Source organism: Oxyura jamaicensis, chromosome 10 (genome assembly GCF_011077185.1).
Source record: "Oxyura jamaicensis isolate SHBP4307 breed ruddy duck chromosome 10, BPBGC_Ojam_1.0, whole genome shotgun sequence".
In the NCBI taxonomy this organism is placed as follows: Eukaryota; Metazoa; Chordata; class Aves; order Anseriformes; family Anatidae; genus Oxyura; species Oxyura jamaicensis.
The window spans coordinates 17,948,451-18,020,346 of NC_048902.1; the positions used below are offsets into that span (position 1 = coordinate 17,948,451).

Below are 71,896 nucleotides of genomic sequence, written 5' to 3' on the forward strand. Positions count from 1 at the left end.
GGAACAACAAAGCATATTTCTAACTAGTTTTCTTTCCTGTTGTTCTAAGAGACCCTCAGCATTTCACAGGGGAGACACTGGTTTACTAAGCCACCAATTCAAGGCAGGATAAAATGCAACAGAAACAAAATCCTGGCTATGAAAATTCCTTTTCAGTGCAAGAAAAGGACTGCAGCACCAGTACATCGGCAGGCGTGTACTCTTCGGCAGCCAAATTTTGTAAATGTTTTGTGTGCAGTTGTTGCTGGCTTCCATTTTAACCTGTTACAGGCATGGTTCAGAAGAGTTCCCTGGGAGCGGAGCTGGTCCCGGACACAACACCCTGTTCTCCCAAACACCTCCTACACTGAGGAAAACGGGAGTTGGTAGCTAGTATTCTGTCAGGATTTTACAGTCTGCATAGGTCTTTTACCAATGTTACCTTGCAAAAATGACAAAACCAGGAAGGAGGCTCAAAAAGAATACATGTGCTTAGCAGTCACTACTGCAAAACTGTTACTGACCGTGACCTCAGAGCCTTCTCAAGCCAAATTACACATTCTCTTGACTTCTGCTACCTGTTTTAGCTCTATTTTTGACTGTCGGACTTCTCATTAGCAAAGTGCTCAGGAATTCACATCAAAGATTTCTGAGAGGATACAAAGGGCATTACATGAAAACAAATATACATTCTTTTGACTCTTCTGGTTTGCTCCTGAAAACCAAAAATCCTGCATTTAACAGATCACAGTCTATTGAGTGCCTCCCCAATGTGTGGAAGACCCAGGCAAATATTTAACTGTTCCTAGCGTGTTCAATAAAAAGAAAGGTCAGACACCAGCTGTAACCAGAGGGATGGTGTACACAAAAAGGAGAAACCCCGCAAGCTCTCTGCAAGCAAATCTCCCACTGGGCTCGGGAACAGCAGATTTCTATATCTGACTTCACTATAACAGGTTCCACAATATGCTTGCATAAATCAAAGAGCCGTGTATACACCACGCTTCCCCCCTTCACTATTTATACTCACCAGGAATGAAAAATAGCTCACCACCTGCCTCATTTCTATCATAATGTAATAGGCCACAGAGTTAACACCCTTCTGATACAAATGGCAGAATAAAATTATAAAAACGGTAACTCTTACTCAGCCAAGATGTTTGGCACCTCACTTGCAACTTTTCCATGAGAAACACAAATAGCTCATAAGTATATGAAAATATGTTATTTCAAGTCTGTGTATTACGTGTAATAAAAAGAAATGAAATAAAAAACAGGATAAATGCAGCATACTTCAAAGCTTAGATGTACTGAACTTATGGAGTTGTGTGAATGAGAGCAGAATGATTCAATATTCTGGACAAATTTTTAAGTAAATTTGTAGGAATCGTAGACTGAGGAAAAAGAAAATGACATTAGGCAGCAAACATAATATCAGATTAAAGAATCGGAGTAAGTTTGACAACTAGAAGTAGGAACAGCTTCAGAACAACCTTAAAACCACTGCTTCCAGGTGAATGAATAACAACTTCTGCTCTGATTAGATCCATTGAATCATTAAAAATACTCAGGAAGCCTTTGGCGATTATTGCAAACTCAGCAAATCTGTGGGTTGAACTTGGGGGAAGAGCAGTGAAAGTGAAGAGGAAGCAGAGCTCGTGCTGGACAGAATGGAGAAATAACAACTGCACAGCCTCAAAGGCAGCAGAGGGCAGTAGTAAAAAAATATATATATATAATTGAGGTCATATAAAAATAGACCAAAGAACATTTCATACCATATGCAGCCTTAAACTAAGTAACATCCATGCTGCCTAAGTTTGTTACATAAGTTTTACTATTTTCTTGTTGAAAGTGAAGCAAAACCCTGTAGACAACTTTCTGACTATAAGTGGATTTAATTAAATCCAATCACACAAGTTTAAGAAGCTTCATAAAGTGAAATCCAAAATATAAAGCAAATTGTATTCATTAATGTATTTGTCATATACAGTGATGCTGACAGATTGAAAAATAGTACTTGGTTAATTGAAATTAATTTGAAAGTCTAGACTAACTTATCAAGAAGTCACACAAAAAATCTCCATATATGTTACTTGAATTTTTAGCAGTTATTAAAAAAGGTCTAATAACGGAATATGCCAGGGAGAGCTGGCTGATTTGTTAACTCTGTGGCGATCTCATATTGAGATTTCCTGATGGAGCAGTGGCAGAAACATTGATTCTGCCTATTGTTTTATCTGCTCAGTGCATTAACAGGGGAATTTGGTTTCTGGGGCAGTCAGTGAGGCATTGTTCTTTTTCCAGTTGAGAAAAATTATATCAGTGCAAATTTAGAATGAGCAGAGACTGCACGATCAGGGCCAAAATCCACTGCTCGCTTATGCTGCGTTAGGGTTGTCTCATTCAAACTGCTGTTTGTCCAAACTGCTAGTAGTTTCCATTACTTCTTAGGAAATCCATTCAACAACATAATCAATGTGGTCATCAGGAATTTTTCCTCAAATACTGAACACAGCCCAACATTGAAAAATAGACTGTTTTAAAAGCTTCTACTTTGAGCAAAGCTGATTTGAACCATAGCAGGCAATACCAGTGAATTTCTTTCAAATTATGGCACTTGAGCTTTTTCATTAGTATCGCTGTGTCACTGAGACAACTCAGAGTGAAAAAAGGAGCCAGTTAAACTCTAACAAATACAATAACGAATAAACTGCGAGAAAAAAAGAGACTTAAGCGAAAGGTGGATCATGGCCTATGCATCAAATAGTGGCATGTTGGCACTTGGCATGCAGGAGCTCCATCTGCCTTCCAGTTCTTGGTACTGCTGCAGAAGGCAAAGTTTAAAAGGTTGAGGGAATTAAAATTAGCAGTACTGTGATGAGTCACTGTAATTTTGTTCCACTCAAAGAAGATGATTTTGTCACTACATCAAAATTAACTGGAAATTTGGAAAGATCTAATAGGAGCCAGGACTTTCTGGAAAGCAAATTACTTGTGCATCACTAAACCCAGAAGGTTTTGGTGAGTTTCTTTCTTCGTATGACTGAAAAATCAAAGAATCCATGCATAATGGGAAAAAAAAAAAAAAAAAAAAAAAGATCCCAAACTCTCAAAAATTTTCCCAGTTGAGATCTTGTATCATTGTGTACATCAAAGCTGTATATACAGGAAAAAAAATATGAATTATGTAAGACATTGTAAAGTGAAAACAAGAGTAAGTACAATTAATAGATACAAAATTAGAATTAATCAATAAGAAGTAATGGAAGAAATAAGCAAACTGAAACATTCTCAGTAGTAACAATCTGGCAGATATACCAGTCTGCTGGGTTACTACTCCTTTTCACACTCATGCACGTCCTATACTAACACACTACCACAGACCAACCCTTCAGCAAGCAGAAGCTGAAGAAGGATGAAACTTCATCAGCTGAACACAGGATTCATATACTGGTTCCTTTACCTAGAAGATTCCTCCAACCCACAGGACCTCCCTGTACCACGTGTAACTGCATGAGCCTGGTGTTTAGTGATGGATTTTTGCTTCATCAAAACTCCCAGCATATAGTGATGTCTAAGAAAGCCCCTCTTGTAGTGTCAGTTAACACACTAAAGAGCAAAGGGTCAACTATTTGCTAATTATCCGACATTAAAGGAAGATACACTACCTTCCTGTCATGTATCAGTCACAGTAGAGTTTCCTGCTGAAAAAGTTAACCTTTCATTCCTCAGTGAGTATGTTGATCGTACTTTAAACGTACAATATCTAATTTAATGCACACGATTCAATATAAGTGGTATCCACAGTTCTAGGTGGGAAACACTGATCATTAGGCTGGATTTGTTCCAGTAAACCAACTGATGACACTGGCAACTGCAAGCAGCTTAAATAGATCTACTTCTGTAAAGGGGCTGCACTTCAACACAAGCTTTATTAGTTTCTCTATGTAGGCACAGATGAGACCAGTCATCCTTCTGGCAAGATGTAAGCTTCAGGCCCCTTGGTTTACCTGCTCTCAGAAGCACAAAAAGAAGAATTAAACTATGGAAAAGAAACAGTACCCATCTACTTAGTGAAGGGTTTCCCACTAGTCTCAATCATGGGATGGGAATGACTTGGCAACCATGCGGCAAGCATTCTCCTTAGTGGAAGAACAGATTCCAATGCTCCTGTTCTGATCATCATTTTTAGCCTTGTGACTACACAGGCAAGACTTTACACCTGTGCTGTGCAGGATCAGAGCTTCAAGGATCAGATTTCAGATCTGAGAGGGCAGCACTTTTTAGAAGCACGGCACAGAATTTGATGACACAAACTTGGGAGACTGTGATCACATCAGTCGAGAAAAAAAATCAGACTGAGAATGAGTGAGTGTGACAATTGCAGGCTCTGCAAGACAATGGAGAATCCTGAGTCACTGCTTCAGGAGGAAAGGCAGAAGAGAGAGTGATATCCTCTCAGAGGAAAGTGTTGCCAACTGTTTTCACAGATAGCTTCTCCTCTGGTCTGAGTCATGTTTAACTTTTAACTTCTCAGAAAATTACAGTGTGGGACCAGTGTGCGATGTACTTCACTGCCCTGGTGGTATGAAAGCAGGTCCCTTCCCGGAATTTAACATCCAGCTGAGAAGAACAGGCAAGTACTATCGGCCACAGTAAAAGATAACGTATGCAGAGTAATATGATAAATATGGAAGATGTTGAATTTTGAAGGGTAAATTATTTGGTCTGAAATTATTTCAACAAAATCCAATTTATTTATCTAAAAAAAAAAAAAAAAACTCCAAAGAGATTGTAAGTGGCAAATAAGACTGAGAAATATACTTGTCAAAATCAATTATTGCCTTTCCAAGCGTAGGAAAATGATGAATGAGCAATTAAGGATTGCTGTTCTTTGTTTAGACCCGAAGAAGAGAGAAATGTGTATACAAGAAAAAAGCTTTTTCTGCATTTTGTTTTGTTCCAGGTGAAGTTTCTGTGGAGAGAAGAAATGCTTTTTGCAAGGTATTCAGCTTCTACATTCAGCTTCCTGGTACGGCTGCAGACCTGCTCTGTGAACCTTAAGATTAATTTATGTTAACTAGTCTGTGGGAAATAGAAAGAAACCAGGATTTATTTATTTATTTATTTTGACAGCTTGTGGAGCTAATCTTCAGCAAACAACTTTTAATACCCCGTAATATTAAATATTCTGCATATTAGGGAATTTGCTGGCATTAGAACACTGATATAACAAAAACAAGTCCTTCCTAAGGATAGGACTTTTTTTGGGACACCTCTACATGTGCATTTAAAACCAAAACCAGGTGAACAGCACGTAGACCCGCTTCAGTTTCATGGGGACCAACTATCAAAGGTAAAAACGGGGACGATGCGAGGTTGGGGATGGAGGCAGGACTGCCTAAGGGTCTCGTCTGTTGTCAGCAGAGAAAGAGTAGCATTAGCTGCAACAAAATTTAGGGGGGGGAGATGGACTCTTGCCACAGCTTTTGCTTGCAAGTGATATTTTCCTTTGAAAGCTGTTAGGAAGGGATAACTGGTGAGCACAACAACTCGGCCAGGCAGCCCGCAGCAAAGCCAAGCTCTCCCCCCAGCAGCCTAAACCCTCTGCCCCTCACAGCCCCGCCACAGCAGAGGGCGGGCCAAGCGCTGAGGCGAGCCGCCTCCTCATTGGCCACTGCCGGAGCTCCAAGCCCTGACAGAACCGAACTTCTCATTGGACGCCGCGCAGCGGTGCGCTTTGTGATTGGCTGAGAGGCGAGTGCGGGCGGGAGCGGGTGGCGAAGGGAGAGGCGCCGTGGCCGGGCGGCGTCTCGCGAGAGTTGCGCGGCGCTCTCGCGCGGCCGCGGCCCGCCCTGGTCCGCCCTCAGGTGCTCGGAGCCGGCGGCGGCCCCGAGCGGAGCGGGACTGAGGTGCTGCCCGCCGCCCGCCGGTGAGTGGCCGCCTGCCGCCGGGGAGCGGGGCAGAGCGCTTCGCGGTGGGGACGGAGGGACCCCCCGCTGCACGCCCCGCCCGCTGCCGGCCCCCCGGAGAGCGCGGGCTCGGCGCTTTCTCCGCGGTGTGGGTGCGAAGCCTTCCCCGGGCCGAGGCCGGGGGCCCGGCCCCTCGCTGTGCCCGGCCGCAGCACGCCTCAGGCGGCCTCAGCCCGGCCTCTCCTGCTGTGGAGGTTGGGGGTGCCTGTTCTGCCAGGCACTGCCCCGTTGCCTCTGTGGGAAGGGGTTTTAGAGGGGGAAAAAAAAAAAAAAAAAGGGTTGGCTGCCGGTGGAAGCGGCTAGGAGGATTTTCCTTCGGGGTACCAGCCGAAATAGAGCTGTGTGGTGATTGCATTTCTGGGCTTGCACGGGCTGTAGACGTGTATCCGCAGCTAAACGCGGTCCAGGCGGTTTGTGGAGCCTCGGCTGCAAAGTTCGGCAAGTTCAGAGCATCCAGATGTGATTCCTGGAGAAGGCGGAAAGCTGTGGGGTGTTTGCGTGCGTGTTTTCCTGACCTAATAGACTTTTCTTTTAAATACAAAAATCAAAGCTAAAAGCCATGCTTGCAAATAGAAAAAGTGGGGAGTGAGGCATGATCCACACAGGAACAGTCAGCGTGCCTGGCATTGCTTCGTTCTTATCAGGGGAAGATGAGCTTTCCTTCACCATTCCTTGTGTAGCAGCAGTTAGTGCTTAAATGCTCACAGACTTAAAAATTCTGATGTTCCTCCTCGAGTTATTTTAAAGCTGATAACAGATATGGAGTTTGTTTCCTCTACCCGCTGAACTAACAGCACTTTAGTGCAGCTAACGCTGCAGGCCAGCGGTGCCAGCATGCTGTCTCCTAAAGGTGATAGCCAGTAGACACAACTGTTTCTTACAGTGTTTTTTCTTCTCATGAAAACTGTTTAACCTAAGTTAGGGCAATACTTTGTAATCTTAAAAAGGATTCTGAAAATGGTAGTCCTTTGCTTACAGAACTGATCTCAGCGTTTCCTGAGCTGGGGATAGCTTAGGACTACAAGAGGCGTGCAGGATATTACGTCTAAGTTGTTAGTAGTACGTGTGGCACTCAATGAAAAAAACTGTTGTATTTTTCCAGAAAGGCATAGGTCATTGCTAAAAGCCACTTACCTGCAAATCAAGAGAATTATTGGAACAGATCACGTAGTTTGGTATACATGGATGGTTCAATTCTCAGTTTCCAGCTGAGTTTTATTTACAGTGGCTACCTTATAATCAGACTTTCTTGTTGATAACCTTATACTTAAACTTCCAGTAGATGTTATGAGATAGCTCTCCTTAGTGAAAGAATAAACTAAAATGGAAAACCTGATTGGTGGAAAACAATTGCAATTCCTTTTCTTTAATGGAAATGAATTTATACACACAAATCTGCAGCAAACCTCCAACCTTAGATTTATAAATGGTCTGGATATATCATGTTCTCTTGAGTCCTGAGACAGTTGAAAAGATGTAACGTTACTCTTACCCAGATCTACACAATGTAAGAATGACTAGAATTCTGGCTATATCTGCAAAAGAAGCTAAGCCTGGTGTCAGATACAGGTTAATTTTTAGCTTATATTTGTACTTTGGTTTTTGGCTTTGACATCAGTTAAAGTTTGATGCCTTGTTCTTTCTGTCCTTAGTTTTAGTTAAGACAGCTGAAAGTCTGCAATCGCATCTAGCTCTTATTAAATTTTCTCGCTGTAGAATTTCCATTATGCTGTTTCAAAATGGTCATGTTTTCTGTCTATCTTCAACATCAAATGCAACTCAGAAATGTTCCTGGGAGTTTTATATGTAAAAGCTTAGCAAACTTCTATAGCCTTTTGGCAGTCCTTCGTAAAGTCTACGTGAAGTTGTTTTAAGTGATTCAAACGTGAGTCCTCTGATAAATGGTTCATTTTGCTTAAGATACATGGATTCTTTAAGAACTCCTTACAGAATTGATGTAGAATGTCAGTAGTGCTTAGGAGAGAGTTTTTTTTTTTTCTTTTTTGGTGATGTCAGCTTTGGCAACGCTGTCTAAAAGGTCAGTGGAAAATGACTTGGAAAAAGGAAGCGTTGTGCGATTATGTGTGTCTTAAGATCTTGCTAGTGCTGGTCTGAATACTGAGACTTTATGCAGAAAACGGTCAAAAACTTGTTTCTGGCATAACTGGTGGTGTGGAGGTTCTGGGTACTCAGGAACAAGTGTGTTTTCATAGACTATCAGCTAATATATAGTAACTATTTCCACGGAAGAATGCGTGGCATAAACCTTGATACTGTCTTTTTTTGCTCCTCTTGTCTCCTAGAAATGGGCCTGTTCTCAGAAGATGCAGTGCACTAGATGCAGTGCTTGGAACAAGATTAATCATGGCATCAGAACTATGTAAAACAATCTCTGAGGCAAAGCTGGAAAGGCACAAGAACTTGTTCTTAAATTACAGAAATCTCCATCACTTTCCTTTGGAGTTACTGAAGGACGAGGGGCTGCAGTACTTGGAGAGACTTTATATGAAAAGAAATTCCCTGACCACATTGGTACGACAACCTCTTTATTGTGATATTTACTGTCTGTGTGTTTCAAAATTCTGGTTTTGGAACAGAAAAAAAAAATAGAGAATTTAAAAAGATAACGATATTTTAGCAAATCTGATCCTTGTTGATGTCATCTGATGTACAATACAAATATGCGGTTATCTTATGTTCTAACTTGCATGGGTGATATAGAGTATAATAAATGAAAGTTTATGCCATTTTATGTATACCCTTCTGGAGCTCTGAAGAATTGTGTTTGTTTTTTTGGCATTTTCTAAAAACTTTTAGAAGTCTAGCTCAGTGTCAGCAGTTAGGTCTTTTTACTGTTAGATACTGTGCAGTGTAGTCTGCATTGCTTCATTAGGTTTGACAACGTTTATCTTGGTGTGTGCCTTATTTTTGAAGGCAATGCCAACACCTGGGTCTAATTCAAAGCCTGCTGATAAGGTTGCAGTGAACACTTACGTCTGTGGGCTGTCACTGATGGGAAGAATAAAGAGTTAATTTAAGGACTGGGGGGGTGGCCTTGATTTTGAGTGTTTTTTTTTTTTTTTTCCCTGAACTGAACAAATCTTGCAAATGCTGTGAGCTTGGCCTTCAGTGTCGGGTAGTTACAGTTGTGTGAGCTGCTCTGAGCTGGGAGAACTCTAGAGAGACTCAAAGCTTGGCACTGTCAATACACTGAAGTTTCAAAGTAATTCATTTTTTTTTCCTTGGGCTCCTCTATGGTAGGGTAGTTAACTTAATAACCAGGGCAGGGTTTAGAGGGCCTGACTCCTTAAAATTCACTAAAATGGTATATTTCCCAGTGCTTCCTGAAAGAAGTCCAGTACTTTCCTTAAGGAGTATTTTTTTTAAAGCTTTGACAATGATGCATTAGAATTCCTTAATAAAGGTTTTGCTTCATATGGCAAGAGCTAAAAGGATTCTGAAGATTGTATAACTTATCTTTATCCCGAAAGTCACTTGTGTTTGCATGTGCTGTAGGAAATTTGGCACTTCTTGGGAAAGTCCTCTGCTTGATGATATAACGGGCATACAGCATTCATGATTAAAACTGCTTTCAAAATTAACCTGATGTTGTAAATATTTCTGCTCAAATTCAGTGATTGTTCAGTCGGAGCAGACCAAAATAGATCAAATCAGCAGTGTGTTACAAAATAAGGCAGGTATCTTTTTGTGCATGGAAAGTTTCACAATCTCCATTAAAAGCAGAAGATCATCCTTGGACACTGTTAAAGCATGAGCTTGAGCAAGGATCGTAGTCTGGGGCTTCATACTTACGGAAGACCTAGGTAAAATTGAAAGAATCAAGAAGGCAGCAACTAGGGATTTTTAGAGAACAGAGTCTATGAGGAGAAGATTGAGAGATTTAGGTTAATCCCTCCTGTGAAAAGAGAAGACGGAGTTAAAAATTGAATTGGAGGAAGGGTGAGAACAGAGGTCATCAGTTTTTTATGAAGCAGTGCTTTCATGAAGAAATTGTATTATTTTATGTCCGTTGCTGGTAGGACAAGTAGTACTCGCAAGCTCAGTATAGTAGTAGTTAGTTACACAAGGAGGAAAAAAATCTCATTTGAGAAGAGCTGCAGACTGTAATAGGTTATTGAGGGAAACTGTATTCCTTTCACTGGAGACTTTGGAAAATGTACCAATTTCTTTGAAGGGTGATCCTTTCTCAGAAGTGTAGTTGCAATGTCTCTTTCAGCTTTGTGCTTCTCAGTTCGTGCAAGATAAGCATTAGCTTATCAATAAATACTTCTGTGTAGATTATGAGCAATCATCAAAACAAAACCTGCACTGCATTTCTTGGAGGTGGTGCTTCCTTCTGTCTTAACAGCTGATTCTGAGTTGAAAAACATTGACTAAAGGAAGCTTTGCTTCTCTTTTCTCTTCTAAAATTACTCTAGTCCTTGAAAGATGATTTGAATGAAAATGTCTGGAGTAGTTACGCTGTCAAAATTTGCATACACCTTGCCTAAGAATAATTAGTTTTTTGTTTTAATTGGCAACATGGAAATGAGAGGACTGATGTAGTGGATTGGGAAGCTGTACAGCACCCCTCCATTCCCCATGTCAAGTCTTACTGCTGCTCCTCTTTTAATGCTTGATGCATAACATTAGCCTTCCAGTGATCCTATTTCCCCCATCTATAACAAGGAAATAAGAGTTTGCCTTCATGGCACTGTCAGAAGCATGATCTAGCTGTATCAAACAACTGTTGTTCTTAATTGACTGCCTCAAAGTGCAGCGTTGTCCTCTTGAGACGAATCAGCAGGTTCTTGCTGAAAAATACCCTGCAAGGGTGAGGCAAGCTTCCTTAAAGTGGTGGCAGAAGTGATTATTCATTTATCATTGTTATTTGTTGTTGTGTCACCAGCAGACCGCAGTCTGTACGTTGCTTTTACTCCTCAGTAGACGGATGAATCATGAATAGTTCTTTTTCATCTTAATGTTATCATGGGGTGTTGTACTGAATGAATTTGACTCAGAGCAGTTGGTTTTCTGATACTCGGGAAGAAGAGCAGAATTTCTATGATAGATTTTCCCAAACATCAAATTGTTTTTCTGGAGTTTCTCTGTTTTAGAGTATGAAGCAGTTAAAAATAAAAGTATAAACCTCATGTACCATGTGAAAATAGTTTGTATTTTGGATTAGTGGTCTTATTCTAATAAAGGGCTTAGAATGAAAGAGTATTTTTTCATATTCCTTCATTTTTAAATTCAAATTTTGATTCATTTTTGTGCTAAAGCATGTTGCAGCCTTTTATGTTTTCGTCAGATTAAGCTGTACCAAATTGTGCTGATGATACGTACTGCAGCCAACATGCCAGTAGGTGGCAACAGCCGATTAGTTGTAGCCTGTTTCTTGAGTCTTGCTACCAACTGATATTTATTATGGAGCCAACGTTTGTGTCTCCTTAGTAAAAAATAAATCATTTTTTGTCCTCAGATCTAGGATGTGGCATTTCTGTTATGTAAGAATATCATGACATTAGTTTATCAGGCTGGTGTTTCTTCATAATAAATTTATAAATACAAAGAAGTATTTTAGGTAATGATACAGATTAAATTTACTTGACAGTGCAAGTTGCTGGGTGTCTCTGAAAGGAAACTGGCCATGTGATCAAGCTGCTTTTAAAATGTGTGCTTATATGGATAATGTAAAAAGTGGTCTTGTTCAGATAAAATCTGTTTGACATGCATTTTTTTAAGCAATGAAACAGTCTTAACCTTGGGTAATGTTAAGTGCCATTACCAACTTGACATTTGGAACTTGGCAAGCCCATTTTGTGGTATATGTTCCTGGTTATTAGAGCCATCAGGGAGCAGAACTGCAGCTAGGCATCAGCAGTTGGAAAGCGATATGCATTTTAACATGTCAATATGGAAATCTGCTTCGCTGGATTCAGCACTTCTGGCTTGGTGGTTATTGATTAAGCTACACGAGTTTGTCAGCCTTACAAAACAAAATACATTATGGTTACATATCTTGTATAGTTCCTGTTCTGCGTAATCCATAAAGGTTACAGCTTTTTATCAGTCTCTCAGCCTCAACTAATTCATTTTAATATATTTTCAAAAGTGAGGTTTTGTGTTCCATTTTTTCAGCCCCAGAAGTCTGCCTACCATTTGCTTGAGGGCATGTGAATTTCACCTCTAGGCTGTAGTTCAGTTTCAGGAATGAATTGCTTGCCCTTGATATATCCCAGATTGCACTGATGGAGAGTATGTGGGGGTGTGGAGATAGGGTATTGTATGCCAGCTCCTCATTGCAGCTTTTCTCTGACTAGCTGCTAACATGTTTTAGTGTGGTTATTAAAATGAGTTGGGTACTCAATATGTCTGTTCTTTGTTTTAAAACCTAAAAAATCTCTAACTCTTTTTCAGCCAGAAAACCTTGCACAGAAGCTTCCAAACCTCGTGGAATTGTGAGTTTGTGTAGGAGTTCTCATATATTTTAATTATGCTGATCCATCTTATCTTAAAATAATTTTCTAATGTATTGCTTGTATATAACCTGTCTCTTACGTGTGAAGGATTTTCTTGGAGGGCAAGGGTCATTTTGTGTTGGTTTTCTTTTTTTAATGGGTACATCCAGATGTATTCAGTTATGCATTGTTTTTTATAATTTCTAGTTTGTTGCATAACAAGAATTGTTATGCAAATGTCTATGCTGTTAAGGGAAGAAAAAAGCTTACCTGCAGCTCGCTCCTGTGCAGACTGTTGTCACCCTGATAAAGCACTAAACCTCCAAAAGCAATGGCCATGTGCTTTTGACAGCGCCAGAGCAACAAGTTACTGCCTCCAACCCACCCCTCGTTGCTCATTTCCAGCTACTATTGCTGTTATGACTCTGGGTTTGCTGATTGTAGACTTTTTCTTGTATTGGAACCTAGTCAGAGTTTGTCAAATAGGAGCAGAAATGAGCAAGCGGGGGTAGTAACTACTTAATAATGATGGCTGTAGGCAGAATAGTTTATCCAATCCTGTCCAAAGAATGGGTGTCATATGAACTGTTTTATTTTGGCAATTAGTTTGAAGTTGTAAGTCCTGAGCCAACAATTTGTTCCCTCCCACTTTTTTTTTTCTTGTCAGGCTCTGATCTCTTTGCGTAATAGTGCTGGGAGGTTAAAAGGGACACATCCCTGTATAACTCATTTGGTTTGCTTTCAGTCGGTAACTGATGGACCATTGATTCTGTTTGCTTAAGGGAAAGCTCCAAAGAGGAGGAGGTGTATATCTGAGTAGGCTGATGCGTTCAGGTGTCTGATCTTGTCATCGTAATTTGGCCTTTGAAACCACACCTTTCTGGTACACGCGACCATAATTGAGCAGTTTTGTAGGTCACTGCAGTCTCCAACTTGCTTAAGAAACAGTCTTGTCTCATCATGCCTGAGTCTTGTGAGTCTGTTTATGCTCTAAAGCAGTAAAATAAATATTTTTGTACCTGATACGCTTAGTGTTTAATGATTTGCCAAAGGGCATCAGGAAATCTCCATGTTATCTGATGAAGCCTTCAGCAAAAACCTGTGCAAATTATGGCTTAAAATAATCTCTTACACTCAACTGTAGAAGTCTGACCCAATGATTTGGGATTCAGCAACCTTAGGTTGTACAACCATTTTCCCATGTGTTATAGTGGCCTGCAGAGAGCTGTAGTGAGCCCATGATTTGCGTAGCCCTAACAGTACATGTCAATTTCACATCAGACAGTAAGAGCTGTTCCTTGTTAGAGAAGGGAATAGACCACAAAATCAATGTTTCATTTAAAAAATCATTTGTTAATTTGTTACAGATGAATGTAACTTTCAGGAAAAATAAAATCAGTTGTGTTCAGCAACTTACTGCTTTTAAGAACTTCACTATTGTTTGGTTCTATGTGTGTTGTGTCTGTCACTCTCGGTTACGTGTAAATCCTCATAATATACATCTTTTAACTTGCCTGGGTGGAATAGTCACAACTATTTTCAGGAGCTGCAGCTGAAATGAGTAGAATTCTCATCCTGTGGTTATATGTAAGGATTTCTCCAAACGAACGTATCGGCTATCCCCATGTTTCCTACATTTTTGGGGAAACTTTGAATGTCTGCCATTTTTAAAGAAAAAGAAAGCTCAGGTGCAACATGCAGTGTAGGTGTTCATATGCCTTTTTCCTTGTTATGTCGCTATCTCCCTGAAAAGACAAGCTCCTGCTCTTGGAAATGCTGTTGGAATAGAACGGAAAAAAATGTGTTGTGCAACTGAACCACTTTGTGTGCCTTAAGCAACCCAGCACTGAGTATTCAGTATTTCTTCACAAATATATGTATCAATACTTTGAAAATTGTTGCTCTTATTTTCTACGTGACCCATTCATTTGTTTGCAGCAATGCTGATATTAGACATGAAAACTAAAATAGGTGAAATCACGTAAAAATAGTTTTCAAGTCACTAGTAGTGCTGGAAGAGTTCCAGCAGAGGGTGCTGAGTATTGTTCATGAGAGATCTATCTGGTTACCCTCAGTAGCTACCGAAGTGACAATGGTAAGATGAGGCTTTCATCTGGAAAAACATCATCTAAATGTGAAATACCCAATTGAGGTGAATAGATCACGTGTGTTTCTTCGGGCAATTACGGTGCAAGATTTCTTTCATGTACAGGAAGGAATGTTTGTAATTTTCTTGTTCTACCCTGTTCTTGGTGTGGGATAACCTGGTGATCGAGTATGGTCCATTTAGGTTATTCTTTGTGCTTTATTTTTCTTGTTTTCTTATGACTCTAGAAACTCAAGCCCATTATTCTAACTGTGAATGTTTTGTTTTATATAACTGTTACTGCTTTATTTTTGTTAATCACTCAATAGTCTAAGCCAAACTTAAATACTTGGCAGTTGCCAGTTTATATAGTTTTCACAGCTTTTGTGGTTATAAAGAGGTTTTGAGGGTGCTCTTTCAGTCTGAAATTGGATATTTTGCAATCTGATTATGTAGCAGAAGTCCTTGAGGGTAACAGGTGGTATCCTCTGCTTTTTTTCTCTCCTCCCCCCAGGTACCTTCATTCAAATAACATAGTTGTTGTACCTGAAGGTAAGTAATCTACCAGCTCACACAATAAGTGGCAGGAATCATAAAATATTCATTTTTCTTCTTTGATGAGGTCTATTTTTCCTTTATTTTCCCATAAAACATTTAAGATTTTTCATACAAAACATACCAGTGTAGCCCTTGCTTGATAATATCCTTGTTTATGTTTTATTACATTCTTTTAATGAATTATCAAATGCATTTAAAGGCTGTTTGCTTCGGTTCTAATTGAAGAAACTGAAAAGGCTAATGGCACTTATCTACAGAAATTAAAATCCAGAGCATCTTCTGCTTTGAGCTGGTTACCATCCAGAATAATCTGCTGCTTTAGGTCTTGGTTGTTTTGAAACCTAAAGTATTAAGAATTTGTACTAGTTTTCCTTCCTTGCACTAACATGGAGTTGTGTCTATCCTCAGGAAAGCACTTTCAGCTCTGTCTGAATATGTAGATTGGATAGACTCAAAGCCAAGGAATGGAAAAAAATAATTCAGTGTATGTCTCTTTCTTTCTCCCCATCTCATTGCCATCACTACTGTTAGATAGGTGAGCATTTCCACCAGCTATGTCATTCAGTTGTCAGACTGGCTTTAATGCATCCAAATCTGCTCAGACTTAGGTACTGTAGCTTTTTATCCCCTCATAGTCCTATTAAGATGTTAACATTACTGTTGGGTCACATTCACGTTTTAATCTGTTCTCTCACAAGCCATTGGCTCCCTCGTTAAACTGCAGTTTCTGGACCTAAGCGATAATGCCCTCGAAATTGTGTGTCCAGAGATTGGTCGCCTGAGATCTTTACGTCATCTTCGCTTGGCTAACAACCAGCTGAAATATTTACCTGCAGGTAAGTACAAATGCGTGAGGGATTACAGCAATGACAAAATCCGTTTGAACTTAATTTGCACAGTGATCTGCTCTAGGTTTGTTCAGGTCTTAGAGATGAAGCATGGTACAACTTGGATTTAAAGAGGAGGCAGGGATTGCTGTTGTACTTTATAGTGCCAAGTATGTTTTTTACTTAAATAATAAGATGTGCTGTATGGACTTGAGGTAAAGAGAAGTCCTGGAAAATGTTTCTGAAGGGGGGGAAAAGAAGAAGTATAACAGTCTTTGCCATTGTAACAAGAAAACGCTGAATTTCCTCAAGAAGACACAAAATGCTAATGACAAATGTCATTATGATAAAATGAGGTTTCTTCTTATTTTACAAAATATGAAGTATTCTAGTCCTCCTTCTGTCTTTTTAGCCAAACAGCCTCATACTTTTTCTGCAAAGATGTGTGTCCAGTAGCTTTGCCTATGGCAGTTCCACCTCACTACGACAGTAGATAACGAACATTGGTCTTGCTAGTTTATAATAAAAAAGCAAAATTTATTCAAAGTAAATGTGACACAAAGTCAGAAAGAGTTGGCCATAGGCAAATTTTGAATTATTTTTTTGCCTTCTAAATACTTTGATAAGCAGAAGTAACAGATTGTTCTTCTTCCATTTCCCATCTATCTTTCCAGATAAGCTGACAATGATTTTTTTTAAAAAAAAAGTTTTATTTTTAATCTTGCTCTGGGATATTTGAGTTTTCTGATCTGTAGAGATGGTAAAATATAAGGTCATTATTTCAAAAAATTGTGTAACTTAGTCTAACAGGACTAGCTTTTGGCTCGAATTTTAGCAATTTTTTTCAATGTGACTTTCATGTGTTTGTAAGTTCATGTGGCTTATTCTCAAGAAATATTCTGCAGTGGTTCCTTGAAGTCGTGGTTGCAGAAATCTAGTTGCCCTTTCCTTCTACATCTCTAGGCATAATAAGCTTTGTAGAACAAGTCAAAGAATGACTATGATTAAGGAAAAAAAAGACTATATAAATGCTCTGGAATTAAGTTAGATAAACCTGTTAAACGTTATGACCCAAGGCCAGTAAAATTTCCATCAATTTTAAGATGTCCTACATGCAAAAGAAAGGAGTGACTTGAGTGTGCTTTATGTTCCTCAAAGATAATTTACCTTATGGTGCTGTACCATGAAAGAAAGACTTGTTCAAAGAAAAAGTGACACATTTGCTGCAAAACTTCACACATTAACTTAAAAAGGTTTCAAAAAAGACTACTTTCAAAAGGATAATTTACATTACTAAAGAGTTGATTTCAAGTCTACCACATTTGATTAGGAACTGGTATCAGCTGCATAGAAAAGCTGCATTAAATTTCCCCTGAAGTTTACACGAAATTTGGTACTGAGCATCATCACTAAGCACATTTTGTTTTGAGTGCGTGAAAATTTTTCTTGTTTAGAAATAATATTACTGCAGCTACTTTTAAATCAGGGAATCCAGGGATGTCTGGTCTTTGTTTTGCTGGTAGAGTACTGTTGATGCATACGTTTGCCATCACTTCTATCGTGACTACTCCTGTCTGTTCAGAAGCTTTCAGTGTCAACATGGCTGGATGTCATACAGCTTACGTGTTATCAGTCCAAGCAAGATTAATCTTTCACTTACATGGGAGAGTTTGCCCAGCTAATCTACTGCATTGAGCGTTTCCTAAACGTAATGCTTCCAGAAGAGGGCTTTCATGCATGTTTTCTTAGTTCTGCTTAGTCAAATTGTGAGGGGTTTAAAGATGACTTTATAAAAAATATAGTCAAGTTTGAAAATGCCACTAATATTCAGCAATTGAAAAATAGAGCAGAATACTAAGTTTTGATGAATTGCTCTGCATTATATTGGTAGCATTAATCTTCATAATACAGTGTTAAATAGCATTCTGTCAGGAAAACTAGCAAAGCTAATAAAACAAAGCCAGATGAGGTGTGATTTCACTGTACTTTGTGATTTTACTGAGTTGTTGCTAACTGCTTTCTTTACAGCAGATATGGCATTGCAACAAAGATTAGGGAAAAACAGTCCTTCATTCCTCTTAGTGATTCATAAAACAGTAAGTTACCACTAAAGATATAATTTAGCTTCTACAAATGCAAATGGTGCAGAATTTAAAAAGCTGTACTAAAGAAATGACCATTGTTTTTACCCGAAGGTTACTTGTGGAAGTAACTTTTCAAAACCTGTGACCATTATTTCACCTCAGACTGCACAGATATCACACAAGTGGCAGTGAACCCTTTATCACAGCAGAGGATCCAGTTAAGAAAGGCTGATCACTCTTCACCTTGGGTAACCAGATAGCCCAACCTGCAGCACAGTGATGTCATCCCATAAAAAGCTTATTTGGGAATTGTTGACCTGTCATTCCTCTCGTCTCTCCTTTCCCAGTGCCTGGTGTTCCAAGTACCCTCGGTTTTTGTTGAAACTACCTGGATATTTAAAAAGATGGTGCCCCCTCTTTGTAGCAGCTGATTAAGGATACAACTAAATCTCTTCAATACATCTGTGGAACAGTTGGATAGTAAATGGTGTTCAGACACTTAGGGCACTTTGCTATTGCACTTGATATCTTGAAGAATGGCTTCTTTTGTCTTCATTAGTTGTAAGAATGGAAAAACAAGCTAATAGCACGTGTTGATTTATTACCTGGTTTTAATGTTTTTATTCCACAATTGTGCTATTAACGTTCGTTGTTAGTGTTTGTTTCCTTATAGAAATTCAGCATAGCTTTAATTTTAAAACATTTCAAACAGACATCACGGGCACCCTTCAGACCCTAACAAAGGGTGAAGGTGTACTGCAGGTTACATTCAGTGTGTTGAGCACTAAGGTTTTAGTTTTATGTACCTGTTTTTGTACAGCTTGTTGGAGTTGAGTCATCTGAAGACCTCTGTTCTTTCTCAGGTTTGGTCATGTCTGTCCAACTAGTTTTAAGAACCTATTTTGAGAGAGGATGTGGGGGAGAACAACAAAAATACATGCAGGCAGCATGAATGCCTTGGTTTCCTAAAGAAGTCAGACCACCTGAGACTGATGAGGGAGAAAGGGGTGTGATGAAGCATAGAAACAGCGTTGCTTGGAGATGAGAAAGCACTTTCTATACTGTAGCACTCCTGTAGTGTAAATAATAATCCTACCTTTGTGCTCAGCAGACACTACCAAATCAGTGTCACCCGTTGCTAACATCACGCACTTTGGTCTCAGAGCAAGCACCTTGTTGAATTGCATACAACCACCGAAACCATGTGGCTTTCCTCACACATCTACACAGTGGTGTGAGAATTTTGAAAGATGATGGAGCTGAACTTGTTGAAAAGCAAATAGAAAAAAGGTCCAGAATAAGCATGTTGAAATTGAAATTCTCCTGAGTGCTTTTTTCACTAAAACACTGAGCGTTTTTTGGTCTATAAGCTAAATCTGTAGCGTCTGTCTCAACCAGTTTATTGGTTCTTTTATGTGATGCTTGAATCTGTAACTCTTGAGCATCAAGTAAACTTTTGTGAAGCTTTCTACTGTGTAACTGTAGCACCTAACTCATCTAAATTCTTGAGGACCATTTGGAAATACCTAATGACAGAAATCCTTTGTGAAAAACCTTAGTTACAGTGTAAATCAGGATTGATGTCATTTCTTATTATTATAACAATAACTTAACTTCTGTTATAGCTTAACTTTTAAAGATTTCTCTGTATTCAGAGTTGAGTTTAATTTTAATTTATAAATGTAGTTATTCCTATTTAAATACATTTTCTGAAGTAAATTTCTGAACCTTCTGACTTAGAAATGACTACTTAGCTTCTTTTTTTTCCTGACATGTATAAAGTGTATTTATAGTATATATTACATATTCAACTCCTTTCATACTTGAGAAATTATATTCATTTTGCCTTTTCCTGTAAGAAGTACTGAATCATTTTCCAATAAAAAAAAAAATCCAGTAAGTTGTACTGGAACAAAGATTAGTGAGGAGTCCCGAAGCTACAGTTATCTCAGTTTTGGTGTGTTTTCATTCACACTTGGCTTTACTTTAGCCTCAGAAACTTTTTATGTGAATTGATGGTTCTTTAGGTTTACATTTTGGTTCTGTAGTTGGTGAATGCAGGTTTGAACAACAGATGACTGAAAAGAAGGTGGGTTATACGCGGTTGGACTTAAGTTTTGTGTTTGACAAGGATTAGGCTTTTGATTGCACATTGCTTGACAAACACTTCTCCTTAGAAATGGCAAGTCGTAGCATCTTGTTCTAAGATTTAATTAAAAATGAGGTTATGTTTACTCAGCACATGTTGGAGTTAATTATAGATTTACTAAAATGAAAAGCTTAATGTTTTGCCAAGTGAAGAGCAAAAGCTAAGTAATTAAACAAAGAATAGGGTATGGTTTATGATCCCAGCACATCTTTTGGCAAAATTCCCGTTAAGATGGAAAAAAATACACGTATCAGCAGTTGTCTTTATATGGACTAGACCAAGTTTCCATTTGTGTTTGTTGTCAGGGAACAACTCCTAACTGCTGCGAGCTGAGTGCATTGATCAGGAAAAAAAAATGCAGTGAAATAATAACAAATTTTACATAATCTGTGTGATGATATTTCTTTGATCTGCAAAGTGAAAGTGCAGGTGACAAGGGAGCACTAGCAGTTGTGGCTGCAGGGAGGTACAGGTCTCTGCAGGGCTCAAATGCAGGTTTAGCAGATGCCCTTTCTTCCCCGTATAAGGAAACACGTTGCTTCCATTTCAAGCTGACATTTCTGTGTTCTCCTGAGATTTCTGCATATTGCATCCACTTGTTGCCATTTTGCTTCATTTAGGTTGAATCTGAAGGAAAAATTATTTGTATGTCTTCACTATTTTTAAAGTGCAGACTGCAAAAATATTTAGGGGAGGCTAGAAATACATAGTCTTCATTTCTGTTCAAATCCTTGTTCTTTAAGGCAAATTGTTTTAGAAATAAAGTCAGTTTAAGCCTCATTAAAATACATTTGTAGACTTATAAAACTTCAAAGCATTTGAGAAAGATCCTGTGAAGCTGATAAGGGAGTGTTATCCTCATTTTACAGATGGAAAAAAGTGTTTTTAACAGAAGTGATTTGCTCCAGGCCACAGCAGGAGTCAGTGTTAGCCAGAAATAGAACCTGGGTGTTCCCATTCCATTTGTGAAGACCACACCTTTTTGAGGTTGGTTGTATTTAATACTGGGGAGGACTGAGCCTTCCTACCCGTTATTAGGAAATGAGTAATTATCTCTCCATAACTAATAACCCTCTAAGTTAATAGGAAATACACTGGTAAGATCAGTGAGTTTTTGTAACTGAAACAGCTTGTGTTTCTGGAAGGCTGGAAGAGTTCATGAAGATAGGAAAAATACTACTTAAATACAATACCATTTTCTCTTGGATAGGTAACTTCAAGGGTAAGGATAAGAAGGCTTCAGTCACTATTAAAATTATAAATCAAACTATAATTGTTGATTACTGCTCTGCCTGTTTATAAAGTAACTCTAGGAGTGTTCTGTTAGTTGCTAATTGTGAAGCAAAACAGACTTAGCAATATGCTTTGCTAGTTGGGGGCACCAGAAGCTTTGAGATGTGAGAACTGCATATTCGTTTTTCTTTTTTTTCAAGTCACCATGAAGCACAATATCTGTATTTACTATTCATACCAGTATTTCACTGGTAAAGACTTCTTGAACACTCGGCTTAGTAATTCTGAATAGAGCTCAATATAAGGTATTTCAGTAAATCTTATAAGTTAAGTTTACATGCCTTTCCCTACCTCCCTTTTCACAGTAGATTTCCACTGATCAGGGCTACAGCATGCCAATAATACTATTCTTTTTCTGGACCTGACATGAAAATATGTAGTCTAACTCACTTTTTAAACTTGTTTTCCGTATTTTGTTTTAGAACCTTCAAAATGAGGGGGTGGAAGAAAGAATACATCTGTGGGTTTGTTTTTTTTCCTCCTGTATTTCCATTCTGCTTTTATTACTGTCTCTGATTAGGATACGTTGCTTTGATACATATTAAAGCTCATTTTTTATAATGATTGGGACTTTAAAAGCCAAGGCACAAACTGATGCAGACCCTGTTCTTTTTTCAGAGTTGGCATAACCTTAGTCCACTCTGCTTTCCTAATTTAGTAACATGTATAAAAATATGCACGACGGGACAGGTTTGGTACGCCAGGCACCAATCCAGGAGTGTGGTGTTTTTAAGTAAATGGACTTGTGGGGATTTGAGGAAAACATAGATTAGGTTACATGAGCTTTGCACTTTGTAAGCTTGTGACTATTTAAAGGAGCATGGACTCTTAAATAAAAATCTCTCTCAGTTCTTATCATAATATATTGTTTATTCTGAAGTACGTGATGTCTTATTTTTTTTTATTTAAAACAAGTTCTTCTTCGCACAAATTGTTTTATACGATGAACTAAATCCAGCAATGGTTTATTAAACAGAGCATATATTTTACCAGAGTCGGTTTACCAACTGAAATTAACACTAGCTGTTATGTTCAGCAAGAAGAACACTTTCTTTAACTAAATCAATGTAAAACTTGGCAACACTTGGCTGTTACTATGTTTTTAACATCAGAATTAGTAAGGCTTCAGTAATTAAGTTGTGTTAATGTAGAAGTGCAACAAAAATACCTGAGAGTATATTTAAGACATACTTGGGATTTCTAGGAGGAAAAGATTTTGCCAGCAAAATCACAATGTGTCTACCATACAGCCCTGTCTTGACAACCCATAAGAAAGATATTTTTTTAATAATAAAAAATTCCCCTAGGAAATAATAGAAAAGAATCATCCCTGAAGAGCTGAGAACAAAATGGCCATGTGGATGGTTACTGACTGTTGTTGGGCTTGGTGACCTAAATAGAGGTGACCGAAGCACAGGGTAGGGTATTGTACCAGTGGTGTTCCTTAACAGATTAGCTTTCATGCATGTCCAAACACAGTGGTGCCTATTTAATTAAAGGATGTTGGTGGTGTGAGATTTTGTAACAGAGTCTGCATTGCTCAAGCATTTGGTTTGGTTTAAATTCTCAGGAGAACTACTAGTACTTCTGAGTGCTTTAAATTTATGGGGAGGGAAGTGAAGACAGATTAAAAAAAATCCATTAAATTCTTGGAAATTTTTATGAACTGAAGTTTTTCTGTATACCCTAACCTGTGTTGTGTCAGAATGAGTCATCTGTACATACAGACCTGTTCACTATTCTCTGTTTGTCTGCTTGCCCCTTCTTAGGTATTTTTTTGATACTTCTGTGCCACTTCCCTTCATTGAGGGTCTTTTGAAAGCCTCTTTGTTAGCATTACACAACATTTTTTAGTACACTATGAAAGGTTTATAATGTTGCTGGATGCTGGTAGCAAAAACAGTAGTATAAGCATATGGTCAGAAAAATTCTAGAGCTATATCTTCAGTTTTAAATGTTGTTCTAATATCGATTTTTTTTTTCCAACTCTTCTTCTAGATAGGCTTGTATTGGGTGTACTTGGACTGAAATATTTCCCGTAACTGCATCAGAAATGACGTTAAGAAACAACAAAAAAGTAACCAAAACATCTCCTTCAACAATGGCCTGTGGTATTGCTTATTATGGTGTTGCACAGCAGGTTGTCAGAAATGCGTGTGCTGAGTGTGTATGTGTTGTAATTCATTAATCAGGAAGCTAATAGGAAACAGTTGGAAGAAGCCATCACTGTAACATTTAAATCATGTATTCAAAAATTGCTTTGTGTACGAGTGTTATTGGGCTAGCAAATTTAACTTAGTTTGCTATTGTCATTGAGCTAAAACACTGGAAAAAGCATTTGGAAATGAAGCTATTTTAATGGCCATGTTGTATTTGGTTATAAGAAAAAAAGAAATTTTGGTGTGGCTCATTTCATTTCCAAGTACCTGCAGCTTTATGGAACGTAGACCTTAAAACAGCTGTGGTCATTGCATGTCTGAAAAAATGAAAAATGATCAGGGACAAATTGAAATTGGTGTCATGGTTTCATGTCAATAACTTGAAGGTTTAAATCCTATTGAGGTAAAAGCATAGAGACCAAGGTTCTATCAAGCATCAGGGTTTTCTAATACTAGTTCTACAACATATAAAAGTTGCTCAAAATGTACAACTCTTTACTTTTTTCAACTTTTTGCTTGCATATTTTAAGAAGATGATAACAGTTTGGGTTCAGTCACACCTTTTCTTAGGTTACTACATTTGTTTTGATGATCCTTTTATCTGGAATATCTCTGCCTGGTTCAGTTTGGACTATTTAAGAGATGAGCAGTGTGCTTATGCAATTGCTGAGCTCGTAAATAGATTTGTGAGTGTCTGAGAGAAGGGTGCAGTACCTCACAATTTCAGACCATGTTAATTACATTTAAATTCTTGATCTGATCCGGGCAGAGGATGATTGACCTGTAAGGGTTCCCTCTTCATCTGATAATTTTAATGGTAACGAATCTTAATGAAAGTTTTGGTCTCATCACATCTTTGGAAAGAGGCATCTCTCAAAATGACACCATTCGATTTCTAATCATGAATATTTTTTATCATATTCCTGGTAGAGCAAACATGTCTTTAAAAGATAAGAATATATTAGTGCAAAGCTTCCTGTGACTTGATGGTGTCTGGTTTATCTTCAATTTTGATTTCCAGTGGAGCATCAAAATCTCGTTTGTGTGAGTGTGTTTTCAGTGCTTTGCAACTAACGAGTATAGACCTAGAAAAGTCCGTTGGTTGCCATTTGATCTTCATTATTTCTCTTGAGGTCCTTTTGCAAGATAACAAACATCAGACTTGCAGAATCTGGCCCCACTGGTCCCATACTTCCCCTCTGCCAAACCGTTCCTTTCAGTTAGCAGTTAGCAAGGAACATGGTGAGGTGTAGGTGAAATCAGGACGGAGGAGAGGAGAGCCAACCTAATTATTACCAGTGGTGCTCTCAAGCCTGTTGTGCTTCTGGCTTTGCAGCACTCCACTTGTGAAAATCAAGATCTTTGCAGGAACACGTATGTTTTCTAAGCTTTGGGCCATGGGCTTTCCCCTGTAGCCGCCCCTCTCAAGGGCTTTTAGCTAGTAGCTGAAGGAATTGTGCCAAGATAAAGGAGTCTGAATGCTGCTTGTAATGTTGAGGTGCTTGGACTGTACGTGCATTCCTGAGAGTATGGGAGCAGATTTAGCTGGATCCTCTGTTGTCAGGAGATTGGGTTTTGCCTCTTGAGTCCTGGCTCACCTTCTGTTCAGTGGTCGTTCGTTTCTCAAGTCACTGTAAGCCTTGTTTCTCCAGGGGTTTTCCTCCTGTCTGTTGGGGGTGGGCTGGGGTTTTGAAGATGTTGAGAGTGCTTTAAGTAATTGTGACGAGCACTGATTTAAAGTTTAAAACTTTATGAAGATGTCAGATCTTATAAATAACTGTAGAAATACAGTAGTTATGTTGCATGTGCTTAGGCCTTTTTATTAAGTAAGTTTTAAGTAGAATTCATATAAACACATTTCATTAAACAAAGTCACATTGTATTGTTTTAGTAAACCCAGATTTCTCAATGAATTGTTAAAATACAGATTAACAATGTCACATCCATGTAACCTCCAAACTTTAAAAACAGTCTGTCAGTCACATAGCATATGCAAAATATTAAGTGGAGAAGAATTTAAAATGAAATCCTGATTTTAATACAAGAGTTGAGGTGTCTTTAGATGATAATGAAATGCATAATAGGTCAATATGGAAATGCTGCTCCTACATGGAAATAGTTCATTCAGTGATGAACTAAGTAGTCTTTTGAACATCTGACAGAGGAAATGACAATGTGAAGGTCTAGGGTACATGAGCAGAGAATCCTGATGGAATTAATCTACCTGCTCTACTCTCCACTGTTACCATCGCTGGAGCTGCCACTTAAGAACAGACGACTTCTGGAAGACTCTTGACCTTTGAATATTCTCCCAATGGCATGCTGAGCCAGAGGCCACAAGACAAAAGTGAGAAGTTTTATGCAGCAGTATATAACTTTACAGAACATTAAGTTGTCATTGCTGCTTTGATCAGTGATAGAGTACAGTTTGATAAAACTCAGATAAAGGGCTTCAGGCTGTACCATCAAAACAATGCATTCTGTTCCTTTTAGTTTGGAAAATGTGTTTCTACAGTCTCTTAAAAAGTAGAATGCGCTTGTGATAACTGATTAGACCTGGCACACAGACCTAAATAATGAAGGTCAAATAAAATTATTTGGGTTTTCGTGTTTTTGATTGTTTAGAAGCTTGGATTCGAGTTTTATGGAGAAGACTCACTGTGACACCGCTATATAGAGCAGGAAAAAAGCTTTGAAAGTGGTTGAGGTTATATTTGAACTCAGTATTTATTCCATTTGTGGCATTTGTTTTGTGAGGTTATTGATGACATAACAGAGGAGGTGGAGGGGAGGTTTTCTGGTTGGCTTTGGTCAGTTTTATTCCAGTGGAGTTGAATCCAAAATGTAGAAAAAGCAGAATACCAAGAATTGAATTTTGTAGGTATGTAATTCTGTTGTAGACTTGCACTGAGTGTTTGAAGGTATTATTTATATAAATGCATTTGGAAATCCATTAAAAACTATCAAAGCTAATATCCCTAGTTCTTTGAATTTCGTGTATTACCTCTGTAGGCCCCAAAGCTCTACAGATCATTATTATTCCAATGATAGCTCCAATACATCGTTTCCCATTCCCCAGATTCTTGGTAGCATCTCTGTTATTTTTCCTAAGTGAGGAGATGTGAGGCTTCATTGCTAGGCTGGCTGGTTTCCTGTACAGTTGTCTCCAGTGCTGTGGAAAATGAATGTACTCACCATGGAGTGGTTTTGGATATAAATCCATGTTTGGATTTATCTTAAGATGTTGTGGGGTTTATTATTTGTTTTTGTGTTTGTTCTAAATCAAAACCAAAAAGAAACTGTTAGGATTTTTCAACTGGATTTTTTGCATAAGGAGAAAAAAAATGTGTACGTTACTGTAACTTTTTGAAGCTATCACTTCATCCCTTTGAAACTTCTTCCCTCAGCCTGCTGAATCTATGGCAATACAGCTTCTGTGGAATTTGATACAAGTTTTTTTTTCCATGTTATGGCTGGCCCCTGTCATGCTCACAGCAGCAGACCTTAATGCTAGCATGAGCTGGGCTCTCCCTCTAGCACAACGTGTGTGTTAGCCTGCCTTTACTTTGTGGGGGGAAGAATATGGGACTTGGAGGAATTCTATTCTGTTTGAGTAACTGTTACTGGAAAAATTGCTTATTATCGAGAGTCAACATATTCCAAGAAATGAATCTGGAGCTGAGTGATCAAGTTGTGCCTAATACCAGGCTACTTCCTAAGTAAAGGAATTTCAGAAGTTGATTTGTAACTCATGTCAGCACTAAATTCTTCTGCTGATGATTCTGATACTAAAGATCTGACTTTATTGATTGCCTGGTTCAAGACACATGTGATGTATATGAAGTTCCCTTCAGAAACTTCGTAACAGATGCTCTTAAAAATACTTCTAAGAGTCTGCCTTTTGAATCTGTTCAGTGAAACTGAACTTAAAGGGGTTTTTAAGGTGCTCAGGGCCTGTCTCATAAACATTTGCCAATAGCCATTCACAGGGGTGAAGACAGATGTGTACTGGCAAGGCTGAGACTTGACCTCCAAGATTTTGAGAGCTGGATGTATGCTGAGAAGGATGTTTCATATACAAATGTGTGTGCTTCTCTAGAAAGAAAACTTCTTGAATACACGCAATCTGCTCAATGGCGTTTAGTTAGGCTTTTAGAAAACTTCAGCTTTGAACAGATACTAAACTGTGGGTCGTCTTCCTCTGAATTCTTTCATCCCATTGTAAGTGTGAGGAAAAGGATATGGTAACAGTAACCAATTGGCAAAGTGCAGGTTGACATGAGAAATGTTGTATAGCTTTCGGTGTATGACACTGCCAGAGGGCTCCAACTTGGTTATGCTGCTCTGACCTGCAGGAGGGTCCTAAGCAAAGGCCAAGTGAGCCATACAGGCATAACCCTACAGAAAAGCTGGTTATGCTCATGCTTGATGTCTTTGCCAACGTGATTTATAAATCAGTGGTGAAAAACTGCACTTTGTTGTATCCTTCACCACCGTAAGAAGATTAGTGAAAGTTAAAACAGTGTGCATCTGCTGTGACAGCACATGGCTGAGGCTTGTTCACAAAACTTCAGTAGCTGTTAGTTCACAGATCCTATTCGGCTATTTAGTAAACAGGTAACTTTCAGAAATTTGTCACAGTCATTTGCTACTCACATTTCATGTAAAACCTCTTCCTAATTTGAAAGAAATTGAGATGATGTTGTAAGAAGTAAACATTTGTGACTTAAAAAATAGTTCTCAACCCTAGTTTTAGTTGTTTTTATGGGGTTGGATGCTAAAAGTATAAAACTTAAAAGTCTAAAGGGGAAAAATAAGTTTAATATATACGATAAATTTTCTATAAATGTAGATTTCTCTCTTTGTTTGTGTTTTTTTTTCAAAACTTAGCTAAGGTAAAGCAATGAGCTATATTAACAGGTAGTTGGTTTTATGTGTGCATTAAGCAAATGCAATTCACTGGTAGGCCATGAGTGGTCATGGAAGCTTGGAGAAAAAAATCATTCAGTCTTTGGAAGTGAACAAACCCAAATGGTTAGCGCTGTGCAATAGAAGAATTTTAGCATGTATCCATTTTCATTTTGGTCTTGCTAGTCAATGTCATATACATGCCATTGTGAGAATTTAAATGAAAATACTACTTATTATCAATATCTTTCTTATTCAGCTAGTCTATTAAATAAATGGAGGCAAAATAAAATGTGTCACTTAAGGGCATCAGTTGTAAATGGGAAGAGCCTTTAAAGAGAATGTGTATAACTGGAGGTATTACATGAGATGAACTTTCCTGTGGTTCATGTCACACATGCAGAGTTTGATACCTGTATTTCAGTTAACTTAATTTTATTGCCCTAGTATTTAAAATAAAGAGCCATGTTTAACTTAGCATTGTCCTAATCTGCATTACGTTGCCATCCTTTATGGAAGGCTTTTATACAGAACAGCTGCAAGTATCCTCTGGTTGATAATTATTTAGTGTTTGAGAGCTTTATGGACTAGGACTACTTATTTGTGTAGCTAAGGTAGTGCAATTGGGAATGACTGAGCGTGGGGTTATTTGGAGTGTAATTGCAAGCCTTGTCTGTTTTGTGCTGCCGTGCAACACCTAACTGTACGATCTTCCACTGATTAAATAAGCCTTGCAATTTCTCTCAGCATTTTGAAAATCAGAACATGTTTATCTTTGTGTTTGAAGTCAGATGTCTTATTTGGTGCCCATCCTAGTTAGAAACTGTTAGTAGTGTGTCCGTACCGTTTTCCCCGTAGCAGCTCTCCTGCCTGCCCATGCCAGCCAGTCTGCAAGGTGGCCTCACAGCTGGGAGGAGCAGGAGAAGCTGCTGCCAGACAAGGGCTTCAGGATCCAGAGTTGTCCTGTAAGAAAGATGTACCTCTACTACAGCAGAAGTTTCCTGTGGATGTGCAGCCAGTCCCTCTCCTATAATGACTGTTGCAATTTACAGTAAGTGCTCTTCTGTTGAATTTTCTGCTGTGAAGTGGACTGGAAGAACTCTGGTTTGCATGGGACTAGAGTTAAGACAATCCCATCCATCACTATTCCTTTGAAAAACAAACTTGGTGACTTCTCTGCTGTAATAGTGGTTACAAACTGAAGAACTTCCTTTGATTCTTTTCCTTTCCCTCTTCCCAGTGAAATCTGTAGTTTGTTTTTTGTTGTTATGGAGACTAAGGCTTACCTTTGGGGAAGAGGCTGCTTTGGCATCTCCCAAGAGTAAGATAAAGGAGTGGGCATAATTTGATTTGATACAGCTTGATAGTTTTCCACTGAAAGATGAAAATCTAACCTGGACCTATTGCTTTTGTTATACGTTTAGCTATTTCCTGGAGGGGGGTGGTGAAAAAACACAACCTTAGGAAAAGGAAAGATGTCTGTTTTCAGATGGCTGGAAACGGGTGATAGCAACGGTCACAACAGATAGGTCTTTGTTTGGATTATTTAGACACTGAAGTAGTAACAGGTCAGGATCTACTATATTCTGTTTGTCAGAGACACCAGTCTGTTGTCTTGAAGTTTTTCCTCTGAAGAAGAAGAACGGAAAAAGCTGTCATGGAATTTATGGCTAGGACTGGTCCGTCTCTGTCGCTTCCTGCACTATCCTTAATCTCTCTCCTTAATCTCTCTTTAGGATGCTCATTTGGTTTGCCTTGTCTTTAGGTGATTACTGGCTTGTTGTACATAATCAAAGCATGTTACTGAAGTAGCCATCTCTGTCTGGACAGCATCTCAGTTCAAATCATTAGCTCTTCATTTTAGTCACTAAGCCCTCCTGGAAAGCATTTCTCCCCTCTTTCAGTGTATTGACCTTAGTACACGGTGAGTTGTAGATGATGTGCACCAATAAAGATAAGGCAGAAACAAAACAAGAGAAGCATAACAGATCTCATGCTTTATTCATAGCAAATTTGTTTATGTTCATACCACCAGGAACACCCAGGGAAAGGTAAACAGCTGTTAAAGGCAAGACAACAGGAAAAAAAGAAATCACTTCCTAAATGGTTTTTTTTTGTAAGGAGCTAGCAGAATTTTTCATGTAGTATGCTTGACCAAGTACTGTTTTCTTATCGCTCTGTGTCAGCTACTCTATCCAAAATTTGGGAGAAAAGCTAGTAAAATATTTTTTCGTTTCTTATTTGTTTGTGTAAGAGCAGTACTTTGCTGTGGGGTAGTAAAGTACTAGGTAGAGTACACTAGCACAAAACTGTGTTTTCTGAGGAAAAAAGGCCAAGCTGATAATTTCATGGCCTTGAGTTACCTTTGCATAAACAACTTTTTTTTCTTACTCCTGTTATTTTGGATGGCTTGTTACTCATTGCTCTAAACCTTTTTCCTTCCTTATCCCTCTTGCCCTGTGACCATCCTTTTCCACTCTTCTCACATGTTAATTTCTGGTAATTTTATATTTTGATTAACTTATTTCATAATTTGATAGTCTCAATAAGATGAAATTGCTAACCTGCTTGTAACCTTGCATAAGTTGAAGAATAACAGTTTAAAAATAATATTATCTTATATAAGGAGACTTGGCAAGGCGTCTGTTGTAAAGAATTTGAGCGAATGTGTAGACCTCGCTCTTGTAGCTGCTTCCGTTGGCATCGTGCTGAATCCTAGCGGTATGTCTCCTCTAGTCATTTACTGCCTCAGAATATTTGTCTTCACTGGAGAATTGATTCACTTGTGTGGGTGATATCCCGCAGAGGTTCACGGAGACCTGTGTAGGCTTAGGTGCGATGCCTGCAAGTTGAGGGAGATGCAGGATGCAGTTTAATAACCACGCTGAGCTGGGCTCTCTGCCTGCTGCTGCAGGAATGATGCTGAGGAGAGCTCATGAAATAGAGAAGGTGGCCAGTTGAAATTTAATTGTGGTAAAAGGTGGGGACCCTTCGAAGGGTTTGACTGAAAGACACCCTCATGCTTCGTCTCCTTTCAGCCATTTTGGAGAACGAAAGTTAGTGTTTTGTGAGGTTGGACTGTGGAATGCCATTCTTCCCACCTTTGCTTGTGAACATCGGTACCCAGTAAGGTTCAGTACTACATTGGCATTTATTGTGACATTTAGCAGTGACATTTGGCTAAAAATGCTACGTGGGTATGTTCAGTCAAAGTATGTATTTTTGCTTGGTTTTGAGTTGTCTGGTGCTGAAATGTTTTTGAGAATGTCAATATTGTTCATGGCTGAGGCAGGTGAAACTCACAATTGGGTACATCTTTGAGACATTACTTACACGACTATCCTCATTCACAAAGACAATCCTGCCCTGGAAAATCTTTCCTTCTTCCCAGTTGGGATATTTGTGTGAAATGAAACTCTAAACTTTTCTTAAAAGTGATGGCCTTCAGCTTGATCAGCTGAGGTAGAGGCTTTTTACCATATAATTTTTATGGGTTTGAATGCATATTCAGCACTTTGTTTAAAAAACAGGTTATTCATGAAATAGTTGCTGCACTATCCCAACGCACCTTCCAGTTGCTGTTTTGTTTTGTTTTTTAAACCACAGAGCAAATAGCCTGCATCAGTAAAAGACAGGAGGACTAAATTGTGTTCAGGTTTGTTAGGCGTGAGGAAACAACACTTTTCAACTTCTCAAGCTCTCTCACTAAAGATACAGTAAAAGCTCTTCATACAGCAGCGTCAAAATGTATATGTGATTATTTTTGCTTCCACCTTTCTCCATCTTCAATGATCCCAATTTTCAGTTGTGGTCAAACTTCCTTGTTTGAAGATGGCACAGGTCTATCATAAGCACCAATTGGTGTAAGAGAATTTCATTTTTATAGGCTGTGAAATGTGAGCTACTTGGTAGGACAGTTAATGTAATATATAATAGTCTATTTAATTTGCTTTAACCATCTTAAAAACTATTTAAGTTCTCCTGAGACATCCCAGAGTGGATCTAAAATACCCTTTCCCTCAAGCTCTTAGTAATTCAAACTTAAACTTGTGTTTTCTCTCCAATACAGTTTTAAATTGATAATAGAAACACATTTAAAATTAACAGGCATGCGTAGAGACTTGCATTTTTTTCAGACGGAACTGGTAATAAGCTTTGTAAGTATGTAAGACTTGAGACATCTTTCACTCACCATTGTATGGTCTGACCGGAAAATGCATCTTGTATTGAGGTTCATGGAAGTTGATGAAAATAAGATTTTTTTAATTTTTTTTTTTTTGTAAGAAGGATGGTAGCCACTCTTAGCACCTCGTATTTCTCTCTGAGACAATCCACCACTTTGTTTGGAACCCAGGACAGAAAGGGATTACTGCGTGCATGAACCTCAGTGCTTTGTATTTGCGGCCAGTCCTCCCAGCGCTCCGTTCTGTAAGGATTTGTAAGAATTCGTCCCCCTGGGTACCAAAATCTGGGGGAAAAAAAAAGCGTGTATAGTGAAGACTTACACAGGGCACTGCAGCCGTGGAACAGCAGCGTGCTGCTGGGGTTGCGGAGTGGGTGGCAGATGAGAGAGGATCGCCTCCTTGTCAGGCTCCTGTATAGCAGCGTGCCAGATGGAAATGTTCGTATGATAATAGCAAGGCCATGGCTGCTAACAGTGCAAAGGTGTATTAATGTACTTCCTTACTCCTAAGAAAATGCTGGCTATATCTAGAAAGTGTATGAGTTATATTCACTGCTGGCTCATGACCCTGAGGTGGTGATCCAGTGTACCCAGTCCCTCCCTCTCTTCTGTCACTGTTTGAAGCAGATATTTTTTGTTCCATTTCAGTCACTGAAGTTAAATGTCCCTGCTTTTCTTTCTGAATGGTGATTTGATTATCTATCACGTTAGCGATGTTTAAAATGTTTGTCATCACCAAGCAAAACCCAACTATTACTTACGAAGGCAGAAAATGAATTTTTTAAACATAGTAGCTCCTCAAGGAACATTACCACTGGTAATATTTCTCCATCCCAGTCATTTGCTTTGAGATATGATAGTCATGTGCTAACTAAGAAAATTCATCAGAGAAAGATAAGCCAGAATACCTTGATTTACATTGGAAAAGATCTGCGTTGCATTTTCATTCTGCTTCCTGCTTGTGTTCCCGGCACTGGTTACTCCTGGTTGCTCTTTGCCCTTACAGTAAGATGCTGACGAGCACTGAGTTATGTTAACAGGGCTTCCTTGAACGCACGTTCTATGTTTGTTCTCCAGCCGTAGGCTACTGTCCCAGAAAATGTCTTATTCATTAAGAATACTTGTTCCTGAGCTTGCAGTTTTGATATATAACCCATTTTTTTCAGTTTTCTGTGATGGAAATTTTCTGAGCAGCTTCATTTCATTTTAGCAGTGGATGTGGTAATTTTCAGTACTTTGTCCTTGTTCCCATGAGGTATTCTGTCTCTGTCCTCATACAAAGCATTATCCTTATAGGAAAAAAGATGATGCAAAAAGCTAATTTAATATTTGGTCTGTTCTCCTAATTTCTACCCCTTGTTGACACCAGTTCTTGGTTTCTTGCTCTGCAGTTCTTATTGAGAAACCTTTTGTTTGTTCTCAATTTTCTCTGTGAGTTCCCATTTTCCTGGCCTCCTGGCAGTTTTCATTTAATTTCTGCAGTCTGACCTCTAAGTGGCAGCTCTTTGCTGATGAGTCCCTTTTTCCATTCCTTGTAGGTTCTCTGCTTTCTCTTAATATCCTGCTTTGAGGTGCATACTCATGCAGGTAGGTCTGTAGCCCTTTCCTCTCCCCTTTTTTCCTTTACTTGGATTGAAAGGCTTGGATAGCGTTTGCTTTAAAGTAAATCCTTGCCTTCCATTCACTCTGGTACAACTGTGTATGTGTTTCATATATCTTTGAATGAAGTTTTGGGTTATGGCCCATCAGGGAGAGGTGGGATTGCTCTTGAAATGTAAAGAAAACTGTTAGTTATTTTTGAGTTCTGCAGCTGGTGAGGCCTGTACCCTCAGAAGGTTAAACAAGTTTGAATCGCCTTTGGCAATTACTATATGTTGTATAATCTGGTTATTTCCACATGGACTTTCTTTCTTCGGATAAAACCATGGGAATTAATATTAAAAACTGGCATTTGAGCCACCTGAATCAGTTGTGTTTGTTTTTTTTCTTTTGCCAGATACGGTAATATAAATACAGTCCATTTTGATAGAAGGTCAATAGTTTTTGAAACTTCCTAGAATTCCTTGAAGGATTCACTTGGGGGGAAGTATGTTGATGTTTCTTCTCTCCCTGTGTTGAGAGACAAACCCATTTGGCAGCTTTTCTTTTGGAAATGCAAACAGACACGTAGGAGGACAGTTCGCTTGTCCCTTTCTCCAGGCTATTGCAGTGAACGCAAGGGCTGCTATTCAGAGCTGCAGTTATCACTTCTGAGTCCTTGTATTATCAAGGATAAAAAGTGGAATTCATTACAGGAGTGCTGGCAGTTCTGGAATACAGTCTGAAGTATTCGTATGTACGTTGGTGTCGCTGAAATCCCGTTCAGAAGGCTGTAGGCAGGACGTTGGCTATAAGCCTGCGTGCAAGTTGCTGTGAGGTAAGGCAGTATGTGAATTTACAGGCTGTCAGCTACTTGGTGTAGAAGTACCCCACGAGCACACTTGTACCAGATGGCCAAGCCACAGAATTGCCCAACTGTGTGTGAAGGCAGCAATGTGTGCAGATGGACACAGCTGAAACACTGCGTCCAAGAATCTGCGCTTGGTGCTTGGGCTCGGCCTGCCTCCACGTGTCTGCCTCGCTCCGGGTTAGGAGTTGAGCAGAACTACGGAGGGTTTGAGCCTGGTGACAAAACAGGGCTCAGCTCACTGCCTTGTTGGTTTGGATAGGCATCAAGTTAATACTAGAGCTAATATCAATGTCTAAATTACACACTTAGGAACTTCACTTAAGTGTAATTGCAACTCCTGAATGTGGTTTAATGGCGAGGTATCATGCTTGTCTCTTTCTTATCCATGTAAAAAAACATCTCTGAATAACAGTCCCTTCCCTGGTGGCTCTTGTTATTCAGGTATAGCTTTTTTCTGAGTCTACCTAAACTTTCCAAAGCCCACCCCTCATAGAGATGTCTTGGTGCTTGATGAGCTGATGGCAAGAGAGGTTTGTAGGCCTTTCACTGTTTGTCAGGTAAAGCATCCTTCAGTATTTCTCATGAGATTTCTAAAGCATGTGACTAAAAGCTTGAAAAGCTTATTAATGGACTGTTTATATTTTGTGTTATTAAAGCAAAGGAAAACAATAAAGAGGAATGAGATGGAAACTAATTTAGTGTCATTAAGTAAGTATCTGAGCATGTTCCTCCAAATGAGCTTTCAGCGCTCTTGTGGGAGACCAGGGAGTTGGGTCTTTAATCTGATGGCACTTTAAGTGGTTTGGTTTACTTTTTAACTTCATCAGGGGTTGGTGGGTGTTTTTCTAACATATGGCACTGTGTGTTGAAAGTGGATGTTTACATCTGGTCTGCATTGGAAGATTAAGGTAGAGAGGATGAAGTTTTGGACAAGTATGTGTTTTTTGGATGAAGGATAAAGTGAGAATACTTTTATTTCCTCTTAGATTTGAAACATATCATTCTAGCAATGCCTTTGAAACTCTGCCAGCTTTGCCAACCATAACATTTATGGGGTTTTGGACCTAAACTGAATTAGAAAACTGTTTTTAGTGGCAGAGAAAAAGGTTAGTGTATGAAAATAGCTAGGCCTATTATTGACTGCATGTGGTCAGTGGTTTGGCTGGATGTAGGTGGCTCCCTTCCTGTCACTGTTGTAAAGCATATGGCTTTGTTTGTGATGAATATAAAATGCTCTCAAAACTAGACTGTCCTATTGCAGTTCTTTTGCACGGTAGTTGTTTGCTGTTTAGAAGCGCTTGTCTTGCTTTTGCCATTCATTTTTGCTCTTGGAATAAGGCATTTTTTTCATAAAGCTTATGATTGCTGTTAACGTAGAAACTAAGAGGTTTGAAAAATGTAATGGTTATGTATAGCTGCTGCTTCTGTCAGTATTACATAAAAGGATGCGTGGACTGTGTTGGTGACTCTTTATTCTAGTTAATGCTGAGATCAGTTGTCATGTGTAGCAACTCCTTTTAAAAGCACACACCGAATTTAATTATTACTTCTCTGAAAATCTCTAATATTATAATTTCCCTTTTCTTGTGTTTCCAGTCCTGAAAGTAACGTACAGAAACTTTCCCCAGAGTCAATTTCAGATATGCAATTTCTTTTTTTTTCCCCCATTGCATAAAAGACAAATATACCTGAAAATACACCTTGAAAATAACCTTGCATATGATTGACTTCTTAGGGTGTACTATTGAAGATGTTCAGGGCTGCTACCAGAGTTCAAGGATCAGTGGATTTTCTAGCTCCTGCTGCGGAGGGAGCTTAAGGACACAATAGGTTCTGTTTAGCTTTTTCAATCGTGTTGCCCTATTTATTACCTTAAAATAAATAAAATAGGTGATAGATCTGTAAATTGTGCGGATTGCATGGTCTGTGGATTGTGTAGGTTACCTGGTGTCCAATCTAGACAATTCTGGGGCACTGTTTAGCAGCTATCAGTTGAAGAGCTGGCTTCGTTCCGCGGAGGGCAAAGTCACTTGGATCCCGCAGGGTGCTGTGAGTTGCCATGAGGATGGGGGGCACTGGGAGCTCCCCAAATTGGCTCCTTTGCTGAGAATTATGGACAAACTAAGCCAAACTGCTTAGCATTTTCCCATGGTTGGGGAAAATAACTTATAAAGTTATGTAACTTACACAGTAATTGTAAGAGAATATGCAAACAATGAGCTAATTGCAACTAGTGTTTATAGCTTACCATAACATCTTAGATGATAACATGACCTGGCATAATTTACAGTTTACAAAGAAATCTCTTCTCTAAATTAAACTAGATCCTCTGAATTGTATTATGAAGACAGAGCTGTTGTTCCTAAGCATGCTTGGTGAAGGGCTGTCACTTACAGATGCGTGCTTATCACTTCCTGCTCAGTCTCACTGCGAGAGAACCTTAAGCAAGCTGTTTATCAGTTGCATCCTCAAATGTTAAAAATGTATGCGTTCTATTTGAGGTGACATGAATTTGGGGTCATGCAAAATACTCTCTGTAACGTAACAGCAAGTTATGTAGTCTGATTTATTTTACCTTTTTTCTGCTTATTTTGATTTAGACTCACAGAACTGCTTGATGTTGTTCATAGTGATTAACGCAGTTCAGCAGTGCACTGTGAGTGTGTGTATAAATATGCTGCCTAACTGATAACTGTTGCTTGTCAAAAGGATTTGAAATAAGATGGTGATGGAGATAATGAGTATCAGTTCAGAATAGATTGATAGAATAGTATCTTAAGAGAGAAACACGACAGCTAACTGCTGACTTTTGTTTCTGATTTGAGTTTTTGTCTGGTCTTGTTTATGAAAATAGCTATATTAACGTATGTCAATGCTTGGTTTTGGTTGTAGAGGTTGGAGACCTGAGGGAGCTGCAAACGCTGGACATCTCAACCAATCGTTTGATAACGTTACCGGAAAGGCTGCATATGTGCCTTTCGCTGCAGTACTTGACTGCAGACCGCAACCACCTGTGGTATGTTCCACGCCACCTGTGCCAGCTACCAAGCCTCAATGAGCTTTCCATGGCTGGAAACCGCCTTGCATTTCTGCCCCTCGGTGAGTCACTGCCTTCGCTGAGCTGGGGTGTTGGTCAGAGAAGGGGCGGGGAAAAAAGCTTGCCTTCCCCCAAAAAAACATAGCAACAAATTTTCATCCGTGCTGGCCCCTCCCAACTCTGTTTATGGAGTTGTTACAGTGGTCACGTTGTTGGAAAATAATGTTAATACACGAAAAAAATAAAAATAAATAAAGGTTGTGGTTTCATGTCTGTTTTAAAGCCATAGGTCAGCTATCAAATTTGCTTTATTTTTAGCTAACTGAGGGGGAAAAAAGTTTAAATGATGTTGTATTTAAATATAGTACTATGTAATCTGAGTTCCACCACTTTGGGTAATGACCTGTTTCAGTCTGCTGGATCTGACGGTTTAACTAAGATTCTTCAGCTAGGGTTTGGAACTTGCTGTGGAGTCGTAGTAAATCCATGGAAATTATTTTTCACCATTAGGAATTTCAGTACTGCATAATCTAGCTAAGGCTTAATTTGTGCGCAGGCATCCATCAAAACTTCTCCAGCAGGAGGACAAGAAAAAATTTACCTACCTCCTTTTCAACCCTGTAGCAGTTTGGATGTGGAGAACAGGAGGCACAGTGAACGAGTGGCGTTTTGTTGTGGGAAGTAGTTGTGATTTCAGTACGAGCGGACTGTATAGTCTGTCTTTGAAATGCAACTCGTCTTCCATGTGTTTGTTACTCCTTAGCCCTGCTAAGGAGCTAATCTCTGCTGAAATACAGACATGTATGCAGATTTTTCATGCCATTTGAATAGCCACTAATACTTTTTCTAGAATGCGCTCGGAGTTAGGCTAATTAGGTGCAGATGAAGCTACAATAATTACATGGAAAAGAAGCTTAAAATCGATGTGGCAAAAAATGGGATGATTTCATTTCTAAATTAATTAACTGCATAGGTTAAAGTTAATTTTTTAATTACTAGTGATTTAGTCTTTAAAGCAGTTGATGGTAGTTCCAAAAATTTTAGCACCTTAGTTTATTTGTGCTGACAAGTAAGTGCAAATAATGTCTCCAGACATAGTGTTTCAGTTATGTCCCAACATATGTCATTATAGAAATGAGAAAACAAGTTCCAGGATGCATCATCCAGATTTCACAGTACTATCAAAGAGTAGCTAGCCCTATTCTGGCAAATATTCCTAACTACATTTCGCGAGCAAGAGAAGCTGAATATTTTCAATTTTTAAAAATAAGATGCTGCTCAGTAAGAGAAAATGTGAGATATTAAAGGGTAAAAGTTTCCTCTGCTTCTGCACTAGTAGCTTATCTGTGAGTGAGCTATGACCTGGATGAGCCACAGATCTGCTCAAGTGTTTTAAGTTCAAAAGGAGGAAATAAATCTGTAATATAATGACACACCTTCCTTTTTTCTTTATTTTTAGACTCAAATTCAAAACATTCAAAAGGAACTTTTAAAATAATGGGAAACATCAAAGACAGTCAATTGACCTTGTTCAGTAGTTCTTAATAGTGACTCACTGGTGAACATTTGGAGATAATTTGCTATCTGTGAATATGAAACTGAATCGTAAATCCTAGAGTTCAGAGGGAAAGCAGCACAGTATAAATGTAAACGTTTAATCCCTTTTTTTTCCTGAAGCATCAGAAGGCTTCGGAGTGGTCAAGATGTGATGAAATAAAGTAGATGAGTGCATTGAAAAGCAAAAAGATTAAATCTATCTTCTGCTGTATAGGAAAATATTTTGCTATTACTGATGTTAAGGCATAATTGTAGCATTATTTCTGATAGCTGCACGTGTTGGTTCATTTTGTTGTGTATTTTTACATCTAACTTCTCTTTAATAGTGACAATGACTAAGGAGGTTAAGTAGCAGTGAAAGGTACTGTCGAACCAAGTGATATTCAAGCAATGATCAAGTTGTTTTTTTTTTTTAATTTAAGGAGTTGTATAAGCTGCCTGCTTTCCTATGCATCTCCAAACAGAATGTTATTTTTATTTTTTATTAGACAGGTGCATGTCAGCAGAAATAGTCACTTTTGGAAGGTACTGCTTAACCCTTTTTCCAAGTGTGATTTACTTTTTCATATGGTGGTTGACATCTGCTGTGGCAAGGTACCCATTCTTCTCCATCTCATTATGTCCCTTGTTGCTGCCTGGATGGCTCCTGTTATGTGTAATGGAAACCTGTGTTTTCCTGTTCCCAGGCTGATAGGTGTCAGATTTGTTCTGGCAAGAGCACTGCAGTTTCACTGCACTGCTGGGGAGGTACCAGGTAGTATTTTGACCTGTACGTTCTTTTAAATGGTAATATTTACCCTCCCTGAGTTGGAGGGCACATGCATCTAAAGGAAACAAGTTTAACATCTATCAGTTTTGCAAAATGCAGTAAAAATACCTCAAGCCACTCTGACTTTCATAACTGGTACAAGCAGATGGGTAAACAACAATGAATTAGTCATTTGTTGTGCAGAATACACTTAATTTTGGGATGTGCCTGTATTGGAAAATAAGAGTTTATTTGAACAGAAACTGAAATAGCCAGCAGCTGAATGAAAAAGTGTGTGGATCTGAACCTTTAGGCCTTCCTAATAAATTTCTAAAAATACCCAAATTAGGTGTGTAAGTTTAACTGGAAAATCCTGGTCAGCCCTGTGCGTTTCTTTTTTGTTTTTGCTGTTACTGTCAGGGTGGAGCATGTAGCTTCCATGCTGTCCTAATAAATGCTCTTAAGAATTCTCATCTTGAATGGCAGATGGAACTACTGATCGTTTTATATCTGTCTACTCAGAATCAAAATTACCCTTTGATAGAAAGCTAGCTTGAAACTTTCACCATGAGCAAATGTTTCAGTGCCTGAAAGCAAATTCCTTTGCAAGCAGAAACTTGAATTTGATGACACTGCAAAAATAAAAATAATTTATGTAATAACGTACAAATATAATTAAAACAGGCCATAAATTCTGAAGTATACTGGCAGTACAGGGGATATTATGACAGCAAATACTCAGTGTTATATCACTTCGAGGGTTCATGCGTACTTCTTGTTTAGAAAATGAGTCTAGTAATTATCAGTGCACAGTAAACAAAGGTCTTATTCTACCTCAGTATATGCTGCTTTTGTGTCCTTGCCCTCACAGTATGGTTAAAAGAGCATCAGTGCAGACACACAAGAGCTTTTGTTCCATCTTCAGCCATGTGGAATGCATATGCCAGGGCCCTGAGGTTAAGAGAAGAAAAAGAAAAAAAAAAAAAAAAAAAAAAGGAAAAAGAAGGGAAAAAAAATAGAATTGGGGTTTGTTCAGGACTCATGGCATTTGGTCATTTCTAGGAGAAAGGTCTTTGATCTGGGAGCCTGGAAGGAGGAAAGTGGAAATGTTTTAGACAGTACAGTGCTTGCAGAAGCCACATAAAAACTTTCTTTGTAGCTTTAGCCTTTTCAGAGATGGAGAGCTTCCTTATTTTACAAAGTTCTTAAGAAGTGTGTTTTTAGGGAATTTTCAACAATATTTGTTGACTGATAGAAGACAAAAATTAATGGGGATGGGATACAAAGAGCTTTTTAAAGTGATTTATTTAAATTTAAGCTTTATGCATAGCGTTTGAAACTTGAAAAAATCTTTGGGGGACTGGAAGATGCTTGGTTATTTAATGCAAAGAAACTATATCAAAGGAACATTTATAGTTACAGGCTATTTGGCTTTGGGAATTGCATTTTTCCTACTGAGATATTTTGTCTAACATCCAAAAATTTGCTTTAATTACCTAGGAAGTGCAGTCAACTCAGAACTTAGAATCTAAACATAGCATAAGATAAAGACAGAGGGAAGAGATGAGATGCAGCCTACCCCTCCCCACCCCCAAATGCGTATGAAAAGAACAGCTTTAGGGCTTTTTTTGACTTGCCTGATTTCCAGCCCATTTGCATACATCTGTGTAGAAATGAAGAAGATGAGCCCTCTTAAAATTTTCTTCTATTCTCCAAACTAATGAGTTAAACACCATCACGTTCAAGCTACCCCAGCAACCCATAGTTTTCTGCTCTTCTAAGTGAGATTGGTTTCTGCAGCATGAGGCAATACTCTCTCAGCTTTAGGTGTGCTATGCACATGCTATTTACTTTTAATTTTATTGGCTAATTCCTTTCCACTGTTATAACATTTTACGGTGTTAGTGCCTCAGTATTGCAATATTTTTATTCACTGTAGGATAGTGATGTTTTTGTTTCATCTAAAAATATTCCAGAACTTCACTAAACTATTTTCAGCCCTGCAATACTGAGCCAAAATACCTCATCTTTTTTGAGGTGTTAGCTCTCAGCAATGCACAGCAGCATCTCACAGCAGTGCCGATCAGTCAGCAGAGGTATTTGTGCTTGCTTCTTGGGGCAGGACAGTTGATGGATGCAGCAGATAGCTCTTTAAACTAGAATATCTTTGGGACAGGGTCAAAGAAGAGTATGATGGATGGAAACATCCTGTGATGTCCGGTCTGAACAAAGCCCAGGTCATGGTCCCTGAAGCCTGTGGCAAAACCTCCGCAGACTGTTGCAGGGTAAGGGCCTGTGTTAAAAGAAAAAAACAACTCAAGTCTTCCATGTTAACATTTTTCTTTCAGAAGAGGAACCTATTAGTTTTCTGGTGGTATCAGTTCTTGTTCTTATGGAAGATGTGATGCTGTGGCACCCTTTGAAGCCCCCAGCATGTTTAAGATCTCTGCTGCTTCCAGCTGCCATTTGAGTGGGTGACAGCTGAAGACATTCAGTGTATTTTAGGATGGCCAAATGTTTGGGGAGATGATTTAAAACGTCGTTTGTTTTATCTGTACTAAGCGGTGTCCAGAGCTCCGTGTGCAAGTGAAACTAATCAGCAATAAAGAACGGGTTGTATTACCTATGACTATTGTAGGGAACGATAAGAGACCATTATTCCAAACAGAATAGCTGCATCTAGGTATCATGGAAAACATTTTAACTTCTATTCTGTTCCTGGCTACGGTTACAAAAGGGGCCGAAACTCTGTTCATTTCCCTGGTTATCCTGACCTTTGTGCCAATCAAGGTAACTGCCAATTGATAGAGATGGGAAGTCAGAGCTAGCCGCTATCTATCACTAGAAGCTTTCAGCATTGCTGATTCACCAAATGCTTGTTTGTCTTGCTTATTTTCTATAACATACTCATAAAAGTTTTAAGAAGTTGAGAGGCATACACATCTTTTCCTAATGCAATTTGTCTGGGTTGCAGCTATCTCCTCCAACGCGGAGAGGCTTTCAGACATCGGTGCTTGGTTTTATTAAAGGCATATGTCTTTCCCTAACCTACTATCTTGAATGGTGTAGGAACTACGGATGAAATGGGCTGCCCAGATGATCCTACGTGTCAGCTTTCTCGACAGTTCAAAGCTCTTTTAGATTATTCTTTTTAGTTTGGTTTGTCTTTAAATGTCTCATTAACGGGTTTTTCACTTCCTTTGATAGCGGACTGACCACATCTTGCTGATAAGCACAGTTTTTGCTTGAGAATTCTTCTTAGAAACTTAATTTTTCCCCTTTACTTTTGCTCTATTTTTCCACCACTTTAATTTTCTAAACAAAATAAAATCGCTCCATATCTACACGGTCGTAGCAGGAGTTATATTAACGTATTTAATGTATTAACATATCTAAAGCATACCTTCATGGACTAGAAATATGCTGTGCTTGCTGCTTTTGATTGCCAGCAATGAATATTTTAACAGAAATAATAAGCAGCACATGTTTGGATATATTGGTTGTTGTAGCCACAGCTTTTGCTGTGTAATATTCTGCAGTTTAATGGCTGTGTATTTTCTTGTGTTCTGCAACTTGACACATCACACAGACTTGTTTTGGAATGATCACTGGTTGTATTTAGTTATGCCTAATGTAAGTAAGTATCTCTTCCTGAAGAAAAGAAACAGTGGGAAACGCATTCTTGGTTATTTCATCACCACTTTACAGATAACGAAGCTGTGATTTCAGTGATGCAAAGCCTCTTAATGGAAGCAGACTTCACCTTACGAATTTCTCACTGCAGATTTGAAATGAGTGGTCCCTTTGCTTTTTCAAACTGACTAGCGTTCATCAATGTCAAAATTTAAATCTTTGTAGTGGGATTTTCAGGGCTACTGAAAAGGGTTTTAATTTATTACGGATGAATTGAAAAACTGGTTAGAAATAGCATTAAAATTATTTAAATAAGTTGCTGAAATGTTACAGATGGGATGTACTAATTTGTTTAACATTTCATCTGATTAGTTTATGTACAGTTATGGAGAATTGCCTTGCTTAGAGTTGCCATTGTCGTTCCTTCTCTCCCTTACTTATTTTCTTGTTTTTTAAACCCAGATTTAGGTCGTTCTCGGGAGCTACAGTATGTTTACGTGGATAACAACATTCATCTCAAAGGCCTTCCATCCTATCTGTATAATAAAGTCATTGGTTGCAGCGGGTAGGTGTGAATTAATTCAAATGTTTTGCCTGTGTGTTCAGTTTAGAATTTCCCGTACATAGGTGTCTGTGTGATACAGCCGATTTTTGTGATGGATTCAGAACTAACATTAGTTTGGGGGGGGACTGCTGCAGCTGCTGGTTCTGTTTTACTTCTGCAGCAAATCTTCTGTTAGTCGCTGAGTTTGTATTTTCATGTTGAGCCATAAGAGTCGGTGCAGTTACTCTGAAGGAATTTTTAGTGATAATGTAAGTCCTGAAGCTGAATACTAGCTGCATTGAAAGATGGCCAGAAAAGTAGGCTTCACAGAATCGCCATAGCAGAAGAATGCACAAACTGTTTCTTCACGTGTTGAAGCATCGATCTAGTTCATAAGGTCTCACATCTCTGTGAGCTTTTGGCCGTATCTTGGAATGTCACATGCAGCTTTGCTCGTTTTTACATCCCAGTATCAGCTTCTTTTAAGTCTTGGTTACCTACTGACTAAAATAAGTAACTTTTTTGAGGAATTAGGGATTGACAGGTATATTTTTAAGCGTCCATTTTAAAAATATCCTAGGCTGTCTCATGTTTGTGGTTACGATGTGAGGAAAAAGTGGTCTGTCTAAGACAGTAGCTTAATTCTTTCTGCACTGACACTAGCATAAATTAGGATCAGCACCACTGAAATGAATGGAGCCTTACTGGTATAAAACTGATCAGAGGAGGATTGTCCTCATTACCATCTAATTATAAATTTCTGGTATGCTCGCTCTCAGCAGATCTTGCATTAAATATAAATTCCCTCTTTACAGCTTGCGCTCTATTGCAATATGCGAGGTGCTGAGTCTTGGCATTTTAAGATTTTTTTTTAATATTCACATGTCAGCTGGTTGTGTGATATATAAATACTTGCAGTTGTATGAAATGTCTGCAGTCTCAAACTTTTACTGACTTTGTTTTTCAGGAGAAATAATTCCTAGCCTTCGTTTTTTCAGGACTAACATTCAATTGTAAAAATAAATAAAATTGACCTAACAGGTCATAGAACTGTAGTGTTTGTGCCCAGACAACTAATGATACTGCTGAAAATGCTCCAACAAGTATGGTCCAACTATCCTGTCTACCTAGTTCAGGTGATTTCAAACAACCATATGGCTAATTCATAAAATGTTCTAAGTCCTTACTTTACACTTAGTCAAAATTGTTTCCGTCTTTGTACTGATCTTTTGTCATTATTGAATTTCTATAAAATGTCATCTCTCTTTTTTTTTTAAAAAAAAAAAAAAGAGGGGGGAATGGGGAGAAGGGGCTGGTGATTATGAAGATATTAACAGTTCTACTTGCTGTCATTGCTTGTACACTGCCGGTGAGGCTAGCTGCTAGCATCTCTAAAAGGTATTATAAATCTAGTGTAGAAGAAACCAAAAACATTGCAGTTGCTAGAGTGAATGTCCTTTAATGCTTCTCTGGAATGAAAAAAATGTGATAATCCAAAAATCTTTTTCTTGATGATAAAGAATCCAAAAAATAAAATACTTGGATTTTCATTACATGGAATAGTATGTATGCCAGTTAAATACTTGTCTTTGTAAAACCTTCCTGAAATACCACAAATCATTTATGAGGAAAATTTTCAGCATAGTGAAAGCACCCCTGTTTAAGAAACAGAAGTTTTTATTTGGTGATGTGCTGTGTGGTGCTGTTAAAATCATGTAGTGATGGTCATTTGAAGCATTTCTGTGTTCCTTCCAAGAAAGCTTTAGTAGCCAATCCAAGTTTTTACAGGTCAGGCAAAATATTTGAAGCTCCTGGCTTTAGTACTGTCTGTTCATCCACTGGACAATTACATTTGACATGTTGCTGTTACTAAAATAAAGTGAGATTTCTGAAAATAGAATATAAATTGCATTGTGTAAGTAATGAATCTCTGTCTGGGAATCCTGCAGTCAGACTGACTGAAAAAGTCTTTTATGTAAGAGGTGGTGATCTCAGTACTCAAAATAAATTTTGATCTTATTTTTTTCAGATTGGATTTCATAGTTTGCAGTTAGGTGTCTGTCACTCTTGTTGAAAGCAGCCAATAAGTGGCCATAGCTTTCTTCATTGCTCTGATGTATTCAACAAGGGTCTTCTGCAGCTCCATTTTTGCCAGCTGCATAGACCATCTTTCCACTCTTCTCGCTCACCTTTTAAACTTCCACAGACTTTAAAAAAAACTTTTTGTTCTTGCACCCAGTATTGCTCAAACATTTTGTTTCTTTCCCTAACACATTCAGATTTAAGGATGTATCTCAAATTATTCCTCTTGATGGTCTGTTCTGCTTGCTTGCTTTGTTTTTAGTGTAATGGGAAGGCACAGTGGGCTCCCTTTATGCAGAGTAAATCAAATAGCCCAGTTCTGAGCTGTAGAAACTGTAGTGAATTTAAGGGTTTGTCTTTTATCTAGGTTGGTGAGGGGTTGATCAGCTTGAAAATGCAGTATTGGAGGTTTATTGGTTGTGGTAGCCGATCGATTGGGTATGGATTGCTGGGGAATGGATTATTGGAATATTGGATCTTTGATTTCTAGATTATATTTTACCCGTTCACGGTTTGTGGGGAAGTATTAAATATTTAACAGGAGGCTTATTTAATTGCTGTTTGCTGCTTTTTGCTCGTTTCTCAAAGGTGTTTAATCAAAGGAGATGTGATTGTTATCAGAGAAGTTCCATCAGATTGCTTTTGCATCTGCTATGGTTGAATGTGGTTACCTCACTTTTAGGTCCAATATCTGGGAAGGCTCACAAACTCGTTTGTTCCATTTGTTAGGACTGGCCCTAACAAGTTCCTCTTGGCTCCAAATTTAAGTTGTCATAATTTCAATTCCTCTGACTTCCGCAACCTCAGTAGAATTTTCCTATGTGTGTCTCTTTGGTATGATAACTTGCAGCAGGGATCGTGTAAAGAATTACTATTTTTAATACGGGCTAAGTTTCTCTACTTGAATCCAAATAACCTTCCTTTGTCCTATTATAATTTGGGAAGGATAAGGTTAGGACTTCAGAGGGGACCTTCACACTCTAGCTTAGGCTATTTTCTTTCTCTTTTGTCATCTCCAAGGGAATTCTGTGGATGGGAAAAGGTATGAACAGAACCACCCAGTGGCACTTGAATCAGACTCACTTGTGGCTGTAGCTTGCCTCATATTGTAGTTGAGAGACCCATTATCATTCACCACTGATTGATCCAAGATATAGGAAACCAACTGTTATGTATGAAACTGCTCCCTTATGTAAAATACTTACTAATAAATGTCATTCAGATGGTAAATGCGATTACGTGACTGCTTTTGGTAGTGCTTGGCTCACCTCCTTGGGATTGTGTTCTCATTTCTCTAGCTTTTGAATATTGATTGATAAGACCTTCAAATGTCTAGTGAGGAGTATGAAGGGGGCGATCTATAGAAAATGTGTGTCCATATGTATTTCACTGTGCAGTAAGCCCTCCTTGAAGGGTACTGCACTGAAGGACAACGTCAAGTGTGCTATGGGTTGGTCATGTGGGTTTCCCCATGAAGTTAACTTTCTTAAATTTTCTTTCTTATTTTTTCTTAATGACTTTTAAAATGTCTTGTGTCCTTCTAGCTGTGGTTCTCCAATTCAAGTTTCAGAGGTGAAACTGCTCTCCTTTTCATCGGGACAGTTAACTGTGTTCCTGCCAGCAGAGGTGAAATCTATAGGGACAGAAACAGATCATGTGCTGCCTTTGCAAGAACTGGCCATGAGGACCCTCTACAACACCTACTACGTGTATTTAAAAGGTATGGGTTTCTTCTTTTCTTCGTATGCCCCAACCCTAGAAATGTTTGAGGCCAGGCTGGGTGAGCTTTGAGGATCCTGGTCTAGTGAAGATACTTCTGCCCGTAGCCAGGGGATGGAACTATGTGATCCTTAGGGTCCCCTCCAACCCAAACCATTTTGTGATTCTATGATTGCAGAGTAAGTGGAAGCGCTTTTCTGGCGATGATAGGAACATTTCAAATAGCTCTTTAAGGAGATGGACAGAGATTAAAGTATTAAATGATTTATTTAATCAAATTATTTTTGAAATGCTGTATTACAACAAAAATATCAAATATGCAAAACAGATCCCAAGGCTATTTCTAAAGAAGAGCAGTGCTTTACAAATGCTTTCTTGAGGACTGTATAAAGGAGGACGCTTTTTGCAGGAGAAACTCTAATGGAAATAGGAGATGAGAAATACAGTTCCTGAGGCAAGATTAGATGCATCAGCCAACAATGCAGCTTCTTGCCAGGCAGCACACTCCTCAACTGGCAGGCTCGTTAAGCATAAGGCAAGAGAAATGCTAGCAGCCGTTGGCCATTTCAGTACAGTGTGACAGCTGAGCTGTTTTAGTTCTGCCCCAGTTCAGACTCTGCTGTAAACTGGCCCTTGGCTTATCTGGTTCTGCATCATGCAGTCACATGAGTTAGCAAGATCTGGTAATATCTGCGGATTCGGGTTTTGTCAGATTTGGATGTATTAGGAATCTCCTCTGTTAGTGGCATCTTGGCAATATGTCAGCTTTACAGGTGACAGTAGAAGGCAGAAGCATGGAGAGTTAGAGTGGAAATCCTAGAGGGTTATGGTAAGGGGTCACTTGCACCATGGCCACAGGAGGAAGTCTTAAAGTGCTGAGCTACTGCTTTGCCAGGAAAAACCAGTCTGGGGTTGTAGATTTTTTGTATTTATGCTTTTAGAAGGGAGGTGAGAGGTTTTAAGTAGTTTAGTATCAGCATATCAGCTACCCCAAAACTACACAATGACGGGTGCTCTTTCATTTTGATTTTCAAAGTTCTAGTCTTTGAAAAGGAATTTGAGAATATAAGGTACAAAGAAAGAGGGGTTCTATGTCTTGTAAATCATTCCTAACTACTTTACTCACCCGGCTGTGACTTTCACAGTTTCTGGAGTCTGACTTTGTGAGTGTTCTTCAAGACATTGATGAAGTTGGGTTTGGAATAGCAATATAGTATTGCAAGGTCAATTTATGAAGGGGTTTGTAGATAACTTATACAAGGTTATGAAGATTATCTCATTGCAGCCAAGGTGCAGAACCTGAAAAACATGGTGAAACTTTTAACTCTTGCCTAATTCCAGTTTGGTACACCATACTGGATAGTCCTTTAGTGTGTGTGTATTTTTACGTGCATACTTCTGAGTAACCTTACTAAAGGTTATATGCATTACCACTGGGGACAGCCACATTTCACTGAGGTGGGAGTGAAGCACAGTTCAGACAGGAAAATGATAATGGTGTCTTGGTGAAGCAGGTGGCACGCAATTAAAGGAGCAGATTTGATCCATCACTGGTTACTTAAATTTGCAATTTCAAGGGTGCAGTTAAATACTTGGCTGCTGCTAGGTAAGCGTGACAGAAGTGGCTGGGCTACTTTTCCTCAGTCTTTGCTCAGCTATGGAATATGACCTTTTCTTTCTGACGCAGATGTACTATTTGTCATGCTGTCACCTCAATTGATGTTGCTGTGGAACATTGTGTATTGGGTTAAACCTCACAGCGTTTGAAAGCTGAAGCTAGTGTGATATTGCAAAACTGATTTATCAGGCACTGCATCTTGTCCTGATTACTCAGCACCTAAATTCATTCACCTCTCTTGGCTGTCTCTTGGTTTCGAGATGGAGATTAACATGTTGGTTTTAATTTATAAAGCACTGCATGACTTGGGCTAAGCCTGAGAACGTGATTGTTCTTTCCTATGAAATGACCCTGTTCTTTTGACCAAGTCTTAAGAAAGCTAGGGAGAGAGCCGATTTTCTGAGTTGGATCATACTTCTTGTGTTGGACTTTTTGTAACAAAACAATTGTATGATAATCTTTGTTTTTCTTCTCTAGATTTGAACTTCCTGACTCCAATCTCACTACCCAAAAGCCTTCTGGAATTACTGCACTGTCCCTTGGGACACTGCCACCGCTGCAGCCAGCCTATGTTTACCATTGTCTACCCAAAGCTCTTTCCCTTGAGGGAAACTCCAATGGCAGGATTGCATCAAGGGTAATTATACAGGAAATTACACTGGGGTTTCATTTAGGAAGAAAAACACCTATGGAACAAACATAATTCGTAAGGACTTCTTAGTGCACTAGCCTGTTAGATGTAAAGCCCCTGTCCAGTGAATGCATGTAAAGGTAGACAAATTGCTTATTTGCAAGGCAACCAGCATCAGCATACTGCTGGTACATTGCTTCACAAGGCTTATCACGTTTGCCTGCCTCAGATTGCTGCTAGATAGTGAAAGGCTTTGACATGATGGGACTGACTTACTTGTGGTGGTGCAGCACATGCATAGTACTTCTGTGCCTTTGGAAAGAAATACTGCCTAACACCAATACTTCCTCTGATACTCTTAACCCAGACTTCAGGAGGATGCCGCCACCACCACATAAGTGTTCTAGGATTAAAAGCAGAAAAAAGCTCTAAAGCCAGATCTTAATGAAAATATTCTGCAGTAAAATACTTTTTCTTTTCCATGTGAATTAATTTTTGAGATGCAGTGGAAACATTCTGCATTGTAAAAAGATGGCTTGCTATGAAACATGTTAAAAATATTTTGGTTATTTATCGTTGCAGGAGCTGTGTCTGCAGCATTCGCAAATCAAGTAGGCAAGGCTAATGCAGACTTACTGGCTTGCTGGAAGTAGAGTCATAGGAGGGACTCAAAATTGGAATGTGATTCACAGATGAAGGTTTAAAATACCTTAAAGGAAAAAAATACCTTAAAGTATCTTAAAACTGATCATTTTGCAGTGATTCTTTCCCTATTCACTAGTAGTCCGAGTAACTGAATCTGTGGGCTACCATGACCCATAATATCAATGAATCCACATTCTGCAATGCAAAAGCATTATCACAAACCTCAGAACTTTCAGAGAGGTTTGCTAATCTGTCTTAAAGTACTCTTGAGTTTAGACGTGAATTTATCAATAAATTGCATATAGTGGCAGTAAAATTTTTGTCACTTTTATGGCTGATTTGCTTATTTCTTTTTCCCTCTGTCCCAACGGACATAGCTGTTCCCCCTATTCTTTTTAGGAGGACTTGGAAGAGGAGAATTGTCATATTCTAAATAGAAAGCAGTGAATGCTAAATGCTAGAGATGCTGTGCATCCAACAATATTAGATGTAAGCTTGGTATCTTAACCACCTCCTTGAGGTTTAAAAAAAAAAGTGCTCTACCAAAGAACGTTTCTGAAAATTATTTGCTGGTATATATAATCTTGCCCTGCTGAAATCCATTGATTTGCTAGTTACCTTCCATAAAAATAAGGAAATGCTGTTCAATTAGAACTTGTTAAAGATGTAATTGCACTCTAAGGTTGATCGTGTCTGTTTTCCACAGCTATATCACAGATTATTTTGCTGTGGGTTTGTGGCAGGGTTGATATCTGATTTGCAAGCATTTCAGCTTTATGAAATAAAAACAACTTTATGCTAAATCTGGGCAGCAGCCAGAAGGCTGCATAAATGTTACTTCGGAAAAACCATCTTTCTCAGATCATCTGCTTTCTCAGATCATCTGATTGTAGAGACTGCATACTTCAACTTGTCTTTCTGTTACAGTCAAGTTGAATATTGAAATCCAGTGCGTTTCATGTACATTCAAATATTTTTCTTTCACGTGACAGTCCACATTCTTTATATTCAGGGTGACAGAAGATGTTATATTATGCCATAAATGAATTTCAGCTGTAGAATGGTATAACTTTCTAAGAAAGTGATGGTAATCTGCATACTGCTCACTGGATCCTTTTACTAACTGAAATAATCCAACAATGGGAGAGGAGAAAGGTCTGCTTCCTAATTAAGTTCCACAATGAGCAACTCTAGGCAATTAGAGTTATGAAGTGATAATGTGTCTACTAATATGTCTCGGAATTACTAAAATCATGACTCAACAGAAACATACAAGGTTATTTTTGAAGAACACTAACATTCAAAAATATATTAACTGAAAATAAATATTTCTTTATGGTTTTCACTTGTTAAAAATGATATTTTAATTACCTTATGTCAGTTGTCATTCCCTCCCTTAGAGAGGAATGTACTGTGCTCTACAATAGGCAATAATGAGTACAGGCTTGAGTAGCTGACATTTGATGTAAATCCACAGAAAATGAGATCTAAGCGGGGTAGCCTGTCATCCTTATCTCTAGCTTGTACTTGACACGGTAAGATTATGTGGAAGCATAGAGGTGTGAGGGCTGGTTTAGAAAGATGTGAAGGGCAAGGTTTCTGTTCTGAAGAGCTTACAGTGACCATGAAAACACACAGGGTAAGGATCTTGAATGCTTGAGCAGCACTGATTAGCACATGCCACATCCATGCCAATATCTTGTTTGCGTTGCTGCGTTGCATCCTGTATCCTCTCACAGGAAGGGGTAGTTAAGTGTTGAATTGGATTTCTGTATCTGAAAAAGCACTGATGACATTAGCACTGGGTAAAGCATGAGTTCTGGGTTAGTAAAAATCAATTCTTAATATTTGACGAGAGGGTGTTTAGGTCCTGGCCAGGATGAGGGTAGGAGGAGGATCCCAGTGAGGCTGGTATTGCCCTCTTGTGCCTACACCCCTGCTGGAGTGCCCGCACAACGTGACTGTGCTGCCCGTTTGTCGTCCTTTGTGAAGGTCTGGGCCCGGTTTGTTCACTCAGCTGAATCAAACAACACTGGACTTCAGTTAGTTCATGCCTACAAGCAGTAATTTAAGAAACACATGAGCCAAGCTGAATCAAAGAATTACCCAGCTATTTTCCTCTTAGCTGTTAAACCTACTGGCTATAACACCCAGCCACACCCTGCACAGAGAGAAAAACCACATGCTGTTTCTTTAAACCGAGCACATAAGAAACCAGGAAGGTTTTTTTGAGAACCCCTACTGTGCTTCTTTGCCTCTCTATCAGGCACTCATATATATCAAATGAGTCTTTTTCTAATGGGGCGAGATGGGCTAATCCTGTGTTTTACAAACCAGCATATTGTCTGCTCAGGAATGGGGCCAGGAGCTTTAATCTTCACTGACAACTGTTCCCCCCCCCACCCTTTTTTTTTTTTTCTAGGAGGACAACTGTTAGTTTTGTGGCATACTGCTGCTCCACCCAGTGTCTGCAGACATTTGACCTACTGAGTTGATAAACACTTAAAACTACCCAGGAGTGCTGCCAGTTTAAAGCTGCATTAGACGTCGTATCCCGTTGGTACTGGAATACTGCGCGTGTGCCAAAGCAGCAGAAGTGCCCAGTCGGGAACACTAAGAGGCACTTAAATCCTGCCCTATCAAATTTGGATGAAGTGCAGAAACTTTTCGGAAGTGTAAATACCAAGCTTTTAAAAGTATTAACTTCTCTCTCCTCTAAGACAGCATACAAACCAAACAAATTCACAAGTTCTGACTCCAGATTTCCAGTGTTTTCCAAATGTGGCTGCCTTCAGGTGGATCCATCGTGTATTTTGAAGCAGTTTTCATTCCTCTAACAGTGTTCTACTGACATTTAATTAAAAAAAAAAAAGTCTTCACTTACTGCTCCCATCATCTTCACCCTGCAACTGGATATTGGTGCATATAGGTCCAAGCGTGTACAAACCTTTGAAGGTTCCATTAAGTTTTCCACAGAATTTTAACTTCTCATTTCAATATTTTTCCCAACAGAGTTATCCCAGTTGTATACAAAGTCTTTGACAGTTAACTGTGATATTTGAAGCTATGTATTAAAAGCAGGTCTTTCCTTCTGGTATTATTAAAAGCCACACTGTTTCCATTGTAGTAACTAGGATATGTCTGGAGACTACAGATCCTGTTCCAGTAACAAAGGCTGGTACCGATATCTACACTAAGTGACCTTGCTCCTGTGTGTTTGGGGTTACATTTTAATCATCTTTTAATCACTTATGTTTTATTTTTAAAAACCCTTTCCCTTTTGCTTCCTGAGTTCTTCAGGAGAAAGACTTGAATTAGTCTTGAAAACATGGTGTAAATATTTATTCATATTTATTGTTTTGACACTTGCAGCCTGCAGACCCACAGAGTTGGGCTTCATTTTTCTAGATTCAGCCTTTTACTGATTTGTGAGAGCTTCTCTGTGGAGCATTAACCTCAGAGAAGGCTGAAGAAGGAGGGGGGAAGTATGTGTTTGTCCACGTGTGGGCACGCATGCAACACAGATACCCTCATGGAAGGGCTGTAACGTTTTTTTAGGGTACTAATGTCAAATTTAGCACAAATTTCTAACCAGTATCATATTTGTGAAATTAGTTTTTTTAGATGATGTTCATTTTAAAGGACAAAGGATGGAAACAGGCCCAAAACGTCAGCATGGATTAAAATTTACATTTAAACAGTTAATATGGAATTATCCCCTTTTGACTTGTTTAGGAACATACACGTTTTTAATGTGTTCAGTTTGTTTAAATTTTTTAAGGTGTAAACTATTTGTGGATTTAGGACAGCGTTCTGCTCTGTGATGGTTAGTTATATGCTGAAATAAATATGAATGAAACTGTGTGTTATAAAAATGGCAAGATAAAGAGACTTGGTAGTATATTAGCATATGTTGTGGTGAGGTGTGCATACTTTGAAGGGAGGAGGCATTAGAATGTTTTCCTATTGCCAAAGAAGCATTTGTTCCCACTGCAGGCTTCCTGGCATCTCTTCAATAAACGGAGTATCGTAAGAGCTTAAAAGGCTACCAGAAAGGCAGTTTTTGAGGGTGGAATTCTTGGGTTTGTGCATGTTACTTGTATAATTTTTGCTGGTTTTATTGGGTTGATTTTAGAGAGTTGAATTAGCATTAAGAAATGTCGAACTTAATCCTTCAGGAATGCGAGTGTCATCTACTCTTAAAGAGTTGTGAAACTTTGCAAAATAAATCCCATTTAATAAATCTGCTTTGCAGTAGGGGAAAGAGCCATGTCCAAACAGACACTTTACTATTGGATTTCTTACTGTCATTTCACTAATTTGTTTCAATGTTGGTATCCCCAACAGGCCTTCCCACCCAGTGGGGTTTATCACTGATGCAGAAAAACGAATCTTCAGCTGTCTTTCTTCGGAACTGCACAAATGAGATGTACATTACCCGTGTACAGTACCTACCTGTATCAGAAATGTGCAAGTGTGTAGTACAGAACCCAGTGTTGTTAACGGATGGTAAGAGAACTATGGTAGTGTTAGAAATGCTACTTTTTGACATAATACTTTGACCAGGAGTTTTCAGTATTTTTATTCTGGCTTCCTCTGTATCCTTTGAAGGAGATACTCGTTAGAAGTTTTTGTTCTTTTTTAATAGCAACTCATAGGCTTTAAAACAAAGTTGGTCTGAATTCACCGTGTAAATGAAATTGGGTTGGTGAAATTGGTGTTGGTTTTATTAGGAGTCAGGTGGTGAGAATGGAGCTTGCTTTTTGCTTTTTTTCCCCATGATAATTTTCGAGTTCATATCAGTCTATTATTGTCTGCAAGTGTAGTTCATCAGAAGAAATTTGAGTCTGTTCTATAAGCAGGATGAATCTTAACTAACATTTTAATAGATGATATTTCAAGAATGGCATGTTCAATGAATAAATGACTTAAACATGCAGTTGAAGCTGAAATGTCATACCCTATTTTTATAAAACAAGGAAGAGGAAAGCCAATAGAGACTGAAAATGCAGCTGAATTTCATGTTTCTTTTTTTAATACAAACAGTGTTTGTATTCATCTGCATCTTTGGGTGATATTGTCCTAGACTGAAGTAACTCCATTCTCACTTGTCCAAACTTTTCTAAACCTGTTCCACTGTAAGAGTACTTCATAACTAGTTAATGTGAGAGCCAGCTCTGCAGGTTGTAGAGAGGAGAGGGAGCTTGCTGGTGATCAAACTGCACCACTAATTTTTCAAAACGAGGTCAAATACTTCATGGCTTCTCTTTAAAGCATTTATTTCTAAGTAGTTTTTGATTATTCTTGTTGGTCAGACCAGTTCATGTTGAGATTAATTTCTCCTTGAGCTGCAAAAAATCGTGTTCTAGCAGTATTTAAAAAGGGTGTGGGTTTTTTATTTTTTTTGTCATAAAATAGATTAAAAATAGATTTCAACTCTTTGCTTAAGGTGAGAGCGAGAGAAGTTTCTGATTTTTGTAGACATAAAGAGAAGTGCAGGAGAGGAAAGAGGAGATAAATTGGTAACTCATTGATACTGCTGTGAAATTTCGGTGAGTAAAGGTTAACTCCTAATGTAATTAAGAAGCATATGCATAATTTATGTTGTCATAAGAGACACCATGTTAATAAAACTGAGACCCTACTGGGTTGTGCTTATAGAGATTACTTCTTGTTCTGCCACAAAGGAAATGGGAATATCTGGCTTTGTTTAAAAGTACTTGAGCAGTTTTACACTGGACACTTACATCTGGAGCATTATTCTTGGGAACCTTCTTGCTACTGCCCCCCATAGAGAATCAGAAATACAGATGTCCTGTCCCAAGCCAAGAACAAGCTCTAATATCAAGAAGTGAATATTTTCCTGTTTCGGCCTGGTGCTTCTCTTGGGTTCTTACTGAAGTTCATTACGAACCATCTATTTACTTCGTTGTGGTGAGGGTAAGATCTTACATTGAACAGAGTGGAGCTGCTTATTGCCCAGTTGGCTTCAAGTCTTATATATCAAATTCTGCTGAATCCCTTTTTCTGGCATGAAGGGAGGATGAGACTTAATGCATGTGTGGTAACAGCGTGTCAGGTTTTACTGACATCACAGCCAAGCTGAAGACTGGAAAGTGACAAACCTTTCACTAGAGAGGGTGACTTATTTTTTGAAGGCCTCTGTGGCCACATCAGTACCACTGATATAGAAGAATTTTTGCCTTGATGTCAGATGAGGTTGGATCAAGTTCTAACTGATGAGAGAGAAGAATGTGTTTTACCATCTTTGTATTTCTTGCAAAAATGGGGACGATGTCATTGATCTGTGCCTGCTGTTAGGCAACCTTTCTATCTGCAGCGGAACTTATGCAATTACAAGATGTGATTCTCTTTGCCTCTTACCTCCCTCTTACTACTCCTCATGTTGTTGCAAAATGTTACAGTTAACTTGTGATGGACGAGGATGAGTAAATTGAATCCAGAGTTTTTCTTACTTTTTGTATTACACACCTATTTTGTAAGAGACCAAAGGTCTGGTAGAAAGAAATGGCAAGGTTCTTGTGAAGTCTTCGTTGTTTTTGCTGTATGTACCCATCTTTGGATTACGACTTGAACTTGGATTGCAACTGAGTTCATTTTGTCTGCTGAAAGCATATGTGTACTGCTTTTTTGCTCTGTATTAACCAAATGTCACTTAGTGTGCAGGTGAGCTTGCTAGCTATTTTATTTCAAGCTAGTGTTGCAATTTATTGTATGTGCTTGTTAATAAACTATATTTTTGGATAGAATTATAGTCCATTAAAATTAACTGAACTATTGTTCCTGGGGCTATTAAGCTGTGTTAGGATATAATATTTAATTTACATTTCAGTTCATTTGCTTAGTAATTAGCTGATAAGTCTTCCTTCCCAAAGCGGAAGAGGTGGGGCGGGGACACTTCAGAACACTACCAAGCCCAAAACACCACTTCAATTCACGCAATCCTTTTGTCCCAGACAATGTAGTTCACCAGATAGTGCCTAAAATACGACCAAAAGCCATGTGAAAATCTGACTTCATCGAAGAATCACAGAACGGCTTGGGTTGGAGGGGACCTTAAAGATCACGTAGCCATAACCCCCCTGCCCTGGGCAGGGATGCCAACCTGGCGTTTACTTTAGGCCCTCCTATGGATTGATCAGAAGAAAGAAAACTTTCAATAGGGCTGCATTACGTGCCACGCTAATAGTCCACAGACGCAGACCTGGTTCATGTATTATTTACTAAGCAGCATTCAGCAGTTTTTCCCCTTGTGTAACATATCATTGGAACAAGATTGCCAAGAATAAGCAGAAATTAAGCATCTGTTTCTCCAGTTACTTCACTCCTAGCTGGGCCGTATTTTGCTTTGGTCAATGCTGCTGTGCTGTTCTGCTGTGTTCTGAGTAGGACATCCTCTGAATTATTGTACGTGTATCTGGTGACTGCTAGCATATCCAGCAGTAAATGAGACCTGTGCTGATCAAGGTGACTCTGAGCATCAGTTACCACTGGTGTCTTGAAGGTTTTAAATGCCATTCAGACTTTGCTTGTTTGCTACTAAGTTTACCATGATATGCCTTTTGAGTGTTGTACAAATGACACATTTTCCTACCTTTGTGATGGAGGTAACCTCTGTGTCAGCGGGAGGATGATGCAAGTCCCCTAAGAGAGATGAGAACAGCCCTTAACCTATAACTTTTACCAACCACTGCCGTGTCCCTTATGAATTAGAAAGAAACAAATGGGAGAGCTTAACATCCTTTTCCTTTGCAATTAAAAGTACTTGGCATAAATGCAAGCTAAGTGGAAACTTCAGTGGCTGAATAATGCTATTGTATGCAGGAAATGAGAGGAGCTGAGGATCTCAGTTGGAAAGGCACTGGATATTTTGTGACTTCGAAGCCAAGATTTTGGGCTGTGCTATGTGGTGATATTTGGGGAACTTGAGAACCGAAAAGAACCACTGCATCGGTGTCTCTCAACTTCAGTGTTGTCTTAACAGTACAGTAGAGCCCTCTTTCTTCTGCACTAAAGAATACTACTGGTATTCCCTAGTGCTGGCTCAGGGGCCTGGGCGTGACCATTTATAACCATCAGATTTCTGCCTACTACTTCAGCAAGAAAGAGAGAGAGCTGACCAAATGCTTTCTTTATCTTTTGACATTTTAAATATTAAAACCCTCACAGCATGCTTTTTGAGCACCCATTATGCCCTTCAGACATTTCCTACCCGCAGGAAAAAGACCTTGACGTGTTTGTGAGAGATACCGAGTCTCAAATGAAATGAATGAAAGCAGTTCTGTTGTTGGAGGTGGTGATGAGATTTGCCTTTATGATGTCTTCCACATGGCAATCAAGGGCTAATTTCTCAAGTACCCTGATCCTCTTCTGTACATTCATGAGGAGTGTAAATATTGGCTGTCTCTTTCTGACAAAGACAGTTGCCAGTCATTGACTGTTCTGTTGCTAAATATGGCTACTAGCATGGTATGGGGAGCAGTGCCTTGAAGGTTTTTTGCTGTCATTTTCTGTAAATTTCAAGAATTTACATACTGGACTTTTTTTCATTTGGATCAATTGAGAAAGATTTCTGATGTAAAATGCAATACTGAGTTTGTTTATCGATTGTTACTCTGAATGTTCAGTTACTGTACTTTCATGACAGCAAATCAAGTTATTAAGAAAGCAAAAAATGTTAAATTCCATTTGGTTCAGGTAAACTCCACTGGAAGGCTAATATTTCGTCGGAGATGAAGAAACAGGTCACGTAATCCTTGGTCAATTGGAGATGTGGTCTGAAGGTGCTGCATAGATATATGGAAAATGTTTACAAGTTAACTCAAGCTCTTTCTAGAGGCAAGTTTGATTATTTAAATTCATCACTTGTTGCTATCCATCCTTATACATTTCCTTTATACGTTATAGTTCTAACCATTGATTTTTCTCATTAAGGCAATTAGAATTAAGCTGAATATTCTTGGGTCAGTTTCCGATGACTTTGATTACTTTGCTGGCACTGAGGTTTTGAAACAATTTGAACATGGACTCAAATTTGGCTGCCTTTGTTTCTGCACTGCTTCTGTTAGCTTTCTAATTTCATTTTGCAAAAAGCCAATCAATGTATATGATACATGAATACAAAGAAAAGCACTTTCTGAAGAAAGCCTAGCTTGGAAGCCTAGCTTGGAAGAGGGCTGGCAACATCTTGTATGTGAATTCTAGGTAAGTGCTCTTTTTAAAGTAGGATGAAAAACTGAGTTGTCCAGGCAGTGAAGAATCCCATGTCTAAAATTATCAGGACTAATTATTCTTTATATTCACACCTTACTGTTGGCAGTTCTTTATAGAAACAAAGATAGTAGCTACCACAAAAGGGAGCTGGTTTGTATCTTACATCCTTGAAGAGTTAAGATGATCTATAACTTTATACTTCTGCTGATATGCTTGTTACTCTTCCAGTTTAATACCTGCTTCTGTTTTTCTTCCTGTATAGCTAAAAACAGTCCTCCTTTTATTTCTCAGCCCTTTTAAGAATGATGCTCCATTTTGTAGTCAATACTTGAACCCTGGTTGTGGTCCCATTTTCACAGATACTGTGTCTGTGTGTTACCTGCACAGTGACACCAGTTAGTTCTTCAGCAGGCAAAAGCATGTAACCACGTTTCTGTAGAACTATCTAGATCACAAATATGCCTTCCCTTCTGGCTGCAGATGAATAGAGGATATCTAACTTAACATAAGTTAATGGATTCATTTATATTAAATCAATGCTGTGTATCAGACCTTTAGATCTAGCTATATCTAATCCTGGCTCTGGAGCCTCCACTGTGAAACCCGGGGGCTCAAATTTCTCCCGTAGCTTTATCTAAACTGCAGCCAGACTTCCCATGTCTGATTCCTAGAAGCATACTTGAGAGAGAGGGTTTGAATTGAAAAGCTCTCGTTAATTATCTGTCTTTTTTTTTCCTCCTCCTCCCTTAAGGAAGCTCAGATGGTGTAGGAGCTGGTATCTTCTAGCTCGAAATTTCTTTCCAGGCCAGTGCTGAGCCAGTGCCCCTCCCTGCCCCGTGTCGGGTGGCATGCTGGCTGACACCCCTGCCCAGCTCGCTGCTCTGTGGCCCTGAGCTGCAAAGAAGGAAAATATTGATTCTACTCCATCTTATTGAAGTATTACTGTGAGGTGTTCATAGACATGCTGGGACTAGTTCTTTACTCTCAGGAACATTTATCCAGGGGGATCAGGTGTGGTGTTGTAGCAAGAAGCAGCAAGAGAGAATGAATTTACCATTTTCATTTACAGTCAGTAGCCCGAGACCTTGCTATGGCTTTAGGTATTCTCGATTAATTTCATGTGTGGATGCTCTTAGTCAAGCATAAAAGTGCCTTGTTACAAAGAAGTTTAATTCCTTTAGTTTCATTTTGGAAAAAGTACATCCACACACCTGGAGTTTAAATCTGAGACAACAATTTTGTTATGAACACCCTACTCTGTTCTGGGTCACGTCGCGTGTGTAGATAAATTCTTGCATTTGTCTAACACAAACAGTTTTGTTTAAATTCTTTCTTTTGGGAAGTACTTGTTTGGAAAATAAAAATCCAACTTGCAAGGATAAGTTTTTTTCCCAACTATAAGAAATTCTGCAAACAATTGATTTGGAAACACTGCATAGGAAAACATTGTTCCATGTCAGATCTTATTCTATTGTTTTGCTCTGAAACATCTGTCTTCTGACAATTTGAAAAATTATTTTGAACTAACAGCCCAAATTGGGAAATACAGCTTTTAAACATGGCTTGGAATATTTAATGTTACTGCAGTGAGAACGTCTCAAGTCTCACCCACCGTGAAGACGTGACTGGCAGTGATGCTTTGGACTGACTGTGCCCAGATGTCAAGGTAAGAAGTGGCACTCAGATGATGTTCTCGTGTGCAGCCCTTCCGTTTGGATGTGGTTTGAGTTGCCTAGACACAATCGAAGGCTGCCACAGGGTCTCAGCAATCACTGTTATCTCTGTCCCTTGTGAGGTTGGTAAGGGAGGAACTGATTAGGGGATGTTTTCTTCTGTGACCTGACTTCTGCCTCTGGCTCTGAAGAGCACAGCGCCCCTGTGCCTGCTGAGTGGCATCATGGTGATGGTAACGTGTCTCCTTTGTTAAACACACCCATGTTGTATGTTGCCCATTGGGACTTGCTGCTCTGGTGCAATGCTATGATTTAAAGCTTGCTGTTTTTGCGCTGTGTGGATCTTGTGCTGCTGCCAGAGGGCCCTTACATGCAGGTCTGCCAGCTTTCCAAGGAAGGATGTACACTTCCACAGCGCAGCTTGCGCGCTGTGAGCACATAAGCACGGGGAGAGCTTTCTTATGTGTTACTAAGCTCTTTAAGATTTAATACTCTCTCGAAGTTCAAATCAGTGTAAGGGAAGGCTTAAGCAGCTTAATGGGTTAAAATGATCCATGGCTGTGTCCTTCAGACAGTTTAAAGACCCTGCAGCAACCCAAGTGGGCCACCTGTTCCTCTCCCAGACAAACAGGTTAGCCTCCTGACCTTTATTCTGCCACCCTTCAATTTTGCCTGGCCTGGCTCCATGTGTGGAGTGATTGTTCTGAAGTTTGTCATTGTTTAAAATGCCACTTGCCAGAGTTTAATGTGCACAGCTGCAACCTGAGCCATCGCTGTGTGTTAATAAGACTAAAACCATTGGACGGACACCAAAAGATCTGCTTGCACTTGGCATGTCATAAATTAACATCATTCTTACCTGCCAGGGATGATTCACTGCTGGCTCAAAGCATATTTAAACTTTAGAGGATGCCAACAAACTGGGCGGTGGTTTGACCTGCCACGTGGCCTGAGACTGCTGCTTTTCTCTTTCCCTCCGCCTTCCTTCTGTTGCAGTGTCGGGAAACAGAAGCTCTTTATGGCCTTATGAGAGCATGTGTTTGTGTGCCTTCCTGGCCCTCCTGCCCCTGTCTGCCAAAAAGTTGGCCTGTTTGTGGGAAGATACTCTCTGGCTTCCAAATTCCTAACTGGATTGTTACTGCCTCTTTTGGGGACAAGGGGAAAGGTTAAGGCTTGACTAGGCTGCAGTCTGCCATTGCAGCAGCTCAGAAGGCTTCCTTCCCATGAATCCTGTCTTACCCTGGGCAGCTTGGGTGTGATGGCCTCCTAGCATCCCAGAAACCGCGTCTACATTTCATGTCAGAGGAGTACACTTGACCAACGAACAGCCTAGAGCAGGTGGATGAAGCTCGTGCCCATGCTAGGCAGCACAGGAGGAAAGGGATGCCCCACGTGGAAGTGAGGGAGATCATGTTGCAGGTTATATGCCAGAGGTTGAATGTGCTCCTCAGAGCTCAGACTTGTGGGCTCCAGCGCCACAGCGACTGCGCGGCAGCAGGGTGCTGCTCTGTCCTGAGGGACACGCTGAGCACAGGGCCTGCTGCAGCCACGGGCAGGACGTTTGTGTGCTGGCTTCCTTGCTGTTGGTGCTGGACTGAGAATGGGGATGGTTCCCTGGGCTGCTGGGGGGTAGAGAGGAGTAGGAAATAAAGGATGGGTGAGGGTTAAAGACTATCGTGTCCTTTCTCAGTGAATTCCATGGATGGAGGAAGAATGGGTGAGTATCTCTGGTGGACAGGATGATATTCATTTGTCTCCTTCTAGAGACCAGGCCTTTTTATAGTGACTGGAGATTTGTCACCTCACGCTTTTCCTTCAGGGCTAATGTGCTCCTCATAAAATAATGCAAGGGCATAATGTGCTCCTTCAGTCAGAACAGCTCCTTTGCTTTCCATGGTGCCTATTTATCTTGGCTCATCCAAATCATTTGTTAAATACCAAGGTCGCATAAGCAGTTCTGTTTGCACCTCGGACGCTTATAAGTCTTGCTGTGGACACCAACAGGGACAGAAACAGGCCCTGCATCTGTCTGAGATGTTCGGATCTGATGGAAATCCTAAGTGTCATATGGAACAGGGTGTAGCCACAATTTGGTTAAGGGTAATTATGGTAGGCAATGCCAGCAGCAGGGTGCAGTCCTTGTGTTCCCCTCCACATCGGCAGCTGGCTGGCAAATTAACTCTTATGTAACTACAGCTTTATAGTCATCGTGATATCCACTGCCTTTTGTTTTCTTTTCCATCAGGAAAAAAGTGTCAATTCTGAATAGATAAGAACCAAGGAGCCCTGAAAGGGGATGATCCTATTCAGCAGGACAGACAGGAGACCTGGCCTCACAGCCCCAGCTGACCTGGTGATAGCTCACCCTGCAGCATGCTCACCTCCTGCATCAGCACCGCTGGAGCATGATCAGTCAGAGCAGGAGCAGAGGTTAGAAAGTGTCTGTAGGACAGGGACTGCAGCTCTGCTCCGCTCAGCTTGCAGACACATGATGATTGCTGCCTGAGCTGCATAAATTAGGCTTAGGTTGTCTATATTTTATTTTGTGGGTAGTGCGGGTTGTTGGGTTTCATTATTTTCTCTTTATGCAAGGTTAACATGGAGCGCAGCGCTGGTTGCTGGGCAGTGGGGATTGCAGTTGGTAATAAAGGTCTGTTTTCTCACTTTCTCTATTTTTGTCTCTGGGCAGGATGAGGCACATCAGGGGAAAATCTGACTTGAAACAGAAGCTCAATGTTAAGTTGGAGTTAGACAGTCCTGCAGAGAGGTTTGCTTACACCACAGCTGTCTGTCATCTCAGGGCACACTGCTGTGACTTCTCATGGCAACCCCTGGGGTTCAGTGTCACCTCTCTTCTGGACAATTGCTGTAAAGTAGAGTACAGGATTGCACCAAACCCTGATCTCCTCATTAGTGTCCACAGCGGTGTTTTGATGCCTGGGGCAGGATGTCTGCCTGGCTGTTGGTGAGCTCCCAGAGGTCTTGTGAACATACTGAAAAAGTGACATATATTATCCTGTAATGGGGAACAGTCTTTATCAGACACTGGAGTCATGATTCCTGGGTTTTGCACCTTTCCTCCTGTTTGGGACATGTACAGACATTCTCACTGTATGCTTTCAGCACAGAGATGTCTCTTTCTGTATGTGACCTTGCTGGTGGTCTGTTATTTGCAGAAGGATTCTTTGCTTGTGAGGATAATTTTGCAATTGTGAAGTGAAAACTGTTCTTTGGAAGAGCTCAGGTTTTAGTACAAAGCTCTGAACCTCTCCAGGTGAGCCTGTTTTCAACAAGGTCACCGGATATCCTCACATCTGCTCAGATGAGGAGATGAGTGAGGCCAGCTGAGTTGCATTTTCCATGTGCCCTCTCTAAAATGAACTGCAGAGCTGATAAATTCTTTACCCCTTGCCCATGCTGGCTCTGCTAATTGCAGTTTCTTTAGAAGCCTGAGTGAAAAGCCAAATGCACAGGCTGGACTCCACAGCACCATTGCGAGTGTCCGTCAAGAGATGGACTGCAGCAAGCCTAGACATGTGCCAGAGCTGCTGCCCAGCCTCGGAGGGAGGATGCCAGCCAAACTACTCCATGGACAGCACCAGAATGTTTTTCTTCTTGCAGTTGAAGCTTGAGGCAAAGGAGAATTGGTGCTAAGCACTGCTGGAGGTGGCAGGAAGAGCTTGCTCCCTCTGAGTTGCTGGTCAGTAGATGTTAGGGCAGGACTCTGTAGCTGATACTACCAGGAATAAAGATGATCAGAACCTGGCTTACAGTAAGGATGTTTGTGCTCTGGCAGTGGTTGTGAAAGGAGAAACTCTGGAGGGTTGGGCGGCAAATGCTAGCTCTGTTCTCTTCCGTAGATGGCCTTCCGGAGACATGCTGGGTGAATGGAAAATGTAATGAAATTCCCAGAGCCTCCTGGTGCGCTACCAAGGTATTCCTGCCAGCTTTCCAGCCCAAGATGTTGGTGTGGCTGTTGGGGCCAGCTCCACAGATAGAGCTGATTGCAGATTAACCCCCACTGTGGAAGGAGGATAGCTGTGATAGATGTTTGCTTCACCTGGGAAGTAGCACACGCTGTAACCACTGTTGCCTTTGGGGTAAAATTAGTTGGATAAAAGGCTCACACTAAATCAAGTTCCTTTCAAACTGCTTCTGTTTTGGAAAGTTCATTTGTTTACTCTGGTTCACACACTGAGCAGTACAAACAGCAGTAAAAATGTGATGCATCCCAAATTCTAGCTGTGAGAATGGGTTTCATGACCACTGCAGTTTGCAGGTCTTCTAGATCCAAACCATCTATGGAGTTCAGAGTATGTGAACTATTTGTGTTGAGTAGGGGGTGGTTGAGTAGGGGGTGGGGCCCTCATGTGCCAGAATCTGTAGGAAAACAGAGACCTGCACCACTGGCAGTCCTGAGGGTCTTGTTTTAGGCTTCTGTTGAATAGATTGATCATTGTCCTGCAGCATTTAGTGGGGGAGAAGAAAGGAGGGAGGAGTTCTACCAAGTGTGTCATATGGTTTGTGTTGTCTCTGCTGTTCTGAACCGCTCTTTCTGCTCACTCGGGGGGTTTTTTCTTTTGCCTCTATTTCCTTTCTGCAGATGGTAGCAATAGGTTTCATTTCACACCCCCCCCCCCCCCCCCCCCCAGCTGTCAAATTAATAGCCTTGGCGAGTTTTCATTTGCTGCCTAGTTTTGGGTGGTGCTGGAGGATCACTCCACTCAGTACATTTCCAAGACTGGCTGTTTAACCCAAGCTCTACGAAAACAAGTGTTCTTTTGTTTATTTGTTTGAGAGAAGGGACCTTGGGAAAACAGATACAAAATTTGCTCTGATGCTGTTGTCCACTGAAGGAATTGGCTTTGAGTTGCGTTAGAATAGCAGATGGGTTTCTTGCACCTATCTCCCACAAGCTATGGGCTGAACTGGGAAAAGCTGGTGGGCAGAGGTACTGGAAACAGTGTTCTGTTAAAGCATCTGCAGGAGGCACTGATGAAAACTCTGGCCTTGTGTCTCCAAACTCCACAGCAAAGCTTTCTAATCCACCCAGTTACACTGATCAGCTTCAGAATATAACATCCTGAGCTTGTGAATGTGCAATGTGTTTTCCTCTTCTTTCCCCAGCACGATATGAAAGAGCCGTGATATGAATGACCATGTCATTCTCCAAATGACAACCCCTCCCCACTCTCCTGTAGCACTAGTGGCAATATTTAGCTTACAGAGAAATTATATAAAAGTATTTATAAAAACACCAAATACCCATCTCTGTGTAGATGGGAAGCGTGTCTGGGCACATCTATGTTGGCAGCTTTGCGCCTATGTGGTGCGTCTTCAGCTTTTGGGGTTTACTTTGTGGCAGAGACCTGCAGCATGCAGGTCTCTGCCAGACTGTAGGACCCAGCTTCTGGCTGTCTATGCTATCTTGAGGATGTAGTTTGAAATATTTACTTATCAGGTGTTTCATTTCAAGTTGGGCCTACTTGAAAAAAGAAGCTGTCTATCTAATGTACTGCCATGCCAGGAACAACAGAAGATGCAGAGCCACTGCTCAGCCTTGCATGTTGCTCACATGTGTTACAGGACTGCTCTCCTTAAACCCCCTCGCTGGTTGTTTTCATCTGTTGCAGGAGCCGTATGTCTCCTAAGGAAAGACCAGCTCTGCTGTTTGAACAATTCTACTCCATCTGCTGCTGCTATTGCTATAGCTGTGTGCGAAGCAGCAACGTGGTGATGCCAGGCCTGCAGGCATTTCATCAGTCTATCTGTCACTGCTTGTGTGTTTCCAAGAACCCAGTGCTAGGTGAGGTCATCACAAATGTGTACTGTAGCACTGGGCTCCGCTGATAGAAGTTACTAAGGAATTAAGACTACTGCCATCAGCAATTAGGCCAGCTAGGGTAAAAATTCACTGGACATTGAGACCTGCTAGTAGGGAAATAGCCATCTGCGTTTGCTGTGAGGTAGCTTCCAGGTGTGCTCTTTACAAGCCTCCCCTCTCCGTGAGGGACGAGACAGTGGACAAAAAATTAGTCAGACCTAGTTGATAGTTGAGGTTCTCTATAGGTTTAATTCCATCTCCAGCAAGTTGGGTTCCTTTCAGTGGAAGGGGTCATCTCTGCAGCTGGCCTTGGATTTCTCAGGGGGTAAGCAAAAAGGAGTCGGATTCTCCTGAAGTTTTCCATCCTCATCAATGCACAATACTAAGCGTAAAACCAGGTATCTCCTAGAGCATCAGAGAGGCCAGAAGGTCTCCTGTGGTCTGCGTGAATTTTTATGGAAATAGATGTGTACTGCAGAGCCTTGTTTGTTTTAATTAAATTAAACATAAGACCTTGTTTATTTGCATCAGTTGAGGGGTCTCTTTCTCACAGCTGCTTGAAAAGTGAGCTCTTGCTGCCAAGTAATACAAGGTTTAATGTTACAACGTGCACTGGGAAGGGCAGAACTGGTAATTACTCCGCAAGCAGCAAGGCACCAGTAGGTATAACATACAGAAATAAAGAAATCCACACCAAGCACAGCACTCATCTGTGGCTTGCGGCAGACGAGGACTGAGCTGCAGGGAGGTGTTGCAAAATGGAGCCACCTACAGCAAGTAACCCCTGTGACCGTGTAGGTGAGGAAGCTCTGTCCTTTGGGAGGCCCTTAAGAGCAATTTCCTCCTGCCACACGCTAGCTGTCAGCCTGTGCCTGGCATTCCTGTTGTGCAGAGCTAGTCAGGAGGTGGCTAGAGTCCCTGGTTTCCTTTTAGCCTTGTCTTTTTGAGCTTTGTGCTCTGACAAGGGCTGGAAGGCACATTGTCCTGGGCAGTGTCTGCTCCCAGCAGCTGCTGAGGGGACAGCTCATCTTTCCAGGTCTGCGTTCTGTGCTGTGTGGACGTGTGCAGTCTCTGGGAGGTCTGCGTGGGCTTGGTGTTGGCCACTGCTCTTTCCCTGTGACATAGTCACAAGCCTGCAGTGCTGGAGGACAGTTGTCAGACGGGGATCTGTTTTGTCATCTCTCTTCCATGCCCATGGAGTGGTTTGTGGGGCAGTGGTGGCCATTGTGGTCTCAGCTGGTTTCATCTGACTCATCTGATACAGTGGAATAAATGACCAGGATCCAAATGTTGTTTTACTGTGGCTGAATTTGAAAGCCCAAATATCAGTACAAGTGATGTGGTGCTATGTACCGTATGTATTTATAGACAGACTTTCCCTGCCTTTAGGGTATAAATGCAGGAAAAAGAGAGTAGGCAAGGAAAAAGGAGGCTCAGAGAGACTGAGCTGTTTGATAGCTACATGCAGGGGGCAGAAGTTCAAGTCAGATCTTCTGACGCCTGCCAGCAAGACAGCCTTAGCTCTTGTTAATGACAGGGGAATGTGGAGGAGTCTGCCTGATAACCCAGATCACATGGAGACAGCGTCCTTCCCAACTGCCCAAGGGTCTCTGGCTGGCAGCGTTGACTGGCCTGGAGGAGCGAGGTCTCCCGCTGATCAGCGTACGGTTGTTATCTGCACCTTGCTCCATGTCACAGCATCCGCGTCCTCTGCGCTGGTGCAGCCAGAAGCCTTCTGTTGCTGGCCCTCCTCAGCTCCGGATTGCTTTGTGATCAGAATTTCACAAGGCGGTTTACAATGGCTTTGACACCATTTGGGTAGATGAAGCTGGCTCGAAAAGCATCCACCCACTTGCCTAAACAATGCCTCTGGCTCTGTGCGTTCAACTGTTGTTCTGCTGCCTACATGCAGCTCTCCAGGTGGGCTTTGGTTTTGGTGTTATCCATCCAGCCCCCTAACAGCCTGTCTGCTGCCTAGCTCTGACTCCACCTCTGATCTCTCCTATCTGTAGTTTGTATTACAATTTTTAGGAGCTTGGTTGTAGCAAAGTCTTTCATGGACAAAGAACAAAAGGATTGCTTTTGTTTCAAAAAGTGTCTCCCCTTTCAGTTGGGTAGTGAGCCAAAAACCAGGAGCAAGAATAATTTAATAAAAAAATGAAGGATGCTGTACATAGTTGTTGGAAAGCTTTGAGTCCAGTTAAGCACGCGTCTCACTTACTGGAATGCTGAGAAGGCCCCGGTTATTGTAAATTCTGGCAGCGTGCTGTCCAATACTGGTGATTTGCTGGAGTATTTGACTTACTGGAATTGCAGAGGCATGAAATTTTGGAGAAACCTTGAATTAAGTTCAGTTTGATGTGACCAAGGTTCCAATTCTGAGTCAAGCTTTTTTTTTTTTTTTTTTTAAAAAAAAAAAAGAAAACAGAAAAACAGCACAACAACAGTGCCACCAACAACCACTTTCTTTTTTTAACCAGAAGCATATAATCTTCCTTGGAACTCCTCTGAAGCACCAGGAGGGTGAAGAGGTGGATGCTGTGAGCTAGCGCAATTACTTGCGAAGACCGTGCTTTTCAAGACTTGTCTGAGGCAGATCAGCAAGTATGTACTGAAACCTGCAGTGCGTAGAGAACAAGCAGCTTTCTGCCATGCTGCCACAGTTGGGTGGGAAGTGGCCCAAACGCAGAAAAGTTTTTTTTTTTTTTTTTTTTTAGGGGGTGGGGAGGAAGAAGAGAAAAAAGTAGCTGTCTTCAAGTGTGTTTGAAATACTGAAAAGAAGTGATGTGCAAAGCGATTAAGAGATCTTTGAGGATCAAAAGCCTTGATTCTGCCAATGGAACAAAACTTTTCATCTGTTCTTATGTGGACCTTAAAGTAGGGCAGAAGGGTGTAGTTTTTAAATGATTTCATTTCAAAATTTACTTTGGGCAGGGGGAAAGGGTTCTTTCTGTTTGTTCTTGCTCTTGTTATTCAGTGTCCTTAACACAAAAGGCTAGCCTGGCTGTGAAATGAAGAGCAGGGTCGTTCTATGAACTGGTGGTTCATTAGTTTGCTTTTGATATGTCAGAACAGTAAGGGACCCTTTTATTTTTTTCCTTTTCTAGTAATGTCTGTGTTCTTAAATCAAGACATCTTCCCTCATCATACAGCCGTGGCTGGATCTTTTTCAGATATCTCGTAAGTGGGTTGCACCAATAACACTAATCCTGCGCAGACAGAGCATACAGACAAAAGTTAGATGTGGAAGAAGCCAAAAACAGAGGTTTTGCTTGCTCCTTACAGCAATTCCTACTTCCCAGTTTCATGTTTATTTGGAGTTGGAGCCTCTCAGCAGGGCAAATGTTTGTTTTCCCTGGTAGCTTCTTGCTAGCGGGACCGTTGAGCAAGCGTAGCTTTGGGAAATGTGCAATACAGGAGGCTCTGAGGGGCAGATGGCTGGATTCCTGCACCTTGTCAGCAGTGTCTGCATTCTTGGTAAAGGGGTGATGGAAGTAGGAGCAGAAGAAGGTGAAGTGATCTGCAGCTGTGAGAGCAAAGACAAGATGGAGAAGGAGAGGAGACAAAATCCTTTTCTTTGGGATTCTATGGGGGACAGTGGAAGAGCTCCCTCTTCCTGTTCCAGCCTGCTCGAACCATTGCCTTCCTTGCAGGCTGGAGCATCGCAGTGGTCTGAGCATGCACAAGGCAGCATATTTTAGCATGGATTTGCGTACGGGAAGATCCACAAGATTTGCTTTAGAGACTCTCCAGACCATCTCTTCTGCACCATACACTGTCACTAAAGGGTTTTCAGAGCATTCATGGCCGAGTTGCAGCATTTTGGGGTTCAATGACAGA

At 40.0% G+C, this 71,896-nt stretch overlaps 1 protein-coding gene across 6 annotated transcripts; it reads left to right on the forward strand.

Moving 5' to 3' along the window:
- Positions 1 to 5,787: 5,787 nt before the first annotated feature.
- LRRC28 (leucine rich repeat containing 28) lies at positions 5,788 to 58,095 on the forward strand. 6 transcript variants are annotated; one of them, XM_035335712.1, is made up of 10 exons: positions 5,788 to 5,914; positions 8,258 to 8,486; positions 12,375 to 12,415; positions 15,016 to 15,053; positions 15,758 to 15,895; positions 38,004 to 38,210; positions 44,549 to 44,651; positions 48,257 to 48,432; positions 50,527 to 50,686; positions 53,748 to 58,095. In XM_035335712.1, the coding sequence occupies exons 2-10, from the start codon at positions 8,319 to 8,321 to the stop codon at positions 53,818 to 53,820; spliced, it is 1,104 nt and encodes a 367-aa protein (XP_035191603.1). In that variant the 5' UTR covers positions 5,788 to 5,914; positions 8,258 to 8,318; the 3' UTR covers positions 53,821 to 58,095. The 6 variants fall into 6 exon arrangements, with proteins under 6 accessions (XP_035191603.1, XP_035191604.1, XP_035191608.1 ...); XM_035335713.1 differs by lacking the exon at positions 5,788 to 5,914 and adding an exon at positions 6,477 to 6,640; XM_035335714.1 differs by lacking the exons at positions 5,788 to 5,914; positions 15,016 to 15,053 and having other exon boundaries at positions 8,387 to 8,486.
- Positions 58,096 to 71,896: the final 13,801 nt, after the last annotated feature.

Coding starts and splice junctions, on each gene's coding strand:
- LRRC28 (XM_035335712.1), top strand. CDS start 8,319: ATGGCATCAGAACTATGTAAAACAATCTCTGAGGCAAAGCTGGAAAGG. Junction 15,054..15,757: donor CATAGTTGTTGTACCTGAAG/GTAAGTAATCTA, acceptor TTCTCTCACAAG/CCATTGGCTCCCTCGTTAAA. Junction 38,211..44,548: donor CCTTGCATTTCTGCCCCTCG/GTGAGTCACTGC, acceptor TTTTAAACCCAG/ATTTAGGTCGTTCTCGGGAG.